Source organism: Megalobrama amblycephala, linkage group LG15 (genome assembly GCF_018812025.1).
Source record: "Megalobrama amblycephala isolate DHTTF-2021 linkage group LG15, ASM1881202v1, whole genome shotgun sequence".
NCBI classification, from domain to species: domain Eukaryota; kingdom Metazoa; phylum Chordata; class Actinopteri; order Cypriniformes; family Xenocyprididae; genus Megalobrama; species Megalobrama amblycephala.
The window spans coordinates 28,614,130-28,686,218 of NC_063058.1; the positions used below are offsets into that span (position 1 = coordinate 28,614,130).

A 72,089-nucleotide genomic window follows, 5' to 3' on the forward strand; every position below is an offset into this window, starting at 1 on the left:
CCTTCCCTCACATCCTGAAGGGGTGGAGCTAAGACGCGAGGAAAGGAAACGAGGAGAGGAAACGAGGATGCACAAATAAGAATTGAGAAGCACCCGAAGAAGAAGAGAGCTATTTCAAGATGAGCATTTATGGTTAAAATGTATAAAATAAACAAATAAAAAAAAAAAAATGAGCGATGGTTTCTCTAGATAAGACCCTTATTTCTCGTCTGGGATCATGTAGAATCTTTGAAGCTGCAATGAAACTAATTTTGACCTTCAACCGTTTGGAGTCCATTGAAGTCCACTATATGGAGAAAAATCCTGGAATGTTTTCATCAAAAAAAAAAAAAAAAAAGACATGAACATCTTGGATGACATGGGGGTGAGTAAATTATCAGGAAATTTTAATTTGAAAGTGAACTAATTCTTAAGAAACAGATTCAGTATGTGGCTCATGAGAGATCTGCCCCTGAATGGACGTGTTCTGCTCTCAAAAGCAGAAGGATCTCAAGGTCTGTTTATATATGGATGTCAGCAGATGCTCCAAACAATGTTGTCAGGAAATTAGACAAGGTTCTTCAGGATTTTATTTGGAGGAAGAAAATACACTATTTACTGATTTAAGATATTCTAAACAATAATAGAGACTTTGGTGGCCTTAAAGTTTTAAATTTTACAGATCCTAATAATGTGTTTAAGATAAAATAGATAATTGGATTTATTAAAAATAAAGATAGTGCATGGAATGTTTTCATATTTAAGTCTTTGGGTGGCATTCATTTTCTTTTAAAATGTATTTTTTCGGTCAAAAAAATCCCAGTTAAACTGGCAAACTTTCATAAGCAGGCACTGCTGGCTTGGCAATTAATCTATAAAAATGTTTCACCGCATCAATACTTCATATGGAATAATAAAGACATCTTGTACAAAAAGAAGTCAATCTTTAATCAGAAATGTGATGTTGGATGGAATTCTTACTGTTAGTCAGCTGCTTAATGAACAAGGTTTACTTTTAACATATTCTGAATTTATCAATAGATTTATGATTCTTGTGAGGCCAAAAGAATATGCTATTATCTTTGATGCAATCCCTGACAGAGTTGTTACGAAATCCTGGATTCTATCCTATAAATGTTGATCGTCAAACCAGTTTTTGCAGTGATGCAATATTTATGGGAGATATTAATATAGTAATAGATAAATGCAGTAACAAATATATATATATATATATATATATATATATATATATATATATATATATAAAAAAACTATTTGCCTTGTTCAACAGTGTTTTGATCTACTAAATATGAAAATATTAACTGGAAAAGAGTATGGTAATAACAAATACACTTTTTTTTTATTAATAATAAAATTAGAGAAGTGCCCTATAAAATTGTACACAGAATTTACCCTGTCAAGGAGTTGCTTGAACATTTCCATTTGAATATTGAAAACTGATGCGAATTTTGTGGCAATGCCAAAGAATCAGTGACTCATCTTTTTTTAATTGTATATATTAAAAAAAAAAAAAATGTGTTGGTTGGATGTAATTTATTAATTTAATTTATTAGATCGTGTATACAAATAGATCTGTATGATGTGGTCTTTTTTTATTTATTTTTTATTCCAAATGCACCATGTGCTTCTTTATACAACTTTTTATTTTACTTGGAAAATATCACATTCATAGTTAGCACTTAATATTTCTGTAAATGGCCAAATCATTCACAAAATCATACATTAAGGAATGTTTACGCTCAGGCTCGAAGCGTCTAAGCCAATAAGATTTGCTGAATTATCAACCAATGAAATTGTGCCCCGCCCCTTCGTCCAGACCGCTTGGAATCGTGAATCGTGGAACGCGTTATTGTGACGTCACAGTGCGCGCAGCCGCTACATAAATCGAGTCAGTCGAAACTCTTTGTCAGAGTTTAAAGCTGCTCTTTGGTCTCTTGCGATCGATCTGTAGTACTGAGTGTTACAAGTCTACCGCTAGAACCAACAGGCAAATACAGTGTTCACAGCTCGTTGAGATGGAGCATCTGACGACTGTTACATTGGACACTATGTTTGCAATCTTTCCACTGGAGCTGGAAAGCTGCAGCAGCTTGGACTCATTCGAGGACGCTCAGGTTGAGCCGCTGAGTGGCAATGTGAAGCCGGCTGACAGAAAGGCCTGCAGTAGCAGCTGCCAACAGCTCCCAACAGAGGCGCCTCGACCACCGGCTGTCCCTACAGTCGCCTGGGAGGACGATTCAACAGGTAACTGACAACGTTAATTAATCAAACCGCAGGAGACAATTACTTTGTGACTTCTATGTAACAGCATCAGCACTGTGTTTTTAACTTTTCAAGTGTTCTTGGAAATTTGCTGAGCACAGAAACAATGCAAAACCTCAATTATTCACATGAACTCGCTGCATTAGGACAGTTTTACTCGTGAATCATGTAGCTGTAATCTGTGCTGATAAAAACAATGTTTCTAATCAACATTCATTCATATACTCTATATTGTGTATTTTTAAAAATATATTTTTTGCATGTTGTTATTTCCTGTTTACTTCTTCTATTTTATTATCTGTGTCTTGTCACTGTCATTCTGTCTCTCATGTGTAAACATACCTGGCAATAAAGCTCTTACTCACTCTGATTGTTTGCAGAAAAGCGCACACAAGGGAGGAAATTCTCTGCTGGCCTCCGGAGAGCGTGGAAGTCTAAGAAAGAATCCATCCAAACCCAGGAAGAAACCCAAGTGTGTGCTTTTGTGCCTGAGGATCCATCGCAGGAGCTTCCACACACATCTGGCGTGGATCCGACAGGCACAGATCCGCGGGAGTCTGAGCCAACAGACCGTGAGTCTCCAGATATTACCACTCTGAATCATGTCTATGTCAGCCTGATGCTTCTGGGTTTAGTTTTCATTTTTCCTCGTCTTCTGCTGATCTGCACAGGTGTATTTCGTCATAAGCAGATGCTGCTGGAGTTCATTCTCATGCTGTATATTAACATGTTGTTGTGCATTTTTCAGGATCCTTTGAATCTCTTTATGATGTGGGATTGAAACTGAAGTCGAGTCGTGGTGTCAGTTATCATGTAGGATTTCGAAACTCTGATGACAAACGAGTATGTTACCCTTTCTGTAGACACATATATATTCTGTATATTTCTGTCTTTACTCTTTCAGTCCTGATGTAAACATCAGTGTATACAGTTTTGATCAAAAAGGTACAGACTGTTAGATTAGATGTACACAAACAAAAATAAGTCAGTTTACAAAAATGTTCTTCATTTTTCAGGTGATCATCAGATTTATTAAGAAGAACCAGCCTGAGAAACTAGTGGAATTGGTAAGTTGAAAAGACTTTATTCTTCATAAAATGTTTTATTAAATTCTAATTTGGTAATTGAAAAGTTTGTATGTAGACAGTATAAGATATCATTGAAATAGCCTAGAAACATCAGTTGCAAAGTACATTGCTTTCATCTTCGGCAGCCCTAGAGTGGAAAATGAAGTGTACCGGGCCTTTATCTAGGAGATTTGAGATCGGTAAGGAGTTAACTAATAGCCTGACGTGGTCATACTCAATTCTAGTTCGAATATGAGTCTGATACTGCTCCATTGGGCTTTGATTATGGGGGCGTATTTCAACCGATCCAGGAAAGACCTCAATTGGATAGACCTACAACCAATCAGAGCTACAGAGTAAGTGACGTATGTTGAGCGACGCATAGTTGTCAACAGAACTCTTCTTAGCGACCATCGGGGCCAGCTGATAAATCAAACTTTTGCCGAATTCCGTAGGAAGGACGGCAAAGACATCTTTCCCATCGACAAATGCCTTGATCGCGGTCCTCTGTTCCTTTTTTCAAATTAATGCGCTGTCGATATCTTCTATAACGGACGCGATGGCGGAATCTACACATCTCAGTTCTTCAACAGCCATCATTGTTGTAAACTAATTGACCTTTCGCAAAGACTCGCCCCCCTTAGTTACTGTTGCTTTGTCCGACAAGCCGTGGCGCTGTCACGCCACACAGAGTGGAAAATACATCGCGGAGCAAAGAGGAAACTGACAACACATCGACAGACGAGACAGAGCAGGTTACTTATGATATTAAACAAAGTCCCAGCTTTCAAACTGTGTAGTTATTAAAAAAATTCAAACAATAATTGTGGCTCTTTAATGTGTCGTGACCATGATCGTGACAGATTTCTGTAGCGCCTCAGCTCAAGAGGCTCGTTAACCGATCATCTCTTCCTACTAGTCCATTTATAGCATCAAATAAACATGAATGAACATGAGAATGAATGTTGTTTCAAACGCGGAAAGACGTCAATATGCACAATTTTTCAAGTTTAACTCCACCGAGGTTAATCTTCTAACTTCTGACTGCTTTGTCGGACAAAATGTTGGATGCGGCGTTCTGATTGGTTAGATCGCTTGTCAATCAAACTCCCCAAGCGCTCTTTGATGACGTGGCTGATTACGTTTCTGGTGATAATCTGTCAATCATCGCCCTGACAATGTGATTGGTCCGAACAGTTTCTGTTCGGGCATAATTACTCCTCTACGGATCGAGTCCAGACCTAACTCCCCGACCTCAAAATGTTGTGGGCGGGGCTAAGTTCGGCTGGCATCCAGGCTAGTTAACTAAGCTTTTGTCAATCTCTTTTCTTTAGCCTGGGTATTCCATCCCTTTAAGTAAAGAGGCAGCTGCAACGTTGATGGTGCAAAAGCCTCCAACTAGCGAGCATCTCGTACAATTATATGATCACTTTGTCATGGAAGATCAAGACATCTTGATTATGGAGTATCCACGTTCCTACATCAGCCTGTTTGAGTATGTCAACCGAAACAGAAGTAACCTGACCGAAACCGAGGTGAAACTCATCATTCGGGGGCTCATTGTTGCTCTTCAGCACTGCATGGGTCGTGGTGTTTATCACGGCACATATATGAAAAACATCCTTGTCTCCAAAAAAAACCCTGCATGTAAAGCTGATGGACTTTGGAGGCGCACTGCTCGTCGAAGAAAGACGTGAGTCGGCTTTTTAAGCACAGTTCACTGATGACTTATTTACTACAGTTCACTGATGGTGTTTTACTGAACACTAAGCCTGTGTTGCTTACAGGAGAAGATGAACCTCTATTAATCAGTGCAATCAGAAAATACGCTGAATGGGCAACAACTGAGGACTTACGCAAACTGCTGGATCTGCTGGTCCCGAGAATAAGTAGTTGCTTTTGGATAAGACCACGTGTGTCCAAAGGTGAGACCAATAACTAGTGTGAAAAACATATAAAGCCCTGACATGAGTGACAGTGAAATTATCAGTGGGCATCCAGAGAAAGTCATAGTAAAAAAATAGTGTATTTCATGGTAACATTAGATTTTTTGATTTTTTTTTTTGACAGATTAAGGCCGTCTTGGCACCTCTTGACCATAATTAATATCATGCTCTCATTATTTGGCAGGTTCCCCTGCATTGGCAGCTCAGGGCCTATAGTTCAGCTGTATGGGTCATCAGCCGGGACCCCGGGGACGGTTCAACCCTGGGGCGTGGATAAGACCATGTGTGTCCAAAGGTGAGATCAACAACAGGTACAAAATGGAAATGACATTGCTTGAAAAACAAAGTCCTGACATGAGTGACAGTAAAATTGTTTGTGTCAAACCTTGATGAGTGTAAAATACAGGAGATTGACAATGAATGTTTAGCGTTGAATAAATGTTCATGGGCATCCAGAGAAAGTCATAGCAACAAATGCAGTGTATTTCATGGTAACATTACCTTACATGAACTACATATCTCAATCAAACATGACTAATCAGATCTCTTCTAAAAAACGTTTACAGAATGCCTGGATCTTCTTGAGCACCTTCATGACGAAGAGTCACGGATGACGTTACAGGCCATGTTGGATCATGACTGGTTTAAAAGAAAAACTGAAGCATAAGAAAAAGAGATGTTTTTTTTTTGATAGATTCAGGCCTTCTTGCCACCTTCTTGACCTTAATATCATGCTCTCAGTATTTGCCAGGTTCCCCTGCTTCGGCAGCTATAGCCTATGGCCATGGCCTATAGCTCAGCTGCAGGGTCATCAGACTGGGACCCCGGGGACGGTTCACGCTTTAACCCTGGAGCGTCTCCCTTCCACCCCTGCATGATGACACTGATGGCAACTGTCCTCTACTTGTGAACTGTTTGTGTGCCACCAACCTCCTCAGAAAATTATCGCGTCCCACTGATAACGATGCGAGCCCCACCTTGCAGCCTGACAGGATGTGCTGGAGGCTTACATTTGGACTCCGTTCTTCCAGGCCAGACCACCATGTTTCAGACAAGCGTCGTGGCAAGCCCAGCCATTTTCCTGAATTACTGTGGACAGTGGATTTCACACAGCTTCAGTGTCACACAATTTAACGCCACACCTTGTACTTGCCTGGAAGCTGGCTTTAATCAATCCTTCCTTAGTGAAAAAATAGTACACTTAAGCACAATTTATTCAAATGTAATTTAGTGTAATTAAATGTATTTGTGGCACACTGTAAATCTGTTCAAGTAGATCAACTAATTTTGTACTAAATACATTTTAGTTGTCCAAAAGCAGTGCTGAAGTTCAGGTTGTATTAAATATACTTGTTTGTAAACTTGAAGTGTGCTAATGGCAACAACAGACAGCGTCAGAAGCGTCTCGCTGAGCTAAAGACAAAAAGGACTGGACTGCTGCTGAGTGGTCCAAAGTTATGTTCTCTGATGAAAGTAAATTTTGCATTTCCTTTGGAAATCAGGGTCCCAGAGTCTGGAGGAAGAGAGGAAAGGCACACAATCTACGTTGCTTGAGGTCCAGTGTAAAGTTTCCGCAGTCAGTGATGGTTTGGGGTGCCATGTCATCTGCTGGTGTTGGTCCACTGCGTTTTCTGAGGTCCAAGGTCAATGCAGCCGTATACCAGGAAGTTTTAGAGCACTTCATGCTTCCTGCTGCTGACCAGCTTTATGGAGATGCAGATTTCATTTTCCAACAGGATTTGGCACCTGCACATACTTTCCATGTTCATACTTTTCAGTTGGCGAAGATTTCTAAAAATCCTTTCTTTGTATTGGTCTTAAGTAATATTCTAATTTTCTGAGATTCTGAATTTGGGATTTTCCTTAGTTGTCAGTTATAATCATCAAAATTAAAAGAAATAAATAAATTGAATGTGTTCAATTTATGAATTCATGTGTTCAATTTTCTGTACTCCTAACTTAACACTTTACATGGTTAAAACATGGTTACATGGTAATGTTCAAATGTTGGCTTAGTAATTGTACAAAGTAACAATGCTGATGATTACATGGATGCAGTGTGTTTTTAGCCATTTTAATTAATTAATTTAATGAGGGTTTCTATTGGTTTCTACTACATATTTTGATCTGCAAATGTATTAACCAAAGCAATACAATTCTCTGTAACAATTAGCATTTATAAGGTTTTATAGCAGAGAATGAAGTGTTCTGCATGGATTTCAAGGTTATGGACGGAGCACATCTCCATTCCCTGGAGTAAAGGTGAGAAGCAGATTTTAAGAAAGGTCGAGGTGGTATTTTGGTCTTTAGGACGTACCTGTTACGTTCCAGCAACGTACCACGAAAACGTCGCCACAACGAATATCACAAAGTTACGTTGCTGGAATGTTATTCGGGACGTCGTTGCAACTAATATGAGCCGATCCAGTTACGTTTTTACAACGTGCCAGTTTGGTCGTTGAGACGTACTCCTCACGTTACAGAGACGTAACACTATAACGTCGCCACGACAAATATGGGAATCACAAAGTTACGTCCCTAGAACATTATTCGGGACGTCGTTGCAACTAATATGAGCCGATCCAGTTACGTTTTTACACGTGCCAGTTTGGTCGTTGAGACGTACTCCTCGCGTTACAGAGACGTACCGCTATAACGTCGCCATGACGAATATGGGAATCACAAAGTTACGTCCCTAGAACATTATTCGGGACGTCGTTGCAACTAATATGAGCCGATCCAGTTACGTTTTTACAACGTGCCAGTTTGGTCGTTGAGACGTACTCCTCACGTTACAGAGACGTACCGCTATAACGTCGCCACGACGAATAAGGGAATCACAAAGTTACGTCCCTAGAACGTTATTTGGTACGTCGCTACAACGAATATGGTCCGGTCCAGTTACGTCATCACAACGTAACTGTGTTAGCTGGGATATATCTGTATTATAATATACGTTGCCTTAATAAAAAATGTTCATGAACTTCAGCATTGCGTGATACTATTTCAAAGTGATTTCCATCATTTCTACATATAATAATAAATTGTATTTACCTGTGAAAACAAACCTGGAATGAGACGTGAGGCTTTGAGGAGAAAAACAAGATTCTTCGTGCATTCCAGTGAATTATTAATGGGATAGATTATAAATTATATTGGGAGAACAAACCACAAATGTGCAGTATATGTTGTCCTTCTTCAAATTATTACAGCGGGGTGCAAAGAGACAGAAGAAAATAATCACGAGGATAGAAAGCAGCGGCTAAAAAGAGCTTGTTATAACTTGTTAGGTTAAAATACCAAGCATTCTCATGATGTCTGAAAATAAAACATGAAAGAAAATGGACAGCTCATTCAGTCAAACTGACGGAGAAGCTTTATTTGTAAGGCAGCCTTATGATTTGAAATGATTCGTTTCAGTATTTTTAAATGGAAGTTCCCCAAACCGGAAGTGCAACCCATAATTCGAAACGCAGTATAGGCTAGTCAGGAATAAGGTGGACTACACAAACATAAAAACTTTTTTTTTTTCACATAATAGCGAGGTGAGATACATCGCTTATTTTCAAACTGACGTCAGTTGCTTAGCAGGAATTCAGTTGGTCACTTTAACAAAAAAAGCGGCGGTGGCTGCTCGGTAAAAGAGGAGCATGACAATCCATCCTCATCAACTGGACCTAACTGCACTTCAAGTAAACGAAAAACTCGTAGGCTAAGTACAGCGAGGAGTACCTGTCCTTCGGATTTAAAGCATGAAGAGTTCATTTGCAAAAACCAATAAAGGCCACTTTAAAAAAAAAAGCTGGTATATGTTCCAAGAATGTTGTTCCCAGAACATTTTATAATATCATTATGAAAACATTCAGAAAATACTAATAAGGACGTTCTGAGAATGTTGTTCTAAGAACGTTTTCTCTCAACATTATGTGAACGTTCATCAAGTACAAATAACGTCTGTAACGCGGTCCTACTAGCGTGTAGCACTCCTCTAACTAACTCTAGGTCACTGCATAAAACACTTGTGGAACCACGTTAACCACTGGGGATTCCTTTGGACCAGAATCAGAAGATAAGGATCGTCTCACAGGAGCAAAGGTAAGTAATAAGTATAATGGTATAATCTAGTAATAGTCTGTAATCAATTAATCACACAGAATAAAGTAGAATAAAGAATAAAGTCACTCAATATGGAAAAGAATGTAGTATATTGTTTTGATTGATTATTTTTAGTCTTCAATCCTTCTCTTTTAAGTTGCAATGAAATAACAAGTGAATTGAATAATAAAAACCAAAATAACAAAAAGGGTATAAAAATTTAAAACCCAAATCAAGGTTCAGATTCAGAATAAAAATAAAAAAAAACAGTAAAATAATAATAAATTTCACACACAATTTCAAAATCAGTGTCTCAGTTTTGAAATCAGTTCCTCAAAGACATTCAGATTTTAAATACTTTTGAAATCTGTTTCACAATGAGCTTCAGTTTTTGCATTCAACTCAGTCTAAATGTCCAGTTGAGTTTAAGTTCAGTGTCTCAATTTCAAGTTCAAGAGTATAAAGCAATGTTCATCAAAAAGTGGAAGAAAAAATTAAATCCAGGAGAGAGAAAAAACAATTTTTTATCCACTGAAGATCCAGGCAGAAAAAAACTCGGGAAAAATCAAAGAAAAATCAAAGGAAAAATAGTTTGATCCTACCAGTTCGGCATACTTCACGCTCTTTTGTTTGATCCTACCAGTTCGGCATACTTCACGCTCTTTTCTCTGTTTCCAGGTAGGAGAGGATGGAATGGCTCGCCAGTCCCGACCGGAATGCGAATATTCAGCAAGGACAGGATTCAGGAACACAATTCTCACAAGGGAAAAAAAAACCCAGCCTTGTAACAACAAAGCCAAAATGAAACATTAATGTCATTGTCCAAATAAATCATTTCAAATTAAATCAAACTCTGTATAAATCATTTGCACATACATGAGAACATACATGCTAATTCACCATGTGCTCAATCCAACACTAGGGCCTATGCACAGTGTTAGCAAACTAGCACCGCATGGCGCGCATTTCACGTTAAGAAATTCCTTCCGTATAAACCTTTAAACACGACTATATACAATCATATATCATATTGATACACTTTTAAAGCATTTTTGAAAACTTTTACATCACTTTTTACCCGTTAAAATTCCTTTTTCACATTACAATTCACAGTATTCACAATCAAAATAACTAAATACACCTTTTATAACGAAGTCTGTACTCACCAAGGAGAAGTATAAATCAGAAAACAAAAATAAAGTTGTTTCTCCCCGGAAAAGATGTATATTATATCTTATTGCGTCAGTCTCATCATGTCCGGTTCAAATGTCGTCACAAAAATACTAACGTTACTCTCAAACAGTCGAGTTTCTAAAAGTTATATAAATCACAGATATACATTCAACTTGTTAATAATCTATCGCTGGATTATTAAACAAGGATTTTAATCACAATTTGTGCAATTGCGTCTTCTCTCGTCTTGTTCAAGTTCACTCTCGTTCTGCCTGCTTGTCCGCTAACTTTTGGCAAGGGGCGGGACTAACTTTTCACCTCACCAATGAGCAATCGGCTCAAGAGCATTTCTAAATTTAATTTATAAAGCAATTTTACTGCATTTTTCTTCTTTCTTTTTTATATATTTATATATTTTATGACAATAACAGTTATATAAAATTGCAAATAAATGCTAGTGACCTAATGACCTGGGTTACACGTCCTAAAGATGTTCCAAGAACGTTGTTCCCAGAACATTTTATTACAACATTATGAAAACATTTAGAAAATACAAATAACATTATAAGGACGTTCTGAGAATGTTGTTCTAAAAACGTTTTCTCTCAACATTATGCGAACGTTCATCAAGTACAAAAAATAACGTCCTAAAGACGTTCCAAGAACGTTGTTTCCAGAACATTTTCTCTAAACGTTACAAGAACGTTACTAACGTTATAAGAACGTTCCAGAAACATTATTTTAATAACGTTTTGTACTAACATTCACACAACTTTTAAAGAACGTTAGTGAATGTTCTGGGAACGTTCCCTGTTAGCTGGGTTGCTAGGATACTTGCCAAGACGGGCAGGTTGACATAATTTTTGTATGAATTTGTCCGCTGAAGCGCAAGTCTTGAAAGAGAACTCAGTATTTGCGCACTGACTGAAATAAGCGTGTGCACGCTTCGGATGAGCGCACACACTTCTCACAGCACGTGCGAGTTCTCTTTCGCGTCTTGTTCTTGAAGGTTTAAATCAGCAAGACTTAAAGCAGAACTAAGTAACTTTTTTACCTTCATAAATAGTTTTCTAAGTCCTTACGATGGTTAATTGACTTGTAGTGGTGTGTTTGAGGCGTGCACTAACCCCCTCTAGCACGTCTACGCCAGAATACAGCACTTGCAACTTGAGCTGCACCGACCCGAAACAATCTCGCCTCATGTTCACGTTCACGCGAGAGTGACAAAATGCTTTACGGTAATTCAAAAACAATGTATATATTGAATATTTCGCAAATTACCCACCTCCATTGAGTGTACTGTATTTGCAAATTACCCACCTCCTTTTTCTTGTACTGTATTTGCAAAACTACTGCGCTGGTGAGCGTTGTAGTCGTTGTAGTCCAGAGCTGCGCTTGGAGTATTTACAACAGTGTGATTCACTGAAAGAACCTGTAGGGGGAGCTTCGCAAATCTTACTGAGTTCCGCTGAGTTTAGTTTAAACACAGATAGCAATGTGTGCTGTTCAGGTCTCCCCTGCGCCCGCGCGCTATCAACACTCGGGTGCGTAAATGACTGGACATTAGAGCATACGGCACTCGCAGTTAACAGTTTACAAAGAGTGACTGTTTTGTCCACGCTTTTTGATTATCGTTGTTGTAACGTTTTGCACATCCATCGACTGAAACATTATCTGAACTCTGTCTGTCTGTTTTCCACGTTGCTATTTTAAACAAACCATATTAACCAATAGATGCGTCGTCATTCGAGATGGATCGCGGTGCAAGTGCGTACCAAACCGTAAGTGGAGAACCGTACGGTTCGATTTTTTACCAAGAACCGTTGCACCCCTAGTGAGTACATGGGAAAGATGTGTGGGGGGAGAGCACCTGTAAGTGAGAATATGGGAAAATGTAAGAGCGAATATTACCAGCCAATGTTATTACATTGGTGTGTTTTTAAGAGATAAAAAAAATGTATAAAACTGTGCCCCAGCTAAGGGAGCCTCAGATGTGGAGCTGGCATCTCACTTTGTTGTTTGACAATAAAGTTAAATACTTCTGAGACCTGGAACTTCGACTCTGTGAGTTTTTCTTCGAGACCAGATCTGAAGGGACAAAGAAACATCAAATTTGCCACGACAGTTGTAGTTTAAATTGTTCATTAAAGGGATAGTTCACCTAAAAATAAAAATATTGTCATCATTTACTCACGCTCATGTTGTTCCAAACCTGTATGAGTTTCTGTCTTCTGTTGAATGCAATTGTTGAAATTTACATGTGCTTACAACTCAAATAAAGTGATAAAGGAATAAATCAATTTTTGTCATTTGTAAATAGACGTAAAATCACTAAAAAAGGATATTGTTATGACATATTTTATTTTACAAATTTACTTTTTTTCATCCAGGAAACAGAAAAAAATTAACTCAAAAACAGTAATTGTTGTTTCAGTTGCTGTGACAAGAATAATTGTATTAGCAAAACATGGCAATCAACATTGCATGAATGAACAAATTTATGTTGACTAAACATAAACATAAGTATCTTTACTGAGAAGAACTAAAAAATAATTGTTGAGACAACTCAAAAATCTTACTGCATCAAGTTGCCTTACTTTTTTACGTTTTCTCAACTATTTATTTTTTACAGTGCATCTTTGGAACATTACAGACTGTAATAGTCACCAGAATTTGATTAAAATTAATTGAAGATCAAACTGTCCAACACATTTTAAATACATAATAATAATACTAATACAATTTATTGCTATTTTTATTTTATTTTATTTTCTACAAATTCTGCCTCTTGTTTGCCACTGCAATTGAAAAACAACCATAAGTAAATAACTGGACATGAAATAAGAATGAGTTGAAATATTTTATTAACTCACTTGTAATACACTCATAGCTTTGGTAAAGTAAAACAATTCCTAGCAAGCACAGCCAAGTTGAATGAAGAACTTCAAACAAGATGAACATGTAAAGTAAGGGATTATGAACATTCATCCCACTTAATACACTGCTTCTCACTAAATAATTATGTGAACATTAAATATTGGAGTTTAAACGGTTTTAAAATCTTTGATTTAATTAAAAGTGTGATTCTGCAGTGTTATACAAGAAACATGAGAGTAGAGAGGTGTGTTATCAGTTTTACCGGTTGTTATCGGGGATTACAAACAACTGGATGGTGCAACTGACCAGTTAGAATCAAGTATTCCAGAGAACCATCCCTTACGAAAATTAACCATGGTTTTTTTCTGTAGTAGAAGTGTAGTAACCATGTTTTTTTTGTGTGTTTTTTTTTGGCGTATTGATTACATTTGTATAACCACAGTTTTACTACAAATACCATGGTGAAACTATGGTTAGTGTAGCAAAACCATGGGGTTTTTATTTTTTATTTTTTTATAGTAGTTAATTTTCGTAAGGGATGTAATAAATGAATAATAATGTCGACTTTCAATCAAGTCGCATCTTGAACGTATTATTATTTTTTCTTCCTTTGTGTCTTCGGCTTTGTCTCCTTCTCATGCATCATATGCATCCCATGCATCCCATGCATCATCATAGCCATTTCTTCCGCATGTCTCCTGTTGGAGTTCTCTACAATCGCTGCAATCTGGCTAGCTCTGAAAAGTTCAGCTGTAGTGCACTGTCGCTTGAACTCTTCCATCTCCTGTCTCATCCTGTCAGCTTTCTCCTTAAAGCCCTGCTCCAGCAGAGCAGCCTGCTCCCTCAGTTTACGGTCCATGGCATACTCAGCCTCCTTTCTCTGGAGCCTCATCTCATCTTCCATCTTCTCCTTTATCTGTCTCATCCTCTCTTCATAACTCCGTCTCTCTGCTTGCATCCTCTCTTCTAGTTGCCGCTGCTTCTCTTCTTTAACTTTGATTTCCTGCTTCAGGAGGGCTGCTTTCTCTTTTTCCTCTGCTCATTAATTGGTAGAAAGAGGAGGAAGAAAACAGATGCTTCAAAGACAAAGAGACTCAAACCATCTATTTTACTATAAAACTGGTCACACACTGGATGAGAAGCTCCACACAGAGTTCAAGGCAGCAGTAGAATCAAATCACTGTAGAGCCAAAGGATCACTTTAAGAATGAACAAAGTGGTGTTGATGAGTTTAAAGGGTTAATTCACACAAAAATTAAATGTCTGTCATCAAGTACTCACCCTCATGTCATCCCAAACCCGTAAGACCTTCATTCATCTTTGGAACACAAATTAAGATATTTTTGATGAAATCTGAGGGTATCTGATCCACACACAGTCAGCAACACCACTGCACCTTTTGAGGTCCAGAAAGGTATTAAAGACTTCGTTAAAATAGTCCATGTGACTACAGTGGATCAACCCAAATGTTATGAAGCGACGTGAATAATTTTTGTACTGATCCAGCATTCAGACGTAAACACGAAAGCGCTGCCCTGCGTTCACTATGTCAAAAGCATAGGAGAATGACAGGGAGAGAAAAAAATTGTTAAAGTCATTATTTTAGTTTTTTTTTTTTGTTTGTTTTTTTGCACAAAAAATATTCTTGTCGCTTCATAACATTAAAAGCTCATTCACACTGAACATGACATGAAAAAGCAAGGTGAATCGTAGAAGAACGGACGTTTCACACTGAATATGAAACAACGGGTCTCTAGATATGGCTTGGCTGACTAACGCTTGATTACCAACATGGCGGCGCCCTGTGAAAATGCTGTATCTCTACTCGACAAAAACTAATTTTATTTGCACAACGCATACACAAGAAAACCGAAACAGCACAGGAAAACGTGGCTATGCCACCGAAGAAAATATCCAGTAAAGCAGAGATGGAGAACGAGATGCAGGAAATTCGTAAGTCACTCAATCACTTGACTGAGGAGTTGTTCAAAGTGACTCACCAGCTGATGAAGCTGATGGGACTTTTCGACGAGGTGAAACAATTGAGAGACTTGATAAAAGAAAAAGACCAAACTATTAATGAGCTTGAAATGAGGATCGATCAGCTTGAACAGTACACGCGGATGGAAGATGTTATCATCACAGGTTTGAGCGTCAAACCCCACTCATATGCCAAAGCAGCAGCAGTGGGGAGAAATGTAAGTGCGGATGCTGACACCGAGGATGTACAGTCACTGGAGAGACAAGTTGTCCCATTTCTAATGGGAAAAGACATACATCTAGACGCGAACATCGCTGCTTGTCACACACTGCCAAGAAATGACACAAAACAGCCAGCAATATGGGGGAATAATTATAAATCTATTATCAAACCTATCTTTATATTGCAGAAGAAAGCTATTAGAATTGTTAACAGAGTTGATTATTATGCCCCAACTAACCCATTGTTTATTAAAATAAATGCGTTGAAATTACAGGATTTAGTTGATCTTAGCACAGCTGTAATGATGTATAAGGTTCACAATCTCAAGCTCCCAGTCTGTATTCAGGAGAGGTTCAAGCCCAGAGAGACTCGATATAATTTGAGAGGAATCAGGGTCTATCAAAAAAATAAGGCCAGGACCAACACTAACCAACAATGCGTTTGTCCTCGTCCTCATGTATATATCTCGTACATGGCTTTAACAGCATCCGCTGCATAATATACAGCATTAAATTAAGATAAAGTTTGGTACTACATTAGAAACACAAAGTATAATGCTTACAAGAATACATCTTAAAGGGATAGTTCACCCAAAAATAAAACATTTTGTCACTCTCACCCTCAGATTGTTCCAGACTGGTACTGGCTTTCAGCAGTAAAAAGAAATTTATATAGGTTTTGAACCAGTGTTAATTTTGACAGCAAATTTTGATTTAGTTTTAGTCATAGTCTTTTGACTAAAATGCCATTTAGTTTTAGTCATATTTTAGTCATCGGAAATTGTTTTAGTTTTAGTCTAGTTTTAGTCGACTAAATATCATAAGATTTTAGTCGACTAAAATCTAATTTAGTTAAATTGTAATGCATAAACCATTTCTCTAACAATACACAGATCCTATACACTGATATAGGTACATCTGATATTCCCCAAACTGTTTATGTTCACCCAACTGTACTTTGCTTGCCAAAGCAGACGTTTTTGACCGTTCAAGTGCAAAAAGACACAAAAGAGCAAAATTCAGTACTTTTCAGGGATTGACACACTTATCATTAAGGTACTATTATAGTTGGTTTAAAATTTTTATTAGATTTGATTTTTAGTTTTTCTGCTTTCATTTTAATTGTAAGTTTTAGTAATTTTTTGTACGTTTATGTCTTTTAGTTTTTGCTTTTAAATGCCTGTAAGTTTTTATTTCTGTTTGTTATTGTAATAACTTTAACCTCAGGTTAAGCTAAAGCTTAGAAACTAGATGAAATAAAATAAGTTTACATTTTTTATATATATTTATTTTTTATTTCAGTTAATGTTTATTTCAAATAACGAAGATTTCTTTGGTTTTAGGTTTAGTTAACTATAATTACACTTATACTTGTAAAATATATTGAATAATATGTCAAAAAATGTTCTTACTCCTTCCTTCCTGTGATAGAAGATACAGTAGTTTACTATGAATTATACAGAAATGAAATGAAATATAGTTTATTGTGTAAACAAAATAACAATAATGACCAGGAAAAAAAAAAAAAATTCTGAAATGTCTGCAGGCTGCACTGTAGCAGGCTGCTCATGAGGGTGATAAAATATGCATTCTTAAAACTGTCTAAAACATACTACCATATAAACATCGTGTAGTAAACATTGTCATAATTCATCAACATTAGCTTAAGCAATCGCTTGGCATAAATGTGCGCTATTCATTAATTGCGAAGCAGTCTGATGTGCTGCTGCACGAGCCTGTAGAGCGCGCAACAGCGCCGTGTGGTTAGATCCCGCGTTACTCTTCAAATGTGCGCATCTTCCACACAGGGCAGCAGTCCTGACTGGATATTTTCCCGAATCGTCCCTCTCTTTCATTTTCGTCTCGTTTTTATTCGTTGACGAAAATTAGAGTAGATTTTAGTCATAGTTTTAGTCATTCAAAATGCATTTTTATTTAGTCATCGTCTTGTTTTCGTCCGTGAAAAAAATGTTGTTGACGAAAATTATGACGAAAATGATTCGTCAACGAAATTAACACTGTTTTGAACAATCTAAGGGTGAGAAACAATGGCAAAATTGTAATTTTGGGTGAACTATCCCTTTAAAATACACTGCTCAAAAAAATTAAAGGAACATTTTGAAAACACATCAGATCTCAATGGGGAAAAATATGCTGTATTTCTATACTGATATGGACAGGGTAATGTATTTAGAATAAAAGAATGCCACATCGTTTGATGGAAATGAAAATTATCAACCCACAGAGGACTGAATTCAAAGACACCCCATACAATGGTATCAATTCCTTCATCCTCCAGGAACTGCCTACAATACTCTTGCCACATGAGGCCGGGCATTGTCATGCACCTGGAGGAACCCAGGACCCACTGCACCAGCGTAGGTCCCGATACCTAATGGCAGTCAGGGTGCCATTGTCTAGCCTGTAGAGGTCTGTGCGTCCCTCCATGGATACACCTCCCCAGACCATCACTGACCCACCAACAAACCGGTCATGCTGAACGATGTTACAGGCAGCATAACGCTCTCCACTGCTTCTCCAGACCCTTTCACGTCTGTCACGTGCTCTGGGTGAACCTGCTCTCATCTGTGAAAAGCACAGGGCGCCTGTGGCGGACCAGCCAATTCTGGTGATCGATGGCAAATGCCAATCGAGCTCCATGTTGCCGGGCAGTGAGCACAGGACCCGCTAGCGGACGTTGGGCCCTCAGGCTACCCTCATGAAGTCCTGGAGGAGTTGGACTGCCTGTGCAACCTCTGTAGGGTCCAGGTATCGCCTCATGCTACCAGTCTTGCTGATTGGTTAAGGACTTTCTACAGCCTGTCTAGCTCTCCTAGAGTAACTGCCTGTCTCCTGGAATCTCCTCCATGCTCTTGAGACTGTGCTGGGAGACACAGCAAACTTTCTGGCAATCTGGCATCCTTGGAGGAGTTGGACTGCCTGTGCAACCTCTAGGGGCCAGGTATCGCCTCATGCTACCAGTAATGACATTGACTCTAGTCAAATGCAAAACTAGGGAAAAACAGTCAGAAAAGATGAGTAGGGAAGTAGGGAAAAAAATGTCAGTGGCCTCCACCTTTAAAACCATTCCTGTTTTGGGGGTCATCTCATTGTTGCCCATCTAGTGCACCTGTTGTTAATTTCATTAACACCAAAGCAGCTGAAACTGATTAACAACCCCCTCTGCTACTTAACTTACCAGATCAATATCCCAGGAGTTTAACTGACTTGATGCTATTCTCTGATGAAAAAGTGTTCCTTTAATTTTTTGGAGCAGTGTATAATTAGATATAATTAGCATAAAGCTACATTTCAAAATTTATATGATTATTTATGTCTTTGCTCAAAACACACTTTAAACCATCATCAAGTTATTGTAATAACTTCTGATATGATCTAAAGTGGGTTTTGATTCGATAATGGGCAGACATGCATTCTTTGTATGTATTATAATGGATTGAACGCCAAATCTCCTTGTCATTTGTCAAAAACATTGTTTATTGTTATAAAAATACCATGAGCTGAAAAAACAAACAAACAAACAAAAAACCTACAGAAAACATATAGTCAAACCAAAATTTATTAAGATACCTTGAACATTTCATTCATTATTACAGTTTATTCACTATAGTTTAAAAAATGGTAATAAAATATGACAAGATCTCAGAGTTAAACTGTGTCAGAAAAAAAATATCTTAATTATGTCATAGAAACACTTAAGCAAAACAGGCCAAAGTGTCTGAATAATTTTTGTTTTACAAAAGTATAAGTTTTACTGGTAGTCCACTGTATGAACAATTTAATGTCACAGTTTACTTTATTTTGCTATCCTCACTTACATAAATGAACTATAGTGTCCTCCACCCACTAGTAAAAACATATCAAAAATATAAAAAATGTCTGAATAATTTTTGGTTTGACTGTATCATCATAATCATATTACTATTTGCCTTCATATTTCATCTGTAAAAAATGCTATCAATTTTTATATATGGAAGAACAGGAGATATGATTGCATGATTGACAGATCTAAAATGCACTCTCATAATCATAACACTCATGCACATGGAAGAAAATGTGATCACATAATTCAGTGGAAAATGAATAGAAATTATATTTTGTATAAAGAACAGGTGAGAATAAATCTGTTCTCAGATACCAGTGGTAATCTCCGCCTGGATACTTTTCTTTGGTGTTTTTTTACACTAGTTTTCGAAACAGCACCACTAAAACAGCAGCTGCTCCAGGCACGTGATCTAAAGCTCAAATCTAAAAATGGAGAAAAAACGACACAGGTCAAAAAAAATCTTTTTCGCACCACAAATGTTCGCGCCCAGTGTGAAAGGCTCCATAAAGAACAACTGTTTTGATTTAAGAGCGTCATCGTGCCGAAATTTCACATTTATTGTGAAAAGCTTTTAGGTTGAACCACTGCAGTCACATGGACTATTTTAATGATATATATATATATATATATATATATATATAATACCTTTCTGGATCTCAAAAGGTGCAATGTCATTGCTGCTTATGTGTGGTTCAGAAACCCTCGGATTTAATCAAAAATATCTTAATTTGTGTTCTGAAGATAAACAAAGGTCAGGGTGATTTGGGACAATTACAGTTGTATAAATATTAATAAATATCCTAATGGAATCTAATGGAAAACTATGCGAGTGGCAGGATTTGAGTCGTAGTTGGGTGCTGTTCATTCATAGATGCCTATAAAATTATGTTTTCATAATGCTTCTCATCTGGAGCACGACCCCTTTAAAGGGTTAGTTCATCCAAAAATGAAAATTCTGTCATTTATTACTCACCCTCACGTCAATCCACACCCATAAGACCTTCATTCATCTTCGGAACACAAATTAAGATATTTTTGATTAAATCCGATGGCTCTGCATAGCCAGCAATGGTACTTCCTCTCTCAAGATCCATAAAGGTACTAAAAACATATTTAAATCAGTTCATGTGAGTTCAGTGGTTCTACCTTAATATTATAAAGCGATGAGAATATTTTTTGTGTGCCAAAACCCCCCCGAAATAATGACTTTTTAACCATATCTAGTGATGGCCGATTTCAAAACACTGCTTCGGAGCATTATGAATCTTTTGAGTTGAATCAGTGATTCGGATCGTGTATAACAGCTGAAATCACGTGACTTTGGTGCTCCGATCCACTGATTCGATTCGTAAAGCTCCGAAGCTTCATGAAGCAGTGTTATGAAATCAGCCATCACTAGATATTGTTAAAAAGTCACTATTTTTTTTTTTTTTTGATGCACAAAAAATATTCTCATCTCTTTATAATATTAAAGTAGAACCAATGTACTCACATTAACTGATTTAAATATGCTTTTAGTACCTTTCTGGATCTTGAGAGGTTCAGTGACATTGCTGTCTATAGAGGCCTCACTGAGCCATCGGATTTAATAAAAAATATCTTAGTTTGCTTTCTGAAGATGAACGAAGGTCTTATGGGTGTAGAACAAAATGAGGGTGAGTAATAAATTACATTATTTTCATTTTTGGGTGAACTAACCCGTTAAGGCAGATTCCCTTTCATGAGAACTGTCGACGCTGCGCCGATATGCAATGGGAATGCCTCTGCGTGATTGCGTCGTGAAGCACTCGTGAAATCTAACCAATAACGTGACGAGATGTCAGAAGCGGGTGATGTCACAGACCAGGAAACTATAAAGCGTACCCAGAACAAAGAATGCTAGCTTCTGTGTCTTCAGCAAGCGCTCTGTGTTATCGTGTGTCTTATTTGGTGTTGTCTGTCTTATTATGTAAATACAAGTCACGATCTCTTTGTCTGAGAACAAGAGTATCTCACACCACTCCATATATATATATATATATATATATATATATATATATATATATATATATATATATAAAGACACATATTATGGCAGAAAAAAGCAGTTGAATGGGAGTGGAGCATGCCCAGGCAGCTTTCGAGGGAGCTGTCAGTGTGCACTGTGAGAAGCTCACTCTCGGGACACTGAGATCATGCCAGGCACTCTTTGATAAAGAGAAAGAGGGTGCTGCAGCCAGTGTTCCCCACGGATCGGGTCCCACTTCTGCTGAGGCAAAGCAGCGGCTCTATTCGTGGGGTTCACAAATGGACCTGACAGAGGGGTTAGAGACGGGCGCCGCCAGGTTCAGTGCCGTTTCCCAGGTGGAAGCACACTCTGCGGTTTCTTCCCCCCGGGTTGAGGCACCGGTACTTCACATGTCCAGCTCTGAGGAGGTGAATATTGTGTTATCGATCTGAGGACTTGCCACCTCACACACATATCGTGTTTCAAAATCACACGTTTATTATTATAACATCAAAAACAAATCAATAGTGAACAGCAGTTTGAATTGCGTTCCTCCCTGTGCTACACTACAAAGCGAGTGGGGATACACGCGATTTATGTGTTGTTTGCTGGGAGTGGAGCATATGTTCCCTGCCGGTTCGCCGTTTCAGGGCACTGGTCTGACCGTTCATCCAAAACCACCCGTGCTACCCCACAGAAAGCTTGGGGACAGGGACAGGCGACACAGCTGAAGTCTTTGTGGGGTAAGACAGATCTGCGGACTGTTATTATCACCAAGAAGGCTTCGAAGAGGTCCTGACGCCTGTGGCGTGGGACATTGGAGGGCATCATGTGTCCCATCATAGATGTATGCGTGTTAAATCGATTTGTGCAAAAGCTCAAGTTCAAGATGCTCACACTCAAACAGATTATCCCACAAATCAGGTCCAAGGACTGGTTTGTGGCAATGGACCTGAAAGACGCTTACTTTCATGTATCCATCCATCCTCAACACAGGAAGTTCCTCAGGTTTGCTTTCGGGGGCGAAGCTTACCAATACAGTGTTCTTCCCTTCGGCCTAGCAATATCACCCCGCACGTTCACGAAGTGCGTAGATGCAGCTCTGGCTCCATTACGACTCCAGGGCATCCGCGTACTGAACTATATCGAGGACTGGTTGATTATAGCTCAAACCGAACATTTGGCAGCTCAACATCGAGATGTTGTTCTGTCCCATATGAAGAGGCTAGGGCTGAGGCTCAATGCCAAGAAAAGTGTGCTTGTTCCGGCTCAAATTACCAACTACTTAGGGGTTGTTTGGGACTCCACCACGATGCAGGCACGTCTGTCTCCTGCTCGTGTGAGTTCCATTCTTGATGCTGTGAATGGGGTGACGCTAGGCCAGTCACTCACTGTAAAACAGTTTCAGAGACTGTTGGGTCTCATGGCAGCTGCGTCCAACGTGATACCTTTTGGCCTGCTGCACATGAGACCCTTACAGTGGTGGCTCAGCTCAGGGTCTCTGGGAGGACCATCAACTTTCCTGGCACATAAATTGGCTGGAAATGATGGCGGTATTTCGAGCACTAAAATACTTTCTCCCAGACCTGAGAGCCACCACGTGTTGGTCCGCACAGGCAACATGTCGGTGGTCGCATATATCAACCATCAGGGGGGTATGAGGTCTCGCCAATTGTGCCAATTAGCCCGTCGGATCCTCCTGTGGGCCTGTGGGAAGCTCCTCTCGCTGAGAGCAGCCTACATCCCAGGGCGTCAAAATGTGGGAGCAGACGCCCTGTCAAGGCAGGGGCCGAGGCCTGGGGAATGGAGACTCCACCCCGAGGTGGTGGAGCTCATTTGGAAGAATTTCGGTCGAGCAGAAGTCGACCTGTTTGCTTCAGGAGAATCGACCCAGTGTCCACTATGGTTCTCTCTGTCACATCCAGCACCATTCAGGCCTGGATACCATGGTACAGACGCATTTCCCCCGTTCGCTCTGCTCCCGGGAGTTCTGGAGAGGGTGCGCCGGGACGGGGTCCATCTAATATTGGTAGCCCCATTCTGGCCAACCCAAATTTGGTTTTCAGACCTAGTTTCTCTCTTGGACAGCTCTCCAATGGAGATTCCTCTCAGGCAGGACGTTCTGTCTCAAGCGGGCGGCATGATACTTCATCCTCACCCAGAACTATGGAGACTGTGGGCCTAGCCTCTGAGGGGGCCAGGCTCATAGATTCTGGTCTCCCAACCGAGGTTGTGGACACCATACTCCACTCTAGAGCTCCCTCCACAAGGAAGCTGTATGCCTATAAATGGAAACTGTTCTCTACTTGGTGTAGACAACGTCATGTGACCCTGTCCACTCTTCTGTTAGCCAAGAGTTACAATTTCTCCAAGACAAGTTCTCGGATGGTCTATCCCCTTTGACTCTGAATGTTTATGTTGCGGCCATATCGGCCTATCATCTCCTCTGGTGGATTTCTCGGTAGGTCGAGACCCCCTTGTTATACGCTTCCTTCGTGGTACTTTGAGGCTGAGGCCTGTTGTTCGTACAAGAACTCTGGCCTGGGACTTGGCCGTGGTACTAGAAGGGTTAGCTGAGGCTCCCTTTGAACCACTAGAAGAGGTTTCTGAGAAATTCCTCACTCTAAAAACAGTATTTCTACTGGCTATCTCATCTCTCAAGAGATTAGGGGATCTTCAAGCACTTTCGGTTGTTCCTTCATGTTTAGAATTTGCGCCTGGTATGGTAAAAGCTTTTCTTCACACTAGACCTGGCTATGTGCCAAAGGTCCCCACTAATGTCCCAGGGCCTATTGTACTTCAGGCTTTCTGTCCTCCTCTTTTTTAAATTCGGATCAGGAGAAACTTAATCTGCTGTTTGTATGTTACGGGTCTCCCAAGAAGGGAGGCCCGGCGTCTAAGCAGAGAATGAGCAAGTGGGTGGTTGAGGCCATCTTATGCTCATGAAGCGGCCGGACAGCCATCTCCTTTAGCTGTCCGCACCCATTCTACCAGGGGTATGGCGGCCTCATGGTTTCCATCCATGACATATGTGATGCGGCTGGGTGGTCCTCCCAGCATACATTTATTAGGTTTTATAACCTTGATGTCGGCTTCACTCTGGGGTCAGCTGTGCTGTCTCAATGATAACAGACAGGCACTTTGCACTACGGTGTAGTTGGGACAGCGTTCCCATTGTGTATCAACGCAGTGTCGACAGTTCCCATGAAAGGGAATGTCTCAGGTTATGTTTGTAACCCTGGTTCCCTGAATAGGGAACAAGATGCTGCGTCGCTTAGCCGTACACACAATCTTCCGCTGACTGGGATTTATTAAAGTCCCTGTAAAGTCAATTCTGAGAATTATTTCTAAACACTTTATAAATGTTACAAATGTATTGCTGAAACACATTACAAAGTCTGTGAATTGTGTAATGCTTAATTGTGAAGTTAAAGCGTTAAACAGTTTTTCACAAAGTCTCTGCTCAGGATTTTTTGGGCGGAGCTAAAATGGGGGTCTAATGACGCACATCGTCCCCCGAGCATAGCCCCTCCCCTAACACTATATAACTGTCGATGACGCACCGAGTGTGGCGCCGCCTCTAACTCTACAGCGGTTCACTCGCTCATTCAGTCATACAGCCCTTTGCACATTTAGCTAGTAATGCCTTCGTCACGCAAATGCATATTACATGGTTGTTAAAATATACAATATGCTCGGTCTCCTTATTTAAAAACTTTCAATAGACAGCTGGGATTCACAGATAATCCGCTGTTTTTGGTGAATGTGACTGAACAGACCTCGGCCCCCCTCCTGCCTCGGCCTTCTTACCGTCCCGACGATAACCGATGATATATGGAGCCGGACAGAGTCTCTCCCGTCCCGGCCTTCATCCTCCCGTCTCGCGGTACCGTCATTTGTCGACTCGACAACAGTTCGGCAGTTCGTGCCCACCAATGAGTGTAGTCCACAGTAACTCTACTAAAATGTGCAACCCTCTAACGTGATTCTTTTGTTTATATGCATCAGTATGTTTGACTCATTAGACAAGTAAGTTGAGACTGCAGCTCTCGCGAGTGGGTGTGGTTTCAGCGCCGACAGCGGACACGCCCCCAGCGTTTGAGAGCAGAGAGCGCTGCCTATTTTTTCGAGATTTTGATAACTTATTTTATTTACTTGCAAATTTTTTTAATCATTCAAATTTGTCTGGGTGGTTAATAACACATTTTTCTGTGGTGTGACAAACTCAAAACACATACTTTAAAATGACTTTACAGGGACTTTAAGGGATTTGTGCGCAGGTTCTGGCGTACGCATGGTTTTATAAATCTGATTTTTTTTTTCGTGCATATGCAGAATCTAGCTTTTGCGCGTACATACACTTTTAGGATGAAATCTACGCAAAGTTTTATAAATGAGGCCCCTGGTCTGTGACGTCACCCGCTTCTGACGTCTCGTCACATTATTGGTTAGATTTCACGAGTGCTTCACGACGCAATCACGCAGAGGCGTTCCCATTGCGTATCGACGCAGCGTCTCATTCCCTATTCAGGGAACCAGGGTTACATACGTAACCTGAGACGTTTTGCATGGTAATATAATTTTTAAACATGATTCGTTGCTCTATAAAGACCTGCTTCTAAACATACTAATATACAATTGAACTCTTTCTCTGCCAGAGTATTTTTTAGATTGCTAGCCACCACCAGCATTTTCCACCAGATCTTTCATCACCCCCAGAATATTTTGTTACATAAATATGTAAATAGTGAATATATTAAAAGAAATATCAAAACCGTTGTTTTTTTAAAGTTATATGTTTTGGCCTATTGTTGTTGGTTTATGCAGATCTTCTTCCCTGGTTTTGGATCCAGAAGTGCTGTACTATTTCAGAAAATGCATAACAGCACCCCCTACCACATAACACTGAAAACATGGTTTGCTGTCATCATTAGTGGGGAAGAGTTGTGTCATAAATGACGAAACATCTTTTCAATAGTGGGGAAAGAGTTAAGAGGAACACTTCATTCCATTTCAACTGGGATATTTTACTAGAAGAGTTTATTTTCATCTAAAATGCACTCCTTCAATAACATTAAAAATATACTGAATGTGAAATCTGCTAATGTAATTCTGGACTTATATGACTAAGTTAAAACTGATTTAAGACCAATACAATAGAACCTGAAGAGTAACAAGTATAAGTACCTCTCTGGAACATAAAGCACTTCTTTCACAAGGAACATAGTAAGAAATTACAAATGGGAAATTGGGATTTTATGACTTAAAATTCCCACCTTTAATTTTTTCCTCCTTCTCAGTCAGTTGCTTGTCAGCCTGCAAAATTGCTTTAGAATCCACAGACTTCTGCTTCAGGAACTCCTCTAAGACCTCTTCAGCCTATTGACATGCACACAGAAATGAAAAAATGTAAAAAATGTATAACTATGACAATAATGATGAAAGTGGCTATGTTCCTGTGATGTTGTCTAATATGAGAAAGACCTTGACTTCTCTAAGGGCCTGGCTATCATATTTCTTCCTAATGTCCTCCAGATCCTTGCAGAAAAGATTATAGCCACCAGGTTTGGCATAGAAACCCTGCTTGAAATTTTCCATCATTGGTGCAGAGAGGGATGACAAGAGATCCTCACATCGTCTCTTTGAAGCTTGCTCGTTTTGGCACAGATATCCATCAAAGAGTTTATTAATCTTTTCCTAAAAACATAACATGTAACATACATGTCAGTAGCAGTTCTCCATTTTATAATGAATCAGAGAACATCTGGTCTGTAACATCTTTCATATCATTGTACCACAGGAAAGGGCAGCAAAATAAATACACTGATTACTGGCTTTACCATATGCCTTTAGAACAAACAAAATTTTCAGCTAGTTGCCCAGTGTTACAGAGTCAATGTCAGAGTCACCATAGTGCTTAATTTGTAAATTAATATTTACTGGATTTAAAAAAAAAAGGCACTTAAAAGGCGCTGTAATTGATTTATCATTTTGGGTTGAGTTTTGGTTCTGAGAAAAAACAACCCAGCATTTCAAGATCACTACGGCAGTTTGGATCTTCATTTTTGGGCCCATTTTTGTGGACTACGAATGAATTAATATTGTGTATTCAGATCTTCGGAGTCTTTTTTGCTGTCGATTATCATTGGAGTGGCTCATGCATGGCACCTGCTTGAGTGGATTATCACCGCATCTTGTTATACTGTGGAGCTGCAAATTGGAAAAGCTTTTGGTCTCCTCTAAAATATTTTTATGGACTACGCAAGGATTAATATTATCGACCATCTTTGGATTCATTTTGGATTCAGCACCTGGTGAGTATTTAAAGTAAATTGTATTATGACCGTGTTGTTGTTTGGCAGCTGGATTTTATTGACTGTGTTGGGGGTGTTTGTCATTTGGAGTAGTGTACGTTACCCCTTTGATATGTCTTCACCATCGGCTTGTAGTGGTGTATTAGCCAACTACACTGCACTAGAACTCAAGCATCTGAACTGTCGACCTGGGTCTCACCTGATACCAAGCACTTATCTTCGGTGCGCTGAGCTGGGTATCCTTCGTCGTTCGAGATATGTTCACCGGGGTTCCCGGTCAAGTTTTCCAGCTTCCATGGTAAATCCTGGGCCGATACCTGTTATATGGTCTACAAAGTGGTATGGCCCATGTCAGAAACAACCACAGTGTGGCGTAAATTCGGATTCTCTTCATTTTATATCAAAGACTTCCTTTTATGACTCCTCTTTACTGGGAAATAACATGACGCCATTAAAAATGGCTTTGATAAATGCCAGATCTGTTACAAACAAAACTTTCCTATTGAATGACTTTTTCTCATCAAATAACATGGATTTTTTTCTACAGATGCTTATTCCAGTTTTGAGGCTTTGGTCTGTGAAGTTGATCTACCGAATCCTTTGCTTTGTGCACTGATTTGCAGAGCGCTAAAATCAAATAAGGATTTTTTAACTAGGGTTAAAGACTCTTCTACTGCTACTCAGTTTAAAAAGGTTAGTACTGAACTTCAAGTAGGTATCTTGTCACAGAATTCTAGTGTTGATGATTTGGTTGATAGTTTTAATACCTCATGTACTGAGATTTTAAATGAAATTGCTCCCCTCAAAGTTAGGAAATTAAAATCTAGAAAACAGCCTTGGATTAATAGAGAAGTTCGTGCTCTAAGAAATGATTGTAGAAGAGCAGAAAGAAAATGGAGAAAGGACAAATTACAAGTCTCCTATCAATTATTGCAAAATTCTTTGGTCAAATTTCAAGAGGCGGTTGCCTTGCAAAAGTCTAAATATTTTTCAAATCTGATTTCTCAAAATTCTCACTCTCCAAAGTATTTGTTTTCTACTATCAATTCTGTATTAAATCCTCCTACTGAGATTGGTGTTAGTCATAGCTCAGAGTTGTGTGAGAAATTTTGCAGCTTCTTCATAAACAAAATCATTTGCATTAAATCTCAGATTGTAATGAATTCATCCCAAATGGTTTATTTACCTTCAAATCCAGCTAAATTTTCTCTTTTCCTCCCTATCTTGCATTCTGAATTGTTGAATATTGTGTCCAGTTTAAGATCGACCACTTGCTCTCTTGACGTTATACCAGCTACATTACTAAAGGAAGTGTTGGACTCAGTTGCACCAAATATTATTTCTATTATCAACAGTTCCTTACAGTCAGGTTCTGTTCCATCTTGTTTTAAACATGGAGTGGTTCATCCGCTGCTTAAAAAGGTAAATCTGGATCCATCTGATCTTAATAACTATAGACCTATCTCGAAACTGCCATTCTTTTCGAAAGTACTGGAGAAAGCTGTCTTAAATCAGTTATCCCCTTACTTAAGTGAGAATAATATATCGGATCCTTTTCAGTCCGGTTTTAGATTTAAGCATAGCACTAAATTGGCTTTGTTAAGAGTGGTTAATGACTTGTTATTATTTGTAGATTCTGGAAACTGTGCAGTTTTGGTATTATCAGATTTAAGAGCAGCGTTCGATACAGTGGATCACTGCATTCTTTTAAACCGGTTAAAAACTGAGGTTGGTATTTGTGACTCAGCCTTAGAGTGGTTTGAGTCCTATTTTACTGATAGGAGTTTCTCTGTGGAGATAGGTCAGTTTCATTCATCGCCTGCTTCTGTTACGTGCGGGGTGCCGCAGGGCTCCATTTTAGGCCCGATTTTATTTTCCTTATATATGCTTCCCCTACGTTACATCTTTAAATTTTATAAGGTTCTATATCACATTTATGTGGATGATACCCAGTTGTACATGTCAAGAAAACCTGGGTTAACCCTTTGATGCACAAGCTATGAAAACCCCTTCTAATGCACAACATGGGTCAAAAATGACCCGTATTCATTTCCTATGTAATTTCAATAACGGTTTGTTTGTATGACAAAAAATTAAGAATTATGAAATATATAGCCTAATATATTAAATATAATAAGACTTACATCCATCAAATATACAATAGTAGCCTTGTTAAGATGTGAAATGTGTGGCAGATGAACAATTGTCTGCAGTAAATATGTTCCTACTTGCAAAAATTTGCAAATATTTAAAGATTTCTATATGGGTCATTTTTGACCCATGTGTGTAAAATTGACGTAGAAACTGTGTTTGTTTATAAAGTAAGAAAGAAAAAATAAACATAATTATTTGTAGAAAATCAAAAACAAGATATTTAAGTAATACCTGAAATAAATAAATGATCAAATACATTTCTTTCAAAGATTCAGCGAAGAAACACTCAGTCATGATTGAAATAACATAGGAAATGAACACGGGTCATTTTTGACCCATGTGTGTAAAATTGATGTAGACTAGGCATGTGACGGTATCAAATTTTCATGTTGCGATTAATTGATGAAGCTTTCATCACGGTATACGGTATTATCACGATATTAAAATAAGTTGCAAAACAATTTTTGTCATAGTTTAACAGGTTTAAGAACTCTTTTTGTAATAAAACAAAAACAGCTCTGACTGAAATTTTCAAACAGATTAAAATGCAAAAGAATTATGCTATAAAGAACAACAGATAACACTTTACTCTATTTAATGCATTAACTAAGATTGAGCAACAGCTACATTTGTTACAGAAAGTGTTATTTTTTGTTAATGGTAGTTTAGAAACACAACTGATCATTGTTAGTTTTATCTCAGGTCCATTAAATAAGTTATTTTGATTTTAGTAATGTTATTAAACAGTAACTAAGAAATTAACATCAATTAATAATAATTAATACTTTATAAGTATTTTTATTGTCAGTTTAGTGATAATGAATTAACATGTTAACTAATGAAGCTGTATGTTTTCAAAGTTTTACTGAACAATAACAAATAATCAGAACATTTCTAATCATTAGGGCATGTTGTAGTCCAGATTATAATATAAAAATGTTTAGGTTTGAAAATAAATATCCTTTTAAGTCTTTTTTTTAAGTATTCAGTATTTGGTGCTGTGATGAACAACACTGAGATTACAAAAAAATGAATGGCTGTTTGAAGCATTTTAAAAACTTCACTAGCGCAGTTACTTTGTTTGCACGGTTTCCGTGGTAACCGCTGCACGCTGCTGTTCCATCAGGGCCTCTGCTGTCAGAGAGTGAACGCGCACTTTCATTCAGCGCGTCTCCTTCACTTGTTCCGCCATGTGTCACATCACGTTGGGATTGTTTACATCTGAGCGCCTGTCCTTTTGACGCAGAATACAGCGGTGTTGTGCATTTTATACGATTGATGGGTAAGGTATTCTTAATTGCCTTATAAAAAATTAATAATTGGTAATAAATTATTATTTACGGGATTCTGAAGTGCCCACGATTACAATATCGTGCATATTCATTATCGCGATTTATCGCATTACCGAATATCGGCACAAGTCTAATGTAGACAAACAAAAACTCTGTTTGTTTATAAAGAAAGAAAAAATGAACATAATGATTTTTTACAATCAAAAACAAGATATTTAAGGAATACCTGGAATAAATGAATGATAAAAATACATTTCTTTTAAAGATTCAGCAAAGAAACACTCAACCGTTATTAAAATTACATAGGAAATGAATACGGGTCATTTTTGACCCATGTTGCGCATTAGAAGGGTAGTGATACAAAAATGATTTTTGTTAAAAAAGTAAGAAAGAAAAAATGAAAATGAGGATTTGTGATGATCAAAAACAAGTTAATTGAGGAATACCTGGAATACTGAATGATGAAATTAATTTCTTGCAAAGATATAGAAAATAAAATCTCAGCCGGGTCATTTTTGGCCCATGTTGTGCATCAAAGGGTTAAAGTCTTTATCTGATTTGTTAGCCTACATAAATGACATCAAAAGTTGGATGGGTGAACATTTTCTTCAGTTAAATGAAAACAAAACTGAAGTAATTATATTTGGTTCCCCCCATTTGGTACATGGTCTGACTCCCAGTTTAGGTCCTCTGCAAGCAAATATCCGCAGTTATGTAAAGAACCTGGGTGTTGTTGTTGACTCAGAGTTAAAATTCGACAAGCAAATAAACTCTGTTGTTAGAGCTATTTTTTCCAGCTTAGGAGTTTACGGAAATTGAAATCTTTTCTATCTTTTGGTGACCTTGAGACAGTTATTCATGCCTTCATTTCAACAAGGCTAGATTACTATAATGCTTTATATCAACCAGTTTTCCCTATCACATTTGCAATTAGTTCAAAACACTGCAGCTCGCTTTTTGATGGGAAAGAAAAAATGTGAGCACATCACCCCTATCTTGGCACACTTACATTGGTTACCGGTCAAATTTAGAATTGATTACAAGATTTTAGTTTTTGTATTTAAAGACTTGCACGGTCAGGCTCCAGTTTATATCTCAGACCTTATTTGTCCATATTCTACTCAAAGAACTCTCAGATCATCCTCTGACAAATTATTAGCCGTTCCATTGTATCGCTTGAAATCTAAAGGTGATAGAGCTTTTTCTGTATTTGCCCCCAAGCTGTTGAATTTGCTACCTCGGTCAATTAGGTTTTCCTCCTCCCTATCTGTATTTAAGTAATCTCTGAAAACATATCTTTTTTCTCAGGCCTATCCATAATATTTAGATCTCTTAGTCTTAGTGAGTTAAAGTGACCTAGTGACCTTGGTCAGCAGAAATGTTGTTTAAAGGTGCTATATAAATAAAAGTGACCTTGACCTTAAGAGGTTAGTTCACCCAAAAATGAAAATTCTGTCATTTATTACTTACCCTCATGCCGTTCCACACCCGTAAGACCTTTGTTAATCTTCGGAACACAAATTAAGATATTTTAATTGAAATCTGATGGCTCCATGAGGCCTCCATAGGAAGCAATGTCACTTCCTCTCTCAAGATCCATAAAGGTAGTGAAAACATATTTAAATCGGTTCATGTGAGTACAGTGGTTCAATATGAATATTATAAAGCGACGAGAATATTTTTGGAGCACCAAAAATAACAAAATAACGACTTATTTAGTGATACGATTTCAAAACACTGCTTCAGGAAGCATCGGAGCACAGTGAATCAGTGTATCGAATCTGCTGTTCGGAGCGCCAAAGTCACGTGATTTCAGCCATTGGCAGTTTGACACGCGATCTGAATCATGATTCGACATACTGATTCATTTGTGCTCCGAAGCTTCCTGCAGCAAGTCCCATGACCAGCCATGGCCACCCACGGCTCCAGACCAGCCATGAGGGCCGAGGACCTAGTACCGCCCTGGAGACCTCCGCATCTGCCTGCAACCCCCGCACCTGCCTGTAGGTCTCCAGGGCGCCCACCCCCCTCCCCGCAGTTTCATCTGAGGCGTGAGGACACGCCTTCCGGGGAGGGGAGGTAATGTTACATCCACGTCTGTCCCGAACTCCATTTCCCAGAATCCTCCTGTTCCGCACACCTGTCTTCACTTCCATCATCAGTCTTCCCACCATCTCCCCGGATTCCCTGCACCTGTTGTTCCTCGTCAGCACTCCCTTTAAGTTGGACACTTTCCCTGCACTCCTTGTCTGTTCTATTGTTTGTTTAGCCGTTTATGTTGTTCTTGTGCTCTGGTATTGTGAATAAATGCTTTGTATTGTGGATCTCCGTACTTGCCTCATCCCTTCAGCATACAATGGTAACAAATACAGAGTTATTGGAACAGAATTTTGATGTGCTTTCAGAAATTTGTAGGGTACAAATGCAGCCCAACCCAGCATTGATAATTCTGGGACTTTCTGAACATGGGCATCTATTATCAGGAGGACAACACAAATTGCTTGCATACAGTTTAACTAAAGCTAAGAAATTATTACTTTTATTTTGGAAGAAAAAGGAGGCACCTACGGTCAAGTTATGGCTTGGAAAGATGACTTCCACTCTACATTTGGAACAAATTCACTACTGTTTGAAAGGCAAAATTGAGCAGTTTGACAAAATCTGGCACTTATCTTGATGGAAACCCTATGGACTAATGCATCATTTATTAATGTAATATTTTAATATTTTAACCATATTTCACAAATTAATGTAAATGGGTCTGGTATGGGATGTTTGGTGATGTGTTTTTTTTTTCTTTCTCTCTCTCTCTCTCTCTCTCTCTCCCTCTGTCTTTTGTTCTATTTAGGGCCCGAGCAGCGATGGTGTGAGGACCCTATTGGAATTGCTCTGTTTATTAGGGCCCTATTGTTTTTCTAAGGATTATAAGGGCCCAAGCCCTGTAAAGGGCGAAGGCCCTATTGTTCCCCTAAGGATTATTATTACTAAGGCCCAAGCCACTGGTGGCGCAAGGCCCTCTTGATCCCCTAAGGATTAGTAGGGCCCAAGCCAATAATGGCACAGGGCCCTCTTGATCCCCTAAGGATTATTATCTTCAAGTAGATCACTTGATGGGGTGGTGAAGATAGAAAGATTTTATATACCTTTTTAGGATGATCTACTTTAAATATTGTTGCCATGGCAACACGTCAAACTTTAATAATATTCTTGAGTGTTTTTGAGGCTCTTAACATGCTTCAAATAGCATGAAATACATCAATATTGTCATACAGTAGACATGGACAAAGCCATAGAAATGGGCGTGGTGGAGGGGCTCAGTAGCGCCACCTTTTGACAAAAGTGGGGGGGGGGGGGGTTAGTTCAACCTACAGTCACCAAACTCGGTACACTTATTGATCTTATTAAGCCGGACAATTTTGTAATTTACAGTCATTAGCTCTGACCAACAGGAAGTCAGATATTTTGGTTTGAATGTGGATTTTTCACACACACACACACACACACACACACACGTAGACTCTCTCTCTCTGTCCAACCCCCCTCCAACTATTGTTTTATATGAAGGAGTAGGAATGATAATTTGGGTTAGTTCGGGGGGGTTAGTTCAACCTACAGTCACCAAACTCGGTACACTTATTGATCTTATTAAGCCGGACAATTTTGTCATTTACAGTCATTAGCTCTGACCAACAGGAAGTCAGATATTTTGGTTTGAATGTGGATTTTTCACACACACACACACACACACACACACAGACGTAGACTCTCTCTCTCTGTCCAACCCCCCTCCAACTATTGTTTTATATGAAGGAGTAGGAATGATAATTTTTACATAATTTTGAAGCAAAAACTCTAGTCTACAACCTCCAATACCAGAAGTCTGCGAACACAGATTTAATATATATTTTTTGGCTTTATTTCAGTCACTTAAGTTTTTGTTTTTTCAATAACCACGCATAAACATTATTCCTTCAAAAATACAAACATGTACATACATGTTCCTTACATATTATTGTAGCCTAGTTTGTGCTGAATACAGTGTAATGACACTTTTTCCATTAATATGTTTATGAACAACTGAAAAAAGCACAAATGTCAGGGCATGTCAAAACTTCTCCAGGCCCCAAATCAGCCTCAGACCCCTGAGGCTTAAGACTGGATTAGATTTCTCAGAGCACTGTGGAGTTTGCACAAATAATAGTATATAATTTGCTCTAGAATTTTTATAGGGGTTGTCTGAGAAAAAACACAGACGTCAGATTAGGATGATATTCTGCACTCATTTGAAATTGACTTACGACATTCTATGACATGAAAGTCATCTCAATTTAAACGATCTCATGGATGTGGCTGTTGTGGTTTGTGATCATAGGAGTATCAGTTGCTGCAGTAAATGTGGTGTGAATTTGACATAGTCCTTTTATGTTTAACCGTTTTAAATGCCCATTGCCCAATGTGCACAGTTGCCCTGAAGCTTTGGCCCGTCATCGCTGCTTGCAGCTTTTTTTTTTTTTTTTTTTAATTCTCTCTTCCGGGGCTTTTTGGGGGCCTTAACATGGTCAAAAACTCTTGAAAATTGGCACACACATTGGAATCCGTGGCCATCAGGGCCAGGCAGAAGCTGGTGCCCGGGCATGGCGGGGGGCTCGACAACGCCCCCTTGAACAAAGTCCGAAAACTTGGTCCATATATTAAACACGCTTGCACGTATTAGTATGAAACTCGGTACATATAGACCTCATCGGGCCGAACAACTTTCATGCTCTAAGTTAAATGCCACCCCAACAGGAAGTCGACTATTACGGGTTGTTTGAAAACGCATGCTCTGGAATTTGATATACTCCTCCTAGACGATTATTCCGATCACCACCAAATTTGGTCAGCAGGAAGTCAAGACACAGATGATGAAAAATTGCCAGCGCATTTTTGATATCTCGAACGGTTTGGCCGTGGCGAGGCAACAAATTTATAGCGAGAAAAGGGAAACAGGAAATGTGTTATAATTTCTGCATACATTGATTGATGTTTATGAAACTTCAGCAGTGTGTTCGTTATAGGAGTCCGATCACATGGATGTGACTATTGTGAGTCAAAGTTATACCGCCACCAACTGGCAGCAAGAAGTGTGTCACTTTCAAAATGCATTGAGTTCACTCTGTTATTTTTTACCTGATTTGCTTCAAACTTCATCAGTGTAATGTCAATACACAGCAGATGTAGACCTGTGACAGGATTTTTGATATTTTAACCCTCAGGGGTCTGAGGATTTTTGGGGCCCTGGAGAAGTTTTGACATGCCCTGACATTTGTGCTTTTTTCAGTTGTTCATAAACATATTAATGACAAAAGTGTCATTACACTGTATTCAGCACAAACTAGGCTACAATAATATGTGAGGAACATGTATGTACATGTTTGTGTTTTTGAAGGAATAACGTTTATGCGTGGTTATTGAAAAAACAAAAAACTTAAGTCACTGAAATAAGGCCAAAAAAAAAATATTAAAACTGTGTTCACAAGACTTCTGGGTATTGGAGGTTGTAGACTAGAGTTTTTGCTTCAGAATGAAGTAAAAATTATCCTTCCTACTCCTTCATATAAAACAATAAATTTAAATTTTCTAAGACACTTTTGGTCAAGAAACACAGTATGCGTGGAGGCGTGAATCCTTATGTATAATGGGTGATTCTCACCTGAGAAGACAAAAGAATTGAATAATAATGACCTGAAATGACTTGCATATTAATGAGGCCTTTCAGTCAGGTAGGCTGTGAAAAAACCCTCTGTGATCATGCTGATAACAGGATTAAAGTCCACTCAGGACAAAAAAAAAAACATGATTTTTGTGATCTCATGCATGCACGTATTATTGCACATGATATGAAGAAAATTTTGTATAGGCCTATGTTTGTCACGGATCCCCTGTCCCCCGGACTCCAAATCCCATGATCCTCTTGTCTCCTCACCTGCACTCACTTCCCTCGTCAGCTCCTCAGCTTCACGATCACCTGCACCTGGACTCTATTGATAGCACTCCCTTTATATTGCACTCACTCCCTTCACTCCTTGTCGGTCTTAATGTTATGTTTACGTTGTATGTTTGGTTCTCCTTGCCTTTTGGATTAAAGTATTGTGTATTGTGGAAATCCGTACCTGCCTCATCTCTTCAAACCAGTACAACTGTAACAATGTTAAATTACACTACCAGTCAAAAGATTGAACACATTGCCATTATAATGTTTTTAAAAGAAGTCTCAAGTCTCTAACCAAATAATGGTTTTCTATTTTAATATACTTTAAAATATAATGTATTTCTGTGATGCAAAGCGTCTGAACATTCCTACCTCTAGGGCATTTCATATAGGCTACTATATTTGTTATATTATAGAGCCTAAATGTTGATGTGCAGTTGACAAACTATACATCATTAAAAAGATCTAAGACTCAAGCTTCACATTTTGACTCTTAAAATCTTATATTGACCATAATTTCTTAATATGCTTAAAAGCATACACATTTGGAGAAATATTGATGGATTCTCATATGTTTATATCAATTTTCTATACAGAGGAGTAATATTTATTATTCTATATTTATTGTCATCATTATGAGCGCTGGATGCTGTGTTTTTAATTCATACTTGAGCCGGAGGGCGCTCTGCCCCTTTTGTCCACAAATGCCTCAGTAAAAGAAGAGGCATATCATGTGACAATCAAGGAACTAACAGAGGCAAGAGATCGCTAAATATGGCTATTCAAAACACTTTTGAAGACAATAAATACACGTTTGAGATGACGAATGCATGTATTGACTGAATTTGCGTCTGAATAGCGCTGGCTCCGTGGGCGTGGCCGCATTAGCGGATAATGAGCTGAATCACAGACTTCTGACATGGCTGTCTTTTCATACAGATTACATAAACACAGAAGGTTTGTTTTCGATTTGACTTATATGTTTTAAAACCTGACATCTTAACGTTTTTTTAGACATAAGTGTAATTTTTTTGTGATTAGTATTCACTAAGTTACAGTTCATTTTCTAAGAACTATCAGATTGGACTTCGTTCAGAGGGAGAGGAGAAATCACGCATCATGTTAGTTTTCTTTATTTTACAAAAAGCACAACATTTTGTTTTTACTCTGAGTGTACACAAATGAAAGAAGATATTCCACAGATTAAAATGGTGTATAACTCTTAATTGTATGTGCAACATTGACGGAGTATTTTGAGTCTCTTTCACACTGATAAGAAAAAAACAAGAAAAAAACAACCTCAGACCTCAGAGTGTTAAACACTGTTGCCATGGCAACGCATCAAAATTTAATATTAATTTTGGATGCTTTTGAGACTCTTAGCATGCTTCAAATTGCATGAAACTCAATACACACACCAGCGGTGTCGTCCAGTAGACATGGGCACAACCGTATAAACGGGCAGGGAGAAGAACCTCTATAGCGCCACCTTTTGACAAAAGTGGGGGGGTTAGTTTCACCTACAGTTACCAATCTCAGTACACATATTGTTCACATCAAGCCGGACAATTTTCTAATTTACACTCATTAGCTCCGACCAACAGGAAGTCAGCCATTTTGGTTTGAATGTGGATTTTTTGAAAAAACAGGCTATGAATTTTATACTACTACTCCTACAGGGTTTATACAATTTACACCAAACTTTTTTAACTTGTTGCTAAGAGTTGCTAGTTGCTATTGAAGTTGTTGAATTGCAAAGGGATATTGGATATCTCGAACGCTGTTGCCATGGTGAAGGATTAAATTAAGGACAAAGAAGGGAATATTCACCCTTATTTTCGCTGTTTGCAGCTATATTTCTTCTTCTCCCAAATGAATTGCATTTTTGAGGGCCTACACGTTCAAAAACTCATGAAACTTTGCACACATGTCAGAAGTGGTGAAAATTTATGTCTGATAAGGGTTTCAGAAATAGGTGTCGCAAAATGGCTCGATAGCGCCACCTATACATTTTCAGTGAAGTGCCCCTTGCGCTGTGTTTCATGTACAAGTATGAAATTTGGTACACACATGTAAAAGCCCAATACCTACTAAAAAGTACAAAATCTGAAAACCAACAGGAAGTCAGATATTTTTAATTAACTTTACAAAAGTTGTGCAATTTTTGCCATTTCCACACGTTGTACTTTAACGAACTCCTCCTAGAGATTTAATCAGATCAAGGTCATATTTGGTCAGTCTAATCTAAAGGCCTTTGCGATGTTATATTGCGAAGATCTAGACTTTTCTGAAGGGCGTGTCCGTGGCGGCCTGACAAAGTTTGATGTTTCACCATGAAACAGGAAGTTGTTGTAACTCAGGCATACAATGTCCGATCTGCCCCAAACTTCACGTTTATTACAGTTCTACCCTGAAGACATCTACATGGCAATACTCAGTTACAGTCATAGCGCCACCTGTGGGTAAAAGGAAATGACTTGCTTTACACTGTGATTAACTCCTCGTAGAGATTAAACCAGATAAACTCCATATGTTGTCAGTCTAATCTTAAGGCCTTAGTGATGTTAAATTGCGATGATCTTGAGTTTTCACTGAAGTGTCCATGGCGGCCTGACAAAATCTCATGTTTCGCCATGAAAGAGGAAGCTGTTGTAATTCAAGCATAAAATGTCTGATCTGCTCCAAACTTCACGTTTGATAATAGTCCTGGCCTGAAGACATCTACATGGCAATATTCAGTTACAGTCAAAGCGCCGCCTGTTGGCAGCAGGAAGTATGGCACTTTGAAATGACTTTGTCGTAATTCTTCTGTATTTACTCGCTTTCATGCATATCGACCACTGTTCACTGATTTTCTAAGGCCAACGTGTGGCAGTGAGCACCCAGGCTTGTGAGCAACAAGGGCTTGTCTTTTAATAAAAACTAATTTGATAAAAATAAAAAATAAACTATTTTGTTGCTGAGAAATATAATGTAGTGATTAAATATTGAAGCTATAATATTAATAAAAGTAGTGGTGCAATTTTCTGTGCTCCTTAATGCTCTGTGTGTGAGTGACTGTCTGTATGTGCACTTCAGGTTGTGCATTAATATAGAACGGTGATTAAACTAATGGAACTAGGCCTACCTGTGCATTCAACAATTTGAATACACACCTTCCAGCCAATTACCGTTCTCAGACGGACTATGGTATTAATCTACATAATGAATAAAAACTGAACATAAACCACGCTCACTCTGTCTCACACACTCTGTGACATTGTTTTAAAACAATTCCCGGAGCACAAATCCCAAATCTCGCTTTATCCGGAACAGGATCCGGCAGGACCCGCTCAAATTAAGCACTGATTAAATATCATCTTAAATAAACTGATACTGCCTACCTCTAGAGATTTCAGGTTCTTCCCATCAGTGTCCCTGAATGAACACTTTATGAAAGTTTGTGTTGCCATGCTGCTGAGATGTTGGTGTTTTGAGGACACATCTTTCAGTTCTAGAGGAAAGAACTTCTTCAGCTTCTCCATTCCACTCTCGTAAACTTTAAGGCCCTCCTTCACTGCAGCTTCATTCTCAATTATTGCCACAGCAATCACAGCATTCTCTAGCTGCGGAACAGCCCCACTAGAGATGGTGTCAACATACATTTTTGCCAGATGACCCAGAACTTTAGGGAAAGAAAGAAATCAAACAGATAGATAAAAACAGTATTGATAAGCAGATGGTGTTCTGTATGCACATGCAATTTTTCTTTTGAATTACCTCTTCCACTGACTTTGTATCCATCTTTCAGCCTCTTAATATTGTTGTCATGAAAGACAAAATTGCATAAATTATCTGTTGCCTTCAGGAACTCAGCAGAAATGTCAGCAGAATCCAAGCTCTCCAGGCAAGACATGTTTTCTGGGCCGGTTGGAAAGGGGAAAGTGAAGCACTTCCTGGAAGGGAAGTAGTTTCGGATGCATTCCCTGGGAAAGTTGTACTCCAACACACTTCTTGAAGTGCCTAGAAAAGATGAGCACATTCTTTAGCTGCTCTCAATTCTAGAGAAGAGCACATCTGTTCTATGATTGTAGCTGGTTGAACTACTGGATATAATTGTGACTGGACATAAATGCTGAGACATAGTAAACTTGAATAACAAAACATTTCAGCACAGTAATGTTATGAAACCATAAATATTGCCTCAATAAATTAAATTAAAATTAAAGATCTGTTGACAAACCGTTAAGTCTGAAAAACTACTCACAAGAACTAGTTGTGATTAGTAATTGTGAAAACTCTTAAAATAACCATTTGCAGTATTTTTATATTACCATGTTTCAGCTTCAGAGCAAACTCTAGATAGTGATCCTCTGTTACATCTTTGCCATCGATCTTTAGCTCCAGTGTGAAGTCCCTCACAGCCCAGATGAAGCTAGGGAAGAACTTCACAAACTCGCTCGAATTGTCAGCATCCTCATTTGATGATTTGACCTTGATGAATTCTGTTAGTTCAGTAACATATCTGAAGGTTTGTTCAGGCATGAACACAAAGTGACAACAAATCATAATACATAGTCAAAACAAATGTGTCATTCCATGAGGTCCTAAACAAATTCACAACACCTGTGCTAAACACTTTCCCCTATGATTAAACTTAGCTATGAAGGAAGTGATCAGATATAACTATTAATCTATTGCAGAATAAATAATGTAATTTTTTTTAATCACTAAATATTATGCAACTGTGGGACTGAATTTGCATTTTCATTTGTATAATTCTAGTTTACGATATCAACACAGCAATTATGGAATAAAATAATGGGGACCTGGAAAACCACAGTGGAGCCAGAGTGACCAAGGACAAAGGTGGAGCCAGAGGGAAGGTGGAGCTCGGTGGAGCCAAAGGGATAAGGGGTTTGAGGCATAGTCGGAGGCCTGGAATCCCATGGTGAATTTAGTGTGACACCTGACAAAGGCGGAGCCGGAGGAACAAGTGAATGTGCTGATGGTCCATGGTGGAGACGAGGGACCAAGGAGCTAAGATGGAGCTGAAGGGTCTGAGGGTCAAGATCGAGTCTGTGACTCAAAGGCCAAAGGTTGAGTTAGGGGATCAAGCCACCAAGGTGGAGCTGGGGCCAGAAGGCCAGAGGCAGTTCCACACCACTGCGTCTCACCACAGAAGGAGAAGGAGAGGGACTGATGGGAACCAGCGAAGACAGAGCCGATGGACTGGCTGGCTTTGGAAGAGGAGGTAGGAGTGAGAGGCTGGGTGGGACAAACAAGGATGAAGGAAGCTTAGAACTGGTGGAAGGAGATGTGTTGCTGGGCAGAACCACCGGAGACTCAGGAGATTCATAGCTGGGTGGAACTAAGAGTGGGCGATATGACTTAAAGGTGCAGTATGTAAGAATTCTGTCTGCTAGGAGGTCTCTAGAGGCCTATTCAAAACAGGCGTAGCTTGATGACGCCAAGTTTGAGAGCGGAATCTTTGGATATGTGGTCTCAACTTCAACAGACGGTGCAAAAGAATAGGATAGGACTCGGGAAGAAATCATGTTCATGGATGCGATTATTAACGTTACTGTAGTATGAAGCAGAGCAGGAGCGAGTGTTGTGGGAGCTGAATGAGGCCGCTGTAGTGATTGATCAACACACGCCTCACAAGCAGTGGAACTTTTATTATGCCACAGTCGCCAGCGCCGCTTCTGCTCTTCCGGTCACGAGTATGAGGTAACGCAGCTCTGTTTATTATATTAGATACATTTTAGTGTGTTGAAAATGATGTTATAAAGTTACTCTGTGTGTTCACACAGCGGCTGCTGTGAGACACTTGTTTGAGACACACTGCAGTAAGCTAGATTGATTTTAGAATATCATATTAATAAATGCTGGATGGCTTGTGTTGATAAATGGCTATTCATTTTAAAATGTATTGTATGATGGATAAAATTCTGTATTACTGTTACTAAAAAATAAAGTTGCATCTGATTATGCTATGTTAGCTACTTGACAAAATTGTGTTTTTCTCTGAGGCATGGTAAAGCATGGTACTTGCAAAAAAATCAAGAAAATTAGATTTAAACAATAAAACTAAATGTGTTGAGCTATATAACAACAATTAGTTTTTTGTCTATAAATATATCTAAGCAGTTGTTCCCTTGTCTATTAAAACGTATAATATATAAAAGCGTCTTTGGTGTTTCCATGGTTTCTACAAAATAAAACCGAAAACCAAGGGTAACATAGCATAATTGACAGGCGACTCCTCACACGTCCCGGAGCCTTGGTTAAACCTAGAAGCACATATTGGCATTTTAACATTGTTGAGTGATAATTTTTGTAGAGATTCTTTTAAGTTTTTCTGGGAGATTTACCGGAAAACTAAACATGAGTTCCAAACTTTAAAACAGTGGTGGGACTTTGGCAAGGTTCAAATTAGACAGTTCTGTCAGCAGTACACTCATAGTGTAACTAGAGAGCTACAACGATCTTTGGAGAATTTGGAAACTTAAATAAATAAATGTCAACAACTAGCTGAATCTACTGGTGATAATTATTACCTAGAAGTTTCTTTAAGGAAAAAAGCTCTGTTAGATGATCTATTAGGCTATAAAACACAGGGAGCACTGGTCCAGTCAAGATTTCAGAGTATAGACCAAATGGATGCACCATCTAAATACTTTTTTAGTCTTGAGAAAAAGAAGGCAGAGGCGGTTAATTCAGGCCTTACGCTCTGAAGATGGGCAGGTGTTGCTAGATCCTGTGGATATCCAAAGGAGAGCAGATAGTTTTTAGTTAATGTCTTTTTAGTTAAACTGAGTTAAAGTCTGGGTTTGAAGAAGAAAGTGCCTCCCTACCACAGTTGTCTGAAGAGGGTAATGCAGCTCTCTCGGGTGCTCTGAGCTTGGGAGAGCTGTATAAGGCCCTGCAGGGCATGGAGTCTGGGAGGGCTCCTGGAATTGACGGGCTTCCAGTTGATTTTTATAAATCTTTCTGGACAGAGCTCGGAGTGGATCTGTGGCAGGTACTGAATAACAGCTTGTCTAAAGGTATGTTGCCGGTGAGCTGCTGTAGAGCAATAATCACCCTCATACCTAAAAAAGGTGACCTGTCTGATATAAAGAGCTGGCACCCAGTCTCACTTCTCTGCAGTGATTATAAACTGCTCTCCAAGGCTCTGGAGTGATGGATCAGGTCATACACCCAGATCAGTCCTATTGTGTTCCTCGTAGATCCATTTTTGATAATGTTTCCTTGATTCGAGATTTGTTAGAAGTTTCAAAATTGTTAAATTTAGATTTTGGCCTGATTTCTTTGGATCAGGAAAAAGCTTTTGACCGAGTCGAGCACTCCTATTCATGGAGAATTTTAAAAGCTTTTGGTTTTTGTCAAAGGTTTATAGAAAACTTCAAGGCACTCTATAGCGAAGTTGAAAGTGTACTGAAGATTAATGGTGGTTTATGTGCTCCATTGCAGGTTGGAAGGGGCATAAGACAGGGGTGTTCTCTATCTGGAATGTTATATTCTCTGATTAATGAACCATTGTTACAGCAAATAAGACTAAAGGTGACTGGGTTAAACTTACCTAATTGTAAAAACAATATCTGTTTGTCTGCTTATGCTGATGATGTTATGGTTTTCATTAGTGGACAAAATGATGTGCAGGTTTTACTTAAATTACTTTACGCTTTTATTTATGCGATTATTTTACGCTTTTGTCTTCTGCCAGAGTGAATTGGAAAAAATGTGAGACTCTTTTAGTTGGGCGGTGGGCTGATGGCAAACCAAACTTTCCTGATGGGTTAACTTGGGGTAAAGGTGGTATAAAATATTTTGGGTGATGATTTGACTCAACAGAACAACTGGGAAGGGGTTGTTGAGAAAATTAAGGGTCATCTGGAAAAGTGTAAATGGTTGATTCCTAATATATCTTACAGGGGACGCACTCTTGTTGTAAACAATCTGGTTGCATCTTACCTTATGGCACAGGCTGGCTTGTGTGGATCCTCCATCTGAACTTTTAATGGGAATTCAAGCTGTTCTTGTAGACTTCTTCTGGGACAAACTACACTGGGTACAACAGAGTGTTTTGTATCTGCCAAGGGAAGAAGGAGAGCAAGGACTGATATATCTGCAAAGCAGATCTGCCGCTTTTTGTTTGCAGTTTTTACAGAGATTTTTTGATGGTGCATCCGATGCTGGTTGGAGGACGGTTGCCTGTGCCATTTTGCAAAACGCTGGGTCTTTTGGACTGGACAAACAGCTGTACTTGCTGAACCCTTTGAAAATGGACTTGTCAAAGTTAACATCTTTTGTGTGGAGTGTGGAGCTTGTTCCACATTCAGAAGGCTGAAAATTCATACTCTCTGTATTGGCTTTTGGAGGAATCTTTGATACTTGGAGCCCGTTTGGATATAACTGACAATTGTAACCTATCTGAATGTGGTTCTGTGTTTCTGAAATCAAAGACTGTCACCTTAAGGCCCGATATACTTCAAACGAAATCGAAGAACGAACTGATGTGACGTAATTTCGAACAAAATCAGGCCAAAACGAAGTTCGTTTTGTGTTCTTTTTGGAAGTTCGAAACTTCTTGCCAAAGCGAACTTTCAGGAAAAGTTTGCTCCAGCTGCAAAACACCTTTGTACTACGATTGGTCAGTGACAATAACGTAATAGGAGGTGTGCGCTGAGGCTCCGCCTTCACTCGCGCGGGACGCGTCTGACTCATTTTGTGTGTTTGAGTTGAGGTAAGATCTCTACGGGTGAAAACATGAACACACTGGATAGCCGCTTTATAGTACAAAATGAAGTTGTGCTTTGTTTGATACTGTAAAGCTGCTTGATTTTAAGCAATCTATTGAATAAAGTGCTATACAAATAAACGTGACTTGAGTGCTAATTTGCAGAGCTCGTGCTAACATACCTATGATGTTATGATGCTTTTCTTATGCTTTCTATAAAAATGCTTGCTATTTTCTCATTTGTTGTGTTTATTTTGTTACTGAGAAGAAAGTGTACAGCACATATTTACATATTCATCTAACCGTTGCTCTCAGCAGTGTGGGCGGCATCAGATGTTCGTTTACAGTATATCGCTGCTCACGCATTTCGAAATTCGTTTTACCCCTAAACGAAGAACGATAAAGAACTTTGTTTGAAGTATATCGGGGCCTTTAGGAGAGATATTAAATTTGGCTGGCTCAAGCTTGGAGAATGCAGAGATGGTATCCCAGACTTTGGTTATCAGGTCTGTTAGTCTTGTATCTCTTTTTTCGTCAAAACTGAGGTCAGCTCTTCCCCTGCCTTATGATTTCACCTCATTTCGATGGTGTTTTTTTTAAAGAGTGTTGGTTGATTTTAAGATTTATTTGTCAACTTTTGAGATGATTTGGTGCAGCCATGGAGCATTGTGTGTGGTTTCTGAAGGTGTTTTGTTTTTTTCTTTGTGTAGCAGTGTGAAGTATACCCTCGGTTGTTCAGTGGGTGATGTCAGGTAAAAATGGTGAACCCATCAGGACCGGAGTGTTATGGTATAAAATGGGAGGGTGTTGGTTACCTGGGATGCGTTGTCATCTGTACCGCCCCTTTACGGGAGTCTGCCATTTATGAATGGAAGGATGTTTGGTGTGCTGTCCCTGCTTCATGCTGCTGTGCGTATGCTGCCCCCTAGTTTCAGGTTCATACATCTCGTTTTAGGAAGGCTTCTTCAGGGAATATTTATTTATAATGTTTTTATGTGTAGCTTGTCGACGAACTAACTGCACGCTATGATCAGCAACCACGCATAGTACTGCGCTGTGAACATCTCCTGGTATGTACGACAGTAGGTTGCTTGTTTTTTTTATGATTTTATTAGTAACTCTGCTATTTCTGTTGGCAGGTTGATTTTTAAATGCCCAAGGGTTTCATCGCTGTATTATGCGACGGAATGCACGTCTAGTGATATAACGCACTGCTGCCTTGCCTGGGTTTCAATCCTGTCAAATTTGTGTGTGTGTGCGCGTGTGTGTAACTGCGGGCCGGGTTATCGCTCGCCGTGCACAAATGCGTCAAGCGAGGCCATTCTTTGGCCGTTTTGTGCCTCGAGTGTGCAGGTGATTTGTGGTTTGTTTGTTTTGTTTTTTATTTATCCCTTTTTTTTTTTTGAATTGTAAACACACTGAATGTAATGGTTTTTTTTTTGTCAGTTTAAATTTTAGTTATTCTTTTGTTACAAAGTGTGGTGTTGTGTTTCCTGTTTGTATTTTACAGAAGAAGGGAAGGAGTTTGGCTGCTCATTTAATGGTGTCCACATTGAGTGCCGTGCTTCATAGGTTGGAGTGATTTGGTTTATGGTTTAACTGTGGTGTGACAATTAAAGGGTTGTGGCAGACCATCTCCCTTCTTTAAACTTCTTTATTTTATGTATATCGTAAAATGTTTTGTTTTTTGTGACCTGTGAATATATAGTCCTTGTGAGATAATGTGACAGTTTTTAACTTTTGTACACTTTAATAAAGCTGCCTCATCTTTGTAATCCTTTGCCTGTGTCTCTACTCACCCACCAATTGGTAACGAATTTGTATTGCTATATTAAATTTCCATGGGTATAAAAACCCCGGTGGCGTAGTCTGAATCTTTTCATTTCTACTGAAGCAAAAAAAAGATCTTGGATGGCCTGAAGGTGAGTAACAGCAAATTTTCATTTTTGTGTGAGCAATCACTTTAATCAAGAATATTCAAACATATGTATTAGGGTGTAAAGATAATTTATGATTTGTTGATGCTGACGTCACGACGCACGAGCGTCTTGAACTTTCTGCTCGAATCGATCGATTTTTTTTTTTCTCGGACTGAAAGGTTGAACTTGGAAATTTAATAATACTTTATATATTGAATAATGCAGTGTTTGAATGTGTGTTAATTAACGTTGTTTGTGAACATGAATAATAACGCAATCGTAATTAATCTAATTTAAAATGAATTCCTCCTTTACCGTGTATGCAGCGCGAGATATTTGAAATGCTGTGGGTGGGAAGTGTGCGTGGTGCGGGAAAAAACGCCCGAGGCTGTGACGATTCCTGCACTATAATATTGAGTTAAGTTTTTAAATTAATATTTGTCTGTTCTTTTATTTGTCTTTGATATGTTAGCCCTGATTTCATGTATATGTTTGCCCAAAATGATGATCCAAATCTGTAAGTAAAGACATTGTGAGCTATGTTACATTTGCCTAACTTAGTATTTTGTTTTGCTTCGTCCAGGGGAAAATGTTAGGATTTTTTTAGTATTGATCATGATCATGATCATGATTATTATTTTTTTTAGTAGTAGCAGAAATAGTAGATTATAATAGTAGTATTTGCACAACTAATTAATTGACCTAGCAAACAACTTTCGACCACTAAATGCCATGTAAAAATGTTTCTCCCCTTAGGACCTAAAGCTTTTCAATGTTTTTTGATGACTGAGGACACTTTGCAATACTTGGTAAGCAGGGTTCTAAATTAACTTTTTTGATCACCAGACAGAATTTCCACTAGCGAAATTTTTTTCCGGTGAAAATAAGAGAAATTATGAGTGCCACTGAATGCATTTGATCATTTTATTAACATTGTTGGCATGAAAAACACAAAGTACAATGCATACAACAAAATATGCACAAAAAGTGCAAACATTTCATCTATTATTTGAATCACATCATGGTCCTTTACTGTCTCAACTTCAAAATTATTAGTTTTAAAATTATTTACACCACGAAATTGCTTGTTTTGTTTTTTTCTTTTGCGTACATGGTAAGGTGATCAGATTTCTGAAATGGAAACCAGGGACATTTCCTATTTGAGTGGTCAAAATATCACCGAAATCCAGGGACGTGCACAGGAATTTTGAGGGGCAGCTGCTCTGACCTAAAAAAAGGGCACTCCCCTACCAATGCCCCCCCCCCCCCCCCCACCTCAAAAAAAAAAAAAAGAGAATAACAGGGTCTTTATCACCTTTCCGACAACGTTAAGTCGTTTCACCCGACAACCGCGACAATCTCCTTCTAGTGCCGCTCATGCAGGCTCAGCTCAGGTGCCGGTCGCGTGCAGCGCTGCAGCCACGTAAACAGAGTTTGCCCTTCCCCTACTGACTTTCACTTTCGGACGGGTGCCCGAATATGGAAGTGAATGCAGCTTTGCGATTTTTTTTATTTTATTTTTTTTTATTTTATTTTTTTATCTAGGCCCAAGTGAAATTCTGCATCCATTGTACGATTTTTTTATTTTTTTTTTTCCACCTCGGAAGGGCAACGTGAGTCGAGAAGGGCATATGGGCAGTTGCCCGGGCAACCTGAGCATCCCCCCTGTGCACGTCCCTGCCGAAATCTCATTTGTTATTAACTATTATTAAAAAAAACAGGGACAATACATTTTTGAATGTTTTTGTTTTTTTATTGTTCACTGTAAACCCTGATAAGTTGAGACTACTCAAATGATATGAGGAAAGTGATTCCCTCAGTTCAATTGAGTAATGGGTTAATTGACAACTCAATTTAATTGAGTTGACCTAATGTGGTCTTTTCATTGAATTAAATTAAATGTTTAGGTACAGATAACTTAAAAGGTAAATATGGGTTCCCTATATCATTACATTAATAATTATTATGATTTAATTTTATTATTAGGATTTTTGGTCTGGTTTTAATACAATTCACCAAAAAACTTACACTATTAACCAGGCCTAACTAAAAAAAAAAGTATTACACTATTTTGAAAAAATCACATTACAAAATTAAAACAACATAAATATGAGAAGATAAATAAAATGGCATTTAACAAATATTTTTAATATTTATTATTGAATTTAATATTTTCATTTTCATGAGCTGTTTATAGGCTACTGTACAGAAATTACAACTTTTTAAACGTTTAACTATTATTTTGCATTTTAGACTCATTTTAAGCACTAAGTAAGTTGCAAGTGTATTATTATTTTATTATAATTGTTTCTGAGTTTATTATAATCTGAGTGTACCTTCACCTCGTGATACAGTTGAGAAGTGTGTGGAAATTGCTGCTTTGTGACTGAGGACGTTTAAATTGTCCAAAACAATCCCGCACCCTGTTGAAGCCCTGTTATAAAACACATAACCATATTACTTTAATTTAACATGAATAGTTAGTATGTTACTACCTTAAAAGTTGAAACCAATAACGATGTTTCTTTTGATAATTGATGATAATGGCGCTCTGCTCTGGTCCAGGTTACGTTCTTCATGAAGTAACGGGCGCGCGCGCAACCAAGTGTAGCAGTGACAGTGTGGCTGCACAGCCCCCTCTGTTGGTGAATATAATCACTACACGATTGCTTCGATAACCAACAGGTTGCTGTGTGTTGGTCGGGCTTTTTTGCAATGTATTTGCGGATTATTTTGAACGAGCTATAAAACAGGGACATTTCCGAGGACTGCTCTAGTCGGGGACGGAGCACCAAAAACCGAGACTGTCCCCGGAAAACGGGGACGTCTGGTGACCCTAGTACATGTGGCAATCCTGACAAAACATGACGACATTTTCGTGATCAAACACAAGCCATTCACGACCTGTCAGCCATTTGGCATTAAATTTTCTTTTCTTCGTTTCTCTGTCAATATCCTCAACCCCTGCCTCGTTCCTCTTCTCGCCCCCAGAAATCTGTCCCAACTACTGCCGCATTTAGTTTAATCTTAACTTTTTCCTTTACTAGCTAACGTTAACTCCCTCCTCTTTCAGTCTATGCTCCCTGCTCTGGCTCCGTTCGTTCTTCTTCTTCCTTGTGTTTTCTGATGGACACAGTGTTCATGGGAAATGTAGGAAGTGGTGCCAGGAGGATAAATGACCGAGAACAGAGCCTCATGCATCACCGGCCAAACTGGCTAGTAAGTTTTTATTAACACCCTTCAAAATAAATTTTAACCCGCATTTGGCGGGTTGGCGGGTGTTAATTTAGAACCCCGTTTGTAAGTAATTTCTATAAAAACTGATATAGTTGTCAATAGATAATGAATTTTGGATATGTTTGAGTAAAATCCATGTTGTTTATTGACTTGCATGTTATCCTCTTTAACAAACTTTTGACTTGGAAATGTCCAAACCCAGTTCATTAACTCACCTTTTATGCCATCCCAAATGCATGTGATTTTTTTGTTATTTTTTTTCTGAAAAATATCTGTTTTGTAATTTTGTTATTTATTTTAATATTAAATAGTCATAAATTTGAATTCAGCGTGTTTTAACTTAAACCTTTTTTTAAATCCTATTTCAAGTTGCACTTAATTTTGTTGTAGAGTCACATTTCCAAATATTTATGAGCCACCTTCTGTCAGTCATACTACTACCAATCAAATGTTTAAGACCATTGTGCCTTACAACAAGTGAGGGCTGAAAAAAGGAGGCCTCAAAGTTTGTATTTGCTGTTTCTGCAAAACTGGCTCTGTTATGCTCCTGATTTGCTTGCTGGCGTTGCTCGTGGTGGAAATCCCTGAGTTCGTCAGAGTATCAATTTATTAAATAAGGACATACTTTTTGCATTAGAAGAGTAGCTTCAATCCTTGAAAAGCTTCAAGTCCTGAACAGTGAACTGTGGTAGTGTTTCAGTCTGTAGTACTGTGTTCCTGTCATCGTTGGTGAGTTTCTATTTGCATTTGCTTCCATTTTACAGATGTAGGTTCCATTTATGTTGTCAAAGTTTTCCAGGCTCTTCTCCTGGCATTTGCTTTATAAACAATTCCATGCAATTTAAGTCACTTTGTCATTCGTTTTATTATAGTAAGTAAGTAAGTAAGTAATTTTAATTTATAAAGCACATTTACACACAGCGCAAACTGCCCCAAAGTGCTGTACAATGAAAAACACACATATAAAATCAATAAATAAAGAATAATAAGTAATAAAATAAAAAAAATTAAAAAAAAATTAAAAAAAAAAATTAAAAATACTTCTGAGAAAGCAATTCATGCTTACAAAACTAAATGTCCAGAAGAGATGGGTGAGAAATACTGGAAATAACGTGTTCAGCACTTAAAGTGGCAGTTCTTTGAGAGGCCAATAGCCTTAGTTCAGTTCAGTATGTGTCACTGCAGCTGGTTTGCTCTCCTTTGTCTATGAGCTTGTTTTTGCATTATAAAGTTGGGTTGATAACGACTTTAATGACAAAGTCATCTAAGCCTGTTTCTCTTGACCACAATAGTGCCGGCCACAATGTCATACACAGTCCTGTTGTGCTGAAAGAAAAGAAATTATATTCTGTACTTAAGTTGTAATTTTAAGCTCTTTCCCCTGGTTTCACAGACCAAGCTTAAAGGGATAGTTCACCCAAAAATGAGAATTCTGCCATTATTTACTTACCCTCAAGTTGTTCCACACCTGTATAAATTTCTTTGTTCTGCTGAACACAAAGAATAGTCTTTGGAAGAATTTTCCAAAGACTAAAATGCATGTTTGAGCTGTTTTAATGGATTAGTACACATTTAAATAAACTTTTCCTGATAATTTACTCATCCCCGTGTCATCCAAGATGTTCATGTCTTTCTTTCTTCAGTCAAAAAGAAATTAAGGTTTTTGATGAGAACATTCCAGGATTATTCTCCTTATAGTGGACTTCAATGGCCTCCAGATGGTTGAAGGTCAAAATTACAGTTTTAGTGCAGCTTCAAAGGGCTTTAAACGATACCAGACAAGGAATAAGGGTCTTATCTAGAGAAACCATCGGTCATTTTCGAAAAAAATACAACTTTATATGCTTTAAAAACACAAAATATCTCCTTGAACGTACTTCCGCTTTCCGCATTCTTCAAGAAGCTTACGCTGTATGTCCTACGCCTTCTCTATTCTACTAACGGAAAAAAACAAAACTGGTGCTGCATTCGTTCTGTAAGTAGAATATGAAAGGCGTAGGACATACAGCGTAAGTGTTTTGAAGAATGCAGAAAGCGGAAGTACGTTCAAGGCGATATGTTGTTTATATAAAGCATATACAGTTGTATTTTTTCGAAAATGACCGATGGTTTCTCTAGATAAGACTCTTATTCCTCGTCTGGTATCGTTTAAAGCCCTTTTTGAAGCTGCACTGAAACTGTAATTTTGACCTTCAACCGTCTGGTTGAAGTCCACTATAAGGAGAATAATCCTGGAATGTTTTCATCAAAAACCTTAATTTCTTTTCGACTGACGAAAGAAAGACATGAACATCTTGGATGACATGATGGTGAGTAAATGAACAGGAAAAGTTTATTTAAAAGTGGACTAATCCTTTAACTGAAAGTAACTTGCACTGACATCTTAAAATTTGTCTCAAGATGAACACCAGTAATGTTTTTTTCCCTCTGAGGCTTGTTTATAAAAGCTACTAAACCCCTTTCACAGACGAGGCTTAAGCCTAGTCCCAGACTAAAATGCATGTCTGAGCTAACTGAAAGCATATCTTAAAATACAGGTGCTGGTCATATAATTAGAATATCATCAAAAAGTTGATTTATTTCACTAATTCCATTCAAAAAGTGAAACTTGAATATTATATTCATTCATTACACACACAAATGTTTATGTCTTTTAATTTTGATGATTATAACTGACAACTAAGAAAAAAAAATCCCAAATTCAGTATCTCAGAAAATTTGAATATTATGAAAAGGTTCAATATTGAAGACACCTGGTGCCACACTCTAATCAGCTAATTAACTCAAAACACCTGCAAAGGCCTTTAAATGGTCTCTCAGTCTAGTTCTGTAGGCTACACAATCATGGGGAAGACTGCTGACTTGACAGTTGTCCAAAAGATGACCATTGACACCTTGCAGAAGGAGGGCAAGACACAAAAGGTCATTGCAAAAGAGCCTGGCTGTTCACAGAGCTCTGTGTCCAAGCACATTAATAGAGAGGCGAAGGGAAGGAAAAGATGTGGTAGAAAAAAAGTGTACAAGCAATAGGGATAACCGCACCCTGGAGAGGATTGTGAAACAAAACCCATTCAAAAATGTGGGGGAGATTCACAAAGAGTGGACTGCAGCTGGAGTCAATGCTTCAAGAACCACTACGCACAGATGTACGCAAGACATGGGTTTCAGCTGTCGCATTCCTTGTGTCAAGCCACTCTTGAACAACAGACAGCGTCAGAAGCGTCTCGCATGGGCTAAAGACAAAAAGGACTGGACTGCTGCTGAGTGGTCCAAAGTTATGTTCTCTGATGAAAGTAAATTTTGCATTTCCTTTGGAAATCAGGGTCCCAGAGTCTGGAGGAAGAGAGGAGAGGCACACAATCCACGTTGCTTAAGGTCCAGTGTAAAGTTTCCACAGTCAGTGATGGTTTGGGGTGCCATGTCATTGGCTGGTGTTGGTCCACTGTGTTTTCTGAGGTCCAAGGTCAACGCAGCCGTATACCAGGAAGTTTTAGAGCACTTCATGCTTCCTGCTGCTGACCAACTTTATGGAGATGCAGATTTCATTTTCCAACAGGACTTGGCACCTGCACACAGTGCCAAAGCTACCAGTACCTGGTTTAAGGAGCATGGTATCCCTGTTCTTAATTGGCCAGCAAACTTGCCTGACCTTAACCCCATAGAAAATCTATGGGGTATTGTGAAGAGGAAGATGCGATATGCCAGACCCAACAATGCAGAAGAGCTGAAGGCCACTATCAGAGCAACCTGGGCTCTCATAACACCTGAACAGTGCCACAGACTGATCGACTCCATGCCACGCCGCATTGCTGCAGTAATTCAGGCAAAAGCAGCCCCAACTAAGTATTGAGTGCTATACATGCTCATACTTTTCATGTTCATACTTTTCAGTTGGCCAAGATTTCTAAAAATCCTTTCTTTGTATTGGTCTTAAGTAATATTCTAATTTCCTGAGATACTGAATTTGGGATTTTCCTTAGTTGTCAGTTATAATCATCAAAATTAAAATAAATAAATATTTGAAATATCAGTCTGTGTGTAATGAATGGATATAAAATACAAGTTTCACTTTTTGAATGGAATTAGTGAAATAAATCAACTTTTTGATGATATTCTAATTATATGACCAGCACCTGTATGTCAGTGCCATTGTTTTGTCTCAAGATAAACACTAGTAAAGTAGTAATGTTTTTTTTTTTTTTTTTCTAAGGCATGTTTATAAAAACTACTTAAATAATTGAACTATGGCCTAATCCTGGCTTAGCCTAAGCCATGTCTGTGAATCCAGGCCTATTTGTTTTAGTCAACATGAAATGCCATTTTTACAGCCACTTGTTTTTTCTGAATGTGATGTTAATTCCTGTTCAAACAGTGTGTGGTTATGAATAAATACATTCGTATGTAAACTGAAGGAAGTTACATTGTCTCTGATTGAAAGGAGTAAGAAATAGACATTTAACTAGCATAGAATCTTGCTGTTCATTAAGCAAAATTTATTTTTATAATTGTTTCTATGTTAATTCAATGTTAAAGGGATAGTTCACCCAAAAATGAAAATTTGATGTTTATCTGCTTACCCCCAGGGCATCCAAGATGTAGGTGACTTTGTTTCTTCAGTAGAACGCAAATGATGATTTTTAACTCCAACCGTTGCCGTCTGTCAGTCCTATAATGCGTGTCAATGGCAACACCATCTATAAGAGTCAAATAAACTTGCACAGACAAATCCAAATTAAACCCTGTGGCTCATGACGACACATTGATGTCCTAAGACACAAAAAGATCGGTTTGTGCGAGAAACCGAACAGTATTTATATCATTTTTTACCTCTAAAACACCACTATGTCCAACTGCCCTCCACATCCGGTTAGTGAGGTCTGAACGCGTTCTGACAACGGAAGTAATCTCTCACGCTCATTGAAGCAAAATGTGAGAGATCACTTCCATCATCAGAGCACGTTTTTTGACCTCACCAACGGGATGTTGAACGCAGTTGGACATAATGGTGTATTAGAGGTAAAAAATTATATAAATACTGTTCGGTTTCTCGCACAAACGAATCTTTTTGTGTCTTAGGACATCAATGTCCCCACAGGGTTTAATTTGGATTTGTCTGTGCAAGTTTATTTGACTCTTATAGATGGTGTTGCCATTGACACGCATTATAGGACTGACAGACGGCAACGGTTGGAGTTAAAAATCATCATTTGCGTTCTACTGAAGAAACAAAGTCACCTACATCTTGGATGCCCTGGGGGTAAGCAGATAAACATCAAATTTTCATTTTTGGGTGAACTATCCCTTTAAATAGGTGATTTAATTAAGGTTGAAAGAATATTGATTTTACGACCATCTTGATCTATTATTCATCATTGAAATAATATTATTTCAGGGTGCAAACCTGATGAAGAATCAACGTTACATTTCAACATTGATTCAATGATAATTTGGTTAATGCATTAACATTGATTCAATGTTGATTCAGTGTTGGTCTGCTATCTGGGCTTGTTTCTTTTTATTTAGTCCATTGATTTTTAATAAAGATTTTGTTTGAACATTCTGTATAGGTATTGTACAAGCGGCAACCTCCCCCAGTTTCTCGTGAAGCCAATACGGAAGTGACTTAAACTGCAATTCATCGACTGGCCGCTAGGGACAGGCTGCAGAAGAGAGCAGAATCTCACTGAGTCCCATGTTAAATTGGCCAAGTTTACAGCAGAAAAAAACATGTTTACAGTCTGGTTCAAATTGTGGTTTTGGTCTGTATAGCTAATTTTGCCCTTCATGACAACTCTGAGGGGGTGAATTTTTTTTATAACTCAACCGTTTAAATTATACTAAGCCTTAAAGTTCTGCATAATTAAGGGCGTGGTCACTTGAGTGACAGGTAGATTGCGCTGCTGCTGTTACCTCAGCAGCTAATTCCAGCCGCCGAATTTGGCATCTCTGCCGTATTTGTGCTTTTTTCTCTCTTTTTTAATACAATTATAAAATATGGCTTGCTGCATTAATAGTCGAGACTGATGTGCGTCTGTGTAGATCTGTACGCATGCGGAAGATAAACAGAACACACGTTGTTGGATCGTCTTGGCATTGGCTAAAAGTTCCTGAGATTTACTACAATGACAATATTAGGAGGATATAAAACTCTGACAGCACTGCTTGGATATTATAACTAAAACTGCTGCACTATTTTGAAAAAATATACTTTGGACACAGGCTCATTTGTTTGTGAGATATACGATCACAGATGCTTTCGTGGACAAAAAAAGTACTGTGTTTTGTTTTGCAATGGACATTTTACCCAAGTGCCACGGATTGGATTCATCTCGCAATCTCTATTTCATTATAAAGGTATGAAGTTCCGTTTGATTTTTTGTTGTTATTTGCACACCCCACATAAATTAATTACTGGTGTTGGAGCATCTATATCTTATAAAAGAAAAAATAAAATAAATAACAACATAGATTGACAGTAAACCTTTAGAATTTTCTAATATAGCTTGTTATCTTTATTAATATTTTAGATAGTAAGATAGCTCCTGCTAACATGGTCATGTCGAGCTAGGCGGGCGTGGTTTCAGCAACCAGTCACATGGGCTACTACCGCGTCCCGCCTCTTTGCCCATTTTCAGTTATCCGGGAGTGACGTGCAGTCACGTGCTGCTAAGATGGCCACGGCCTCATTTTTGCGTCAAAACTGCTGTTCAGAACTCTATGGGTGACGTCACGGACGCTACGTCCATATTTTTTACAGTCTATGGTAATGTATCTATGAATGGTCAGAAGGATACTGCAGCTTCTCTACAGCGTTGTTGTCAATCGTCCCTCGACTGTTGTAGACCAGAGTGCTGCTCAGTAACACAGCCAGACAGAAGATGTTGGTGCTATGCCTTGGGTCTCCCTGTGATAGAGAAAAACAATCATGGACAGGGGTCCAAGGTTTTTTTGTTTTTTTTTTTGCTATTGTTTAATAATAAACATTACCTGATTTTTTTTTTTTCTATTTGGCTAAGGGTTAGGTCCTAAGCAGGACTTTTATTCAGAAGCTCCCATTCTCCATCTTCATTCATTTACTTGTTTTAATTGTTTGTGCATTTTTAGCATTCATAAAACGCTTGCACTCTGTAGTTTGGCCATCTGTGCAAATTGAATATGGACAGGACAGTTCTGCTGTCACTGGACACGCACGGGCAACAAACTTTAAATCCTGGATTTCAATTTCAGGTGCTCTGATATAGAAGCACCTTCATTTTGTCTTTTAGCTTTGAAGCACTGCACAGTGTAACACTGTTCCAGTGCAGTTTTTTTTTTTTTTATGAATATGGTTAACTCTGCTTTTGAATATTAAAATATTCTTGGCCCATGAAACTGCTTGTGATATCTGATGCTAGTTGTGTTTCAGTAGTTTACTTGTTCCGTCACCTTATCCACGTCTCCGAGTCCCTCTGTGTCCAGCAGCACTAGAGTGGTTCCTGATTTAGTGGGATGGGGCAAACACCACATCCAGATGCCCTTCGTCTTGGACTCAACTGTGCTGCCCAGTGCAAACCCTGATAATGACAATGACTTTTGTGCATGTAATGTCATTCATTTGAACCGCATGATGTTTCTCCTAAGCTTGCTATGTCTGTGGGGTTCTAACCTGTTTGTTTCCCAGCAAGGCGGTTCATCAGGTAGGACTTCCCGGTGCGGTAGAGCCCCACCACAGCAACCACCACCACTGGCTGCTGGATCTGCTGCAGGATCTGCAGTGCTGACTGCTGCACACACAGCTTCCCATCTGACTCCATGTCAATGAAGCACACTGGTTTATCCATGGTCAATGGAGATGGATCTGTCAAAAAGATATGCACATTTTAAACCCTTTAACCCTCTACTGCAAAGTTTTTTAAACCCTATGTTTAGTACATTTTTCTTCAAATGATTACAACCAATTAGAAAGGTTGAAAAAGTATCAAAGAACAGTCCAGTAAGGTGTGGAAGTCAATATCAAGCACCATTAAGAGGTGGGACATCCTTTTATGACACATGGTCACATGAGCACATGGTGTGAGAAGAAGGCAAGATTATTTGCTTTAGTAATGTTATTTAAAATGAAATGAACTGTACATAAATAATATGTGTGTGTGTATGGAGGTGTAGAGAAGACTTTCATCAGGTTTTATGAATTTTTTTATTTTGCATGTTCAGAATTTCATTTTTTCTTAAGGGGTACTTTTCAAGGATGTCTTGGACAATACCTCACATTGGCAATAATGTGTTATAAGAAGGGAGGGGTTCCTGGGTGCACTGGAACACCCAAAGTGATGTGCAAAAAGTGTAACATACACCTCTATTTCACAGTAGAGAAGAACTGCTTTTTGAAGATTCATACGGAGTGAAATCTCATTACATGAAGTACATTATATGACATGGCATGCTACATGATACGATATGCATGTATCAAATCCAATATATGAAAAAAAGTGTTTTCCATTTTTACTTAAAGGGTTAGTTCACCCAAAAATGAAAACAATGTCACCTACCACTAACCCCCATGCCACTCCACACCCGCAAGACCCCACCCACCCCCAGAACACAAAACAAGACAAACCCCTGATGAAATCTGATGGCCGAGCGAGGCCCCCACTGCCAGCAACGCCACCACACCTCCCAAGATCCACAAAGGTACCAAAGACACACTCAAAACCCTAACCTCATCATTACAAAGCGACAAGAACACACCCCGTGCGCCAAAAAAAACAACCGAGCCTCCGGACCCCACCAAAAACATCCCAATCTGCACTCTGAAGACGAACGAAGGCCCCACGGGTGCAGAACGACACAAGGGCGAGCAACAAACGACACCACCTTCATTTTTGGGCGAACCAGCTTTTTGAAAAAGATTTGTAATTTTGTATTGCTCTCTGAGCATTGATAATTTTCTCTATGATTCTGTACCATTGTTGCACAACGTTGCCCTGAGGCAACGAAAATATATTTTTGAGTGGGGGAAGGGTGGGGGAAGGGAAGGGCAGGGGGTCAAAAAAATGTTTTATCATGTGCTATCAAAATGCATGCAGTAGAGCAAGGGTTGGGAACCTTTTTTGACCAAAGAGCCAATTTTTTATTTTTTGTTAATGAATTGAAAAAAAAAATGCAATAAACAATAAATAAGTTGCAATATACAATTAATTGTGCTGGGCTTTCATATGAGGTTGATTTACCACCTGAGGAGCATAAATTCTCTTCAGATTTTTGTAAACGCGTCCAAACGGTCAAATACACACACTGTCAAAATGCCCGTATTGGTGAGTATTCACATAAATGCAATCGATGTAATCACTGTGCGTGGGCGTTGTCTTACACACACACTGGGCCGCATCAAAGATCATAGAACCCAAGAGGCGACACTTTGATACTTTTTGGGCAACAGTCACTAGGTGGCGCTCCGGTAGCGCAGCCGCCATTATGGGCTGAAAATACTAACTGGACCATAGAATCCTTCACATCTTACGCACCCAACATCGGAGAATTTCACTGCCAAATCAGAAGCGAAATAGAACAGTTTTTTTTTTAAATTAAGTCACCAGTAAATTGTGAGGCTTCTACAGTAAATGTTGTATTGTCTTATATATGTTTTATTTTACCAGTTGTGGAATCCAACCATTCATTCATCTGAGGTAACGTAGTTAGCCTACTTTATTGAGTATTTCCATTTTATGCAACTTTACACATTTATTAATAGTAAATTAATAATTAATAATTTTAAGATCATAATATTTGCAGTGAACAATGTATTTTAGACCTAGTGGAGTAATAATAATAATAATAGTATCACTAGGTCTGAATTGAATTAGGCTATATTGTACGTTTTAATGGATCACACTATGAACATAATGATCTTATAACACATGATGCATTGCTGTGTCCGTTATCCCATAATTCACACTTTTGGACACTTTTGCTTTAATGGACATTAGACAACACTGCAAAATCAAGCTGTTATATTCATATATTTATTGTCCAACATTCCCAATTTTTCTGATGCATGTCCTTACTTTAATTTCATATGTTGGTATTAATTCAGTGTTTATAATGCTAATACTTGAACTTCAAAGAATTTTAACCCAAACTGACTGGGTTTCTAGAGAGCAAATTTTTTGTGAAAAAAGTGGAAGACTTAAACACAAAGTGTGTAAAATAAACTGTAAAAAGGATTTGATGATCACTAGTGATAGTATTTTATTCTGCGTTGTCATCATTCAGGTTGGATTTCAGCTTTAATGTACGTTTTTTTTTACAACAAAGCAGCTGATATTGCCATAGAAACTAGTGGACTGCCGATTCGCTTTCACCCCAAAATGGCGGAAACGCAGGGCAGCTGCTGGGCGCCGGTGTTGCAATGGAACGTTCTATTGACTGTCGCTTCTTGTTAGTGTTTATTCTTTGGCCGCATTAATGCACGGGCTTACCTTGGCTTAAGCCCAGGGTCCCGGGCTGAGTGAGGGCCCCGGTGATGAAAAAATGTAACCACATTTTATAATGTGATGACTGTCCCTTTAACATCGCTTTGCTTTGAATACATGTGGGGGTGTTTCAAGTTCTGCGCGTGAAGTGCATTAAGATGCACTGCGTCTAGCAGCAAGCTACTCATAAGCTGTGTCTCATTTCGAAGGCTGCGTCCTCCGGAGGTCGCATCCGACGGTTGCATATGTCATTGAGGCTGTATCATTTCAGGAAAGTAAGTAGGACTCTCTGAACGCAACCTTCGAATGCATCCTTCTTTCACAGGAATTCGGAGGATGCATGAGGTGTATCCTTTGCTGCTGCAGATAGCCCACAATTCTCTGCGTCGCTATTAACAACTGTCATTTATTTGAAAAAAATAAAAATTAAATGGCGGCGTTGGCAAATGTACACAAGTGAAGATGTGTTTAAATGTTATTTTCGTGCTTGTTTTTGTTTTAAACTTTGTTCTTCCTAATATCCTCCTCCTTTGTCTCTAACATACCAAAATAAAACAAGTAAATACATTTTCTTTTCAAATTACTTTACAAATTTATTAATAATTTTCATTCATTTGCTGAGAGCGCAACAAGGCTGCTGTGAACGTGTTGGCATAGCAACGATATACTTCCTGTTTCCTTTCCTGCCTGTGTGTCCTATGAAGGACGTCTCGTTTAATTCTGGCTAAGGACACTCCTTATACCGCATCCTTCATAGGATTCGTCCTCTTGAGGATGCAGCCTTCGAAATAAATGAAATGAGACACAGCTATAGTATCAGTATCTGGACAACGCGAACAGACCGAGTGGCGCTGCCTGATAGGGCTCGTTGACACAGAACGCGTTTTTACTTTGAAAAACACGAGACAAGCAGTGGAGTGGGGGAAACCGCAAGGTCTCGAGACGCTCTGTAGTCTATAATTACTTTTCCTGATAACGCAGTAATGTAACACATTACATTTTAAATTTATGTAATTTGATTACAGTTACTGATGTCAATAAAATTACGTTACTTGCATTACAAGAAAAAAAAATGGTAAAGTGCATTTCTAAAGAAATGTTTGGCGCGGATGCGTCATTATGAATCACTGGAGAACGCGTGGAGGAGGATACGGTCCGCTCCCAAGCGGTGTTGCCAAGTCCGCTTATTATAAGCGACTTTGGGCTTGTTTTTCTGTAAAGTCGCTTACAAATATCGGTAGTCGCGGGTCGCGTTTTTTTGGGCTTGTTTCTAAAGTGTAGTTGCTTATTTGGGCTTGATCCCCCAGCTCCATAATAAGTTGTCAAGCAGATATTTTCTATATGCTATTTAAATGTAGGAGTTTGTCTAGCCGGTTCTCTCTGTCCCTCCCCTTTCCCCATACACACAGGAGACAGCAGAGTTTTTTCTCGTGATCACGACATAAAAGTTCTTTTTACAATGATTGATTCTGAAACACACTGTACACGGATTCTACTGTTGCTATAGACCTTATGTAGCCCCGCCCCTTTTCAGCGCTGCGCTCGTTGTCTTTTGACTTCCGGCTTGTATTTCCACAGCGATATTACAGTTATGAATGAACTGCTCGTTTTAAAATCTTCCCGATCTACTGACATTTGTTAAGACATCTGCTTTAAACATAACAATGCTCATGATAACTTTCATTAACTCTACAACAAGTAAATCCATTTAACCAACTAATTATTCTTTGACAGCGATGCCATAGAAATGTACAGAGCTACCGCAAAACGGAAGTTCAAAGACAATTTTATAAAGATGGCGGCGCGCTTGTTTCTCTGGTAAATAAGGTCTATAGTAACGAACACAACTTTGACGCGCATCTGATCGGCGGATAAAACATGCGCTCATATATCTTGCCAGCTAAATGTTTACTTCACTTAATAATAAAGTTTACAATAAATAAATACATATAGGCTAATCAATCATTGTTCAATAAATGTACGCTTAACATATTGTTTGTGTAATTAACATAATATTCAACAGAGCATCTCAAGCGCAGGCAGAGTGCCTTCAGAAAGATGCCAGATTATTCTATAATTCTAAAGACTTTTAGATTAAACCAACTTTATTTTCCGTACTCATTTAAAAATATTACGGAAGCCCTGAACCGCATGGTGAAAAAAAAAAAAAAAAAAACTTGGTAGGGAGGAAAAAAAAAATCGAAAAGTTATCTCGTTATTTCAACATAATAAGTCGACTTAATATCTCGTTATTTCAACATAATAAGTCGTTATAACGACATAATATCTCGTTATTTCAACATAATAAGTCGTTATAACGACATAATATCTCGTTATTTCAACATAATATCTCGTTATTTCAAGATATTAAGTCGTTATAACGACATAATATCTCGTTATAACGACATAATATCTCGTTATTTCAACATAATAAGTCGTTATAACGACATAATAAGTCGTTATTTCAACATAATAACTCTTTATTATCTATCAAGTATGATAAAGGATGTGCCCGTGATAACGTCCCCAGTGGCGCAATGTTAAAATATTGGACCGCCAGTCTAGCTTTTACTGCGATCGCCGCGGTTCGAATCCGCCTTTTGCCGAGTTCGTTCTTCTCTAGTTTCACTTCACATATCAAAAAAGGCATTTATTTTCAATAGAAATTAAAGCAATGTTATAAAAGTGCAAATAACCTGCCTAAACAAGTGTTTAATAAAATTCAAAGTATTTATTGGGCAGGATTAGCAGCATGTTCGATATTACCCACTAGAGGGCAGAATAAGACAGGGAATCAATTAAACAGCGCAATAGTTATGTTGAACTACTGTTACAATTTGGTGCTCCAAAATCCCAGAGGTTTATCATGGGAATTTGCGTTCATCCCAGGCTAACCTTTATTGAGGTTAAATTTATTAGACCATAAATTTATTAGACATCCTATTTATACTAAATGACAATAGCAGCATTTTCACGATATGCTATTTATACTAGGTGAAAATAGCGATATATTCTATTGACACCATGTAAAAGTAGCTTATCAGTTCTTTGCAAGAAGTGTAAATAGTATTTAGATGCTGTAGGCTGGTATTGGCAGATACTATTTGTACCTCAGTATTTTTGTACAGGATGCAATAATATAATATAGAGTGATTATATTTATTAAAATTATTAAATGGATGCTGCATTATTGGGAGAAAAAAAACCCTCCACTTTCCACCAACCCTACTCAATGAACACTTTTAATATTATTAAACACTTGTTCACATTTTATTTCCACTTTTTGAACATTATTTTCATTTTATTGAAAATGTATATGATGAGAAAATAGGAGTGAGCTCTATTATTGGGTGAGCTCTGCAAAATGCTGATTCGACCCTGCAGCGATCGCTGTAAAAGCCAAAATCTGAAACCCTACATTCTATTGTTACGCCACTGAATACATCGAATTACAACTGTCCCTTTTTAAACTTCAGTGGCCCAACCAGACATTGGAACTATACTGTAAAGAGTGTTTGTCAACAAGGGACGCTATTTGCACTTACTGTAAATAGACACTCCGTGTCCTATTATTTCAATATATTAGCACCTATTTTGATTTTTATATCTTTAGAAAATATTACAAAGCAGTTTGTTTGCAAACCCAGAATAATAATAAAAAAAACCCGCTTAAAAACGTTTTTGGCCCCTGGACTAGTGCATCTCTATGTTTTATTATAGTTCAAATCAGATTGGACACCGGGCTGTAAGTTTGACACCCCTGACATTTGCACTGTAAATTGTTTTATTTACTATGGTCTAATAAATTTTACCTCAATGAAGGTTAGCCTGGGATGAACGCAAATTCCCATGATAAACCTCTGGGATTTTGGAGCACCAAATTGTAACAGTAGTTCAACATAACTATTGCGTTCTTTAATTGATTCCCTGTCTTATTCTGCCCTCTAGTGGGTAATATCGAACATGCTGCTAACCCTGCCCAATAAATACTTTTAATGTTATTAAACACTCGTTAGGCAGGTTATTTGCACTTTTATAACATTGTTTTAATTTTTATTGAAAATGAATGCCTTTTTGATATGTGATGTGAAACTAGAGAAGAACGAACTTGGCAAAAGGCGGATTCGCCTTCGTTTAATTGATTCCCTGTCTTATTCTGCCCTCTAGTGGGTAATATCGAACATGCTGCTAATCCTGCCCAATAAATACTTTGAATTTTATTAAACACTCGTTAGGCAGGTTATTTGCACTTTTATAACATTGCTTTAATTTCTATTGAAAATAAATGCCTTTTTTGATATGTGAAGTGAAACTAGAGAAGAACGAACTCGGCAAAAGGCGGATTCGAACCGCGGCGATCGCAGTAAAAGCTAGACTGGCGGTCCAATATTTTAACATTGCGCCACTGGGGACGTTATCACGGGCACGTCCTTTATCATACTTGATAGATAATAAAGAGTTATTATGTTTAAATAACGACTTATTATGTCGTTATAACGACTTAATATCTTGAAATAACGAGATATTATGTTGAAATAACGAGATATTATGTCGTTATAACGACTTATTATGTTGAAATAACGAGATATTATGTCGTTATAACGACTTAATATCTTGAAATAACGAGATATTATGTCGTTATAACGACTTATTATGTTTGAAATAACGAGATATTATGTCGTTATAACGACTTATTATGTCGTTATAACGACTTATTATGTTGAAATAACGAGATATTATGTCGTTATAACAACTTATTATGTTGAAATAACGAGATAACTTTTCGATTTTTTTTTTCCCTCCCTACCAAGTTTTTTTTTTTTTTTTTTCACCATGCGGTTCAGGGCTTCCGTAAAATATAAATATAACATAATGTGTTTGTTATTTTTATTCGTCACGTAGGATAGGCTGTGATATCATGTGCGTTAAACTGTCTTCCTCCTATCTTCCATTAAAAAGAGGCGCAATACTCCAGATTTCCAAAAAAACAAAACAAAAAAACTTTAATCCAGTTGATATAGGCTAAAACAATCTTGGGATGCTGTTTGAGAAGCGTGTTTATGTGTGTTGTTTCCTACAAATGTAGAAAATACAATAGGTTACACACTATCACTGAATTAAATGACATAGGCTATAAATCATATTTCTTATATAGGCTACATTGAGTGACATTTTTAGGTAAACGAACACTGAAACTGCGATGATTAAAATAGCGTCTTAAAGATACACAATAAGGTTCAAACAGAATACTATACGGTGACATCAAAATTAGTTTTAATAAACAATAGGGGGGGGGGGGGGTCCGTAGAAAAAGTCGCTTGTTTTGGGCTTGTTTTCACAGGCCTGGTTGCTTATTTGTCTCGCGAGATCTGGCAACACTGCTCCCAAGACGAGAGCGGTCCAACCTCGCCTAAACAAGCTAGATTTGATGTTTAGGCTATTTGTTTAGGATCGGGAGGGAAGGTAACTTCTGAACAATACTGTTTTCAAATGTTATTATAAATGTTTTCAGCAATTGTTTCCTGTTTTCAATGCAGTTACATACAAACATAAACACAGTTAAGCTACCACACACATACATTCTACACACAGCAAAGAATGCTTAAGCTGTGTCCGAAACCGCTCACTCGTTCTCCGATTCACTAATCCCTATATAGTGTATGTCATTTCGGAAGCTGACTTAGCCTATAAAAGGTATGTTGAATATGTATAATTATTTGTGGAAGTCACATTGTTGACATTCACTGAGTGAGCTTTATCTATCTCAAATATGTGAATTGAGTACATGATTGTGAATGTTTGGGGAATTGAATTTATGATTTAAATTAATGATGTTTAAACATTTTAATGTACATTAAGGTCCATATAAATTGATTGTGAGTTGATTGAGTAATATGATATGAATGTGCCTGTTCTATTGAAGGCCAGGTTTTCTGTATGCATTTGAATTCTTCCGGAGGGAAGATGGCGAGCCAACCACCCTTGATTGTTGGATCCATCATTTTTTTCCCTTCCCCTAAATTCCAGATTGGGATTGGATAGAACAATTTTTATTTTATTTTTTATTTTTATTTTGCTTCACTCGTTTTTTTGGAACCCAAAAGACAGAAGTGATTTCCACCAAAGGAAACATTATTTTTGGTCATCTGAAAGACTGGACTGAGGAACTTTTAAAAGAAAAAAAAGACAGGCACATACACTGATTACGCACCACACTTAATTGATGTTCTGGTGATAAAAATTGTGTTTTTTGTTACTTCAATACAGTTCGTGTGGAATGGTAATTTGTGTGGTTATCAATAACTTCTGGTTGTGCCATTCACTATACTAGAATTCAGTGAGTATCCAAACCTAGTGTGTACTTACCCTTAGAGAAGGGTTACACCTTACATCCAGACCGTTTTAACTTGTCTGATTGATCTTTTGCTGCATTTAATTTTGAGGAATTAAATGGACAGTTGGCTGTATTTAATTGTGAAGAATTAAAATGATAAATAGTTATCTGACTTTGAGTAGTTAGGCTGAACTAATACATGAATCTATCAGTGGTGACAGGCTTCTGAGGGCAGCCCCCTGCAGGGTGGAGTGGTGTACATTTATTTATTTTTAGTATTATTTATTTTCTTTTTTGCCATAACCTGTTAAGCAAGCTATTGTTAATGTGAAATCTGTGAATTTTTTTGAGGCATTCTATTTATTTTATTTATTTAGTTTTGTATTTAATTTGTTTAAATTATATCTACCCTATTTCTAAGTTCAATGTGTTTATTTATTTAATAAGTTAAAGTTATTTCATTGTGCTTTGACTTATTTACTTAAACTGTTTGTTACTAACAGTTAAACTGTTTTAGGTAATCGTTTGGTGCGTGTGTATGCAGAAGCCTGCGTTTAAAAACTGAGGTGCTGATAGTTGTGGTTTTGTTTTAACGGTTAATGTTGTATAAAAAAATACCAAATGGTTTTGTCACGTGTGGTGCTTTGGTCTAAGAATTGGGCCCATCATCATTTAAATACAATCATGTTTAAAGTCTGTTATTCTGGATGTTAACTTGAATGAATATTTAGTTGCGGGCAGGGGTGGAACACGCAGTTTGCGGGAGCGGGCGGTTCTGGTCAGACATTCAGCGGGTGCAGGTTTAAGAAAACAGTCCCACACAGAGCTCTAGTGTACACCTACGGTGCCCGCCCCACTTTGTTGTCATCAGGGGGCTTTTCTGGCCAACCCCAGCACCTTTGGTGCTTCGGGCTGCAGTGGTTTCCAGTGAGCTCATGAATCAGCGTTCAAATGACACTGCGTCAGGCTTGCACCCTCTGAGGAGGGTCGAAAAGCAGCCAAATTGGTCGTGTCCTGCCAGTAAGCTTCAGGTCACCAAAATGGCTGCTCTAAGTATACCAGAGACCAGCCTCAAAAGGCTGGTTCCCTTTGTGGATTTTCTGGCAGAGTTCAGGCTTCTGCCAAACATATCACAATGGGTCCTGCAGAGTATAGAGAAACTCCATCCCATTAGTCCATCCCGGGCAGAATCTGGTAATGGAGAGTCGGAACAGATGGTCAGTTCACAGTAGCACAGTCGGAACAGATGGTCAATTCGACGTCAAGATGTCGTTCTCGCTCATATGGAAATATTGGGTTGAGGCTGAACGCCCTTCCTGGGTGTGGTATGGGATTCAGTGATGCCTTTCTCTCGCCCACTCATATTGCTGCAATTCTTTCAGTCACACAGTACATAAAGCTACACTGTAAAAAGCCCTTCAAGGGTATTGTCTGTAGGAATAAATTTTAAGAAGTATATTTCTTCCAATAAATTGATTCCCTTTTCTTTTTGAATTAATTTAAGTTTTACATAAGTAAAAAGTGTGAGTGTTTTTGTAAGTTATTATTACCTATCAAAAAATGATTTTACTTTACTTTACAATTAATTGCTTCTACAAAACTTTATTTAAGTGTTTATATCCAAAGTAAAACGTCACGACCCGCCCAGGCCCCCACATGCTGCAGCAGAACAACAAGATCGTTAATGGTCGTTGTCACCTGTACCGGACCAGTTTCGGATTTCTGTGGAGTTTTTGAGGGCTTTATACAATGTGCAACCGAAGTAAGTAAGTATTTACATTGCATAAAGTTAGGTTTTAGCCGAATGAGCACGCATTTATTGCACTATAAAATGTAATAGCGTCGCCCGGTTTCAGACAGTAACATTAAGTTTGTCAGTTTTGCAGGCGCCGCATGAGGCCTTACTGAAGGTCTTGACATTAACATTAAAAGTTACGTTAACTGCTAGGTTTGTAGTTACTGTTGTTGTCCCTGCATGATTGAAAAAGATGAGGACATAATATATTCCTGGCGTCTCTCTGCAACGAGGTATCATGAAATTTCGTAAATATGTATACGTGTGTGTTGCTCTCTCCTCGAGAGGAGAGCAGCTGTTTATGGACCTAGTCAAGTCAAGTCACCTTTATTTATATAGCGCTTTTTACAATGCAGATTGTGTCAAAGCAGCTTTACATTGATAACTGGTATATAATTTTTCCTTTTAAAGAATAGTGTCAATGCAGGCAGATCAAAAGCACTGTTGAAATGTCAAGGATACTGTTGAATATCAAATGTCAAGTCAAATTAAATTAAATTAGGGCTGCACGATTAATCGTATTTTATCACGATAACGATATCTGCTTCTCTCGATTGATTTTAAATAATCGTCACGATATTGGTCCGCTCTATGAAAATGAACATAATTTGGAAATATTGGAAGTAATATTAGGAATTTCGCTGTTTTATCTTTTGAAGTTCCTAAAGGTTTTACCAGTTTTCATAATGTTGATCAGCTAGAAATGATTTTTCTTTGCTTTACGAATTTGCCGGGCAATTTGAATCTGGTTTGTCTTATTGCAAACGAATTGTGTTGCTTTAAAATCTAATGTGAATACATATTACAAAGCGCTCACCAAAACCATGTTTTGTATTGATTTACCATCTAACGAAGTTATCATAGTTGGTTAAATTTAAGTCTTTGTGCCACCTACAGGCCTTTTGGGTGAAGTGTAGGTTGGTAAAGAACTTGCAAAATAGCCATAGTTACATTACTCTTGATAGAATAAACATGATTAATAATCGTGATTATAATTTTGAGGAAACTGTGGCACTAGCTGCCGCATTTTGTACGAGCTGTAGTTTATTTATCAAGCGGGAGGAACAACCACCCAGTAGAGCGTTACAGTAATCTAACCTTGAGGTCATGAACGCATGAACTAACTGTTCTGCATTTGTCATTGAGAGCATATGTCGTAGTTTAGATATATTTTTAAGATGGAAGAATGCGGTTTTACAGATGCTAGTAACATGGCCTTCAAATGAAAGATTGGTATCAAAGAGCACACCCAGGTTCCTAACTGACGACGAAGACTTAACAGAGCAGCCATCAAGTGTTAGACAGTATTCTAGGTTATTACGTGAAGAAGTTTTTGGTCCAAAAATTAGAATCTCTGTTTTTTCTGAATTTAGTAGTAGGAAATTACTGGTCATCCAGTTTTTTATATCAGCTATACATTCTGTTAATTTTGTGAATTGGTAAGTTTCGTCAGGGCGTGAAGAAATATAGAGCTGAGTATCATCAGCGTAACAATGAAAACTAACGCCATGCTTCCTAATGATATCTCCCAGGGGTAGCATGTACAGAGTGAAAAGCAACGGTCCTAGTACTGAACCTTGCGGTACTCCATATTTAACTTGTGATTGATATGACATCTCATCGTTTACTACTACAAACTGATAACGGTCAGATAAGTATGATTTGAACCATGCCAATGCAATTCCACTAATGCCAACATAGTTTTCAAGTCTATTTAAGAGAATATTGTGATCGATAGTGTCAAATGCAACACTAAGATCCAGTAACACTAATAGAGAGATACAACCACGATCTGATGATAAGAGCAAATCATTAGTAACTCTAATGAGAGCAGTCTCAGTACTATGGTACAGTCTAAATCTTGACTGGAAATCCTCACAGATATTATTTCTTTCTAAAAAGGAACATAGTTGCGATGAAACTGCCTTTTCTAGTATTTTTGACAGAAAAGTAAGATTTGAGATTGGCCTATAATTGACTAATTCTTTAGGATCTAGTTGTGGTTTTTTAATAAGAGGTTTAATAATAGCCAGCTTAAAATTTTTTGGTACGTATCCTAATGACAAAGATGAATGAACAATATTAAGAAGGGGATCTATGACTTCTGGAAGCATCTCTTTCAATAGCTTAGTCGGTATAGGGTCTAACATACATGTTGTTGATTTTGATGATTTAACAAGTTTAGACAATTCTTCCTCTCCTAAAGCAGTAAATGAAATGAATTTTTCCTCAGGGACACTACAATGCAATGTCTGACACGATACTGTAGTAGACGGTTGCATGGTTATAATTATCTCTCTAATATTATCAATCTTGCAAGTAAAGAAGTTCATAAAGTCATTACTGCTGTGCTCTTTGGAAACATCAGAAGTTGAAGCTTTATTTCTTGTTAATTTAGCCACTGTATCAAATAAATACCTAGGGTTGTGTTTATTTTCTTC

The 72,089-nt window shown here is 38.3% G+C and overlaps 1 protein-coding gene and 1 long non-coding RNA gene across 2 annotated transcripts; one reads left to right on the forward strand and one right to left on the reverse strand.

Annotated features, from left to right (window-relative positions):
* The first annotated feature begins 9,247 nt into the window (after window positions 1-9,247).
* Window positions 9,248-10,216, forward strand: LOC125248013. Its single transcript, XR_007180219.1, has 2 exons — window positions 9,248-9,370; window positions 10,049-10,216. It is a non-coding gene; the product is annotated as an uncharacterized LOC125248013 (long non-coding RNA).
* Window positions 10,217-13,438: 3,222 nt separating this feature from the next.
* Window positions 13,439-58,901, reverse strand: LOC125248009 (guanylate-binding protein 1-like). The gene is made up of 9 exons (XM_048159564.1): window positions 58,714-58,901; window positions 58,494-58,621; window positions 57,863-57,972; window positions 41,501-41,691; window positions 40,947-41,189; window positions 40,571-40,851; window positions 26,941-27,153; window positions 26,733-26,835; window positions 13,439-14,455 (listed from the first exon to the last, which is right to left on the reverse strand). The coding sequence occupies exons 1-9, from the start codon at window positions 58,886-58,888 to the stop codon at window positions 14,016-14,018; spliced, it is 1,884 nt and encodes a 627-aa protein (XP_048015521.1). The 5' UTR covers window positions 58,889-58,901; the 3' UTR covers window positions 13,439-14,015.
* Between the last annotated feature and the right edge of the window lie 13,188 nt (window positions 58,902-72,089).

Excerpts from the sequence above, each read along its gene's own strand:
- LOC125248009 (XM_048159564.1), bottom strand. The coding sequence starts at position 58,888 with ATGGATAAACCAGTGTGCTTCATTGACATGGAGTCAGATGGGAAGCTG. Across the intron at positions 27,154-40,570 it reads AGAACCTGAAATCTCTAGAG|GAAAAGATTAATAAACTCTT; the intron begins GTAGGCAGTATC and ends TTATGTTTTTAG. Across the intron at positions 26,836-26,940 it reads AGGCCCTTAGAGAAGTCAAG|GCTGAAGAGGTCTTAGAGGA; the intron begins GTCTTTCTCATA and ends GCATGTCAATAG.